The sequence below is a fragment of the Vigna angularis genome, chromosome 6 (assembly GCF_016808095.1).
Source record: "Vigna angularis cultivar LongXiaoDou No.4 chromosome 6, ASM1680809v1, whole genome shotgun sequence".
In the NCBI taxonomy this organism is placed as follows: domain Eukaryota; kingdom Viridiplantae; phylum Streptophyta; class Magnoliopsida; order Fabales; family Fabaceae; genus Vigna; species Vigna angularis.
In genome coordinates, this window is record NC_068975.1 from 21,613,226 (window position 1) to 21,685,314 (window position 72,089).

The following is a 72,089-nucleotide window of genomic DNA, read 5'->3' on the forward strand; positions in this document are numbered from 1 at the left end:
AACATACCAAAAAATGTCCAAATTATCTAAGGCATCAAATATAAATAAATGTCCTTATTAAATATCATACAAACAAAAGTCTAAATTATCTAAAAGATAATGATACTTTGACAATATTTTTTGACAACATTTTAACACCATCTACGTGTCATTATATGATTGATTCATGTTGGTGTTTATGATTATTATTATTAATTGTGGAGTAATTTTGGATCAATCACAGAATGATACGTATGACACGTAAATAATGTTAAAATATTGTCAAAAAAATGTTGTTAAAATATCATTATCCTTATCTAAAACATAATGATGAAGCAAAGTCACTGACACTGATAAAATAAAACTAATTTTTTAAAAACAATTGTAAAATAAGATAAAAGTTACAAAAAGATAAGCCCAGATACACAATTAAGGAGCATACATGTTATGCGAGGAATTAATTATATACAAAGCATCACTCAATATGCAAGTATCTGTTCTAAACTCGAAAAAATCAGCATGTTCAGTAATGATCATACACCAGTAATATACAAGCTAGCCGCAAATACAATGTCACGCTTTATTGCATTAGAAGCAATTTCCATTTTTTTGCAGATAGCAGAATTACCCATTATTGCTGCAGCATTTTTGAATTCCCGACATGTCTCGTCCAATCTGACAATGGTCCTTACTATCAGGCCTTCAGGAACATCAGTAAGCTCACATATTTCAGCAAACGGAGTACCCTGCATTAAAAAAGACGGTTTATTCACTACCCGAGAAATTAAAGATGAAACTATAAAACTAAACAGTGAGTTATTTTCTGTGGCAGGATACCTTTGCCCATTCATAAACCACTTCTACAAGACCAAATTTTAGATTTTCTTGGGCATACTCAGCAGGGTTTATTGGCAGATTAAATTGCGCTTGGAGCTCTCCAAGTCTTAAAGCTGTTTTGTACAATCTAACAAATACATCCAGGTTAGAATCCATATAAATAGAGGAATGCAGACAAAACGATACCATTTAGTATGTTATATAAATAATCACTGAGGGTCTTGCTTGGCTTGTGTTACAGGAGTACTTAAAAAAATGGACTATTGCAAGTTACCTTTGTTTAGCTTCCGCGAGCTTGGGTGTGAGTGACGGTTCAGACGTATTCCTCTGTTGGAACACAAAAGCGGACATTATCGCCACTGCTTCTTCTGGTTCCAGTTCATCCATTTGGTTCTCAAACAAGCACTCCGTGCATATCAGTTCCTCCCCAGAATTCATCTCACAAGCAACACGACCTTTCATTTGAACAACAAGGTCTTCATCAATGCATTCAATTTTCTTCAGAACATCTATCTGAAGGAGAAAAACGAAAACAACCAAAGGCACCATTAGACTGAGTACTTGCACAATCAAAAGTATTTTTTCAAGAATCAAGCATAACAAAAATTAACTAATATGTTATACCCGGCCCTGAAAGTCAGGCATCTGTTTAAGTGCTTCATCTGACATTTGAAACTGAAGAGCATAGACTTCTTCTTCATGTTTTTTAATCTCCTTCGCCAATTTGAGGTGTTCTTCCAATTTTATACACCCATGACACTGATTCTGGGACATCTTCTCCAATAATCTAGTCCACTTTTGGTATTTTGCCACAAGCTTCACATCTCTTAACTTCAGATCTGGATGAAAAAGCAATATTAAACAAGGTTTTCAAATAAGAGCAGGACACCCAGGTATTGGAATAAAAGAAAAAATTATTACACCCGAAGGAGCTTGAGTATGTGTAACACCACAACTCTAGAAACATCAATATTGCAGGTTAGAAGGTGTTGTCAAACTCGCTTGATTGAAAAATTGTTTCTATTACTCTATCATGTCTCCTCTTGCCTATACATCTGACATTCTTCTTTTCATTTTAAATTTGGCCAAAACATGGCCCACTTGTTATTTATAGAATAGGATAAAGTATCAAAGTATAACTCATAATTTAACAGAAATGGTAATACCTCTGACGGGATCCAAAGCTGGAGGATACTTATTTCCATCTGATTTCAAATCCACAAGCAACTGAACAGTCTTTGAATAAACAGAGCTGCTAACATCTTCAAGAAGTCCAACTGGGTCAATTTTAATTTTGGTACTGCATATGCACAGAAACTCTTTACTGTCAACTTCTCGAACTTCATAGCCCATTCCACTGGCAGAGCCACAATAGGGCATTGTGATGTTGATGATACCTTTTCCTTTGCGGGCAGAAACAGATGTACTATATTCATCTAAAAGCCCACGTCTTGATTTTGGCATTACAAAATAACCTTGGTCAAATGACCCACTTTTATTCTGCATAGCACCACTGGAGGCACTTTGCATCAAGGATGGCATGTCAGGTTTAATCACGAAAACAATATATGTCTTATTACTGGGTGATGGAGTTTTCACAACCACTCCAAGCAAATGGTCCTGCGCCTGTAAATCAATTACGATGCAGGTTAACCATCTATTACTTTGTTCCGAAGATTCAAATTCTAAAAGATGGGTGTTATAACTCAAATAATACATCGTTAAATTTATGGCTGAAATTTTAAGGACCAAAAAGCCCAAAGCAATTAGAATTTTATAACAATAGTTCTGCAAAACTGCCAAGCTCTGACATTCAATTCCATTCCACAAATCAGAATTTGGTTTCCTTGTTTTCAGCCATTGCTGAGGCCTGCAGTCCTTCATTCAGAATCTTTAAGCTTCTGCTCATGATGAAGGCATTGCATGTCATCAAACTGGCATATTTGGGCATTAAAACTATTGGCCAATCTCAGTACTACGTGTCAGACAAGTTTCATGAATATTTATCACAACTTAATCATACAAGTGTTTCAGGATTTCTTTTTTCTAGATAAAATTACAAAAACCAGTCCCTTCTCCCTGTTAAGATATTATAGATCAGCCAAATTTCATAAATATTAATCAAGCGTACAGGCGTTTCAGAAGTTTTCTTTCTGGAGAAAAATTACATAAACCAGTCAGCTATCCTTTTAAGATAGGCGCTTGATCATATTCTCGTGCAGCTAAAAATTCAATGTTATCACCTAATAGATTTAAAATGATAATTAAGAGTAGTCTATGAATTTTTTTGCAGATTGATACTCAAAATGAATACATTATTACATACTATATATTATGTGATAGGTAATAAGTAATATGTCACATGTTATATTAAATTTAGAAGAACAATAGTAAAGAATTAAACTATTTCCTGGTACTCTAATCCTTCCAACGATACATTAACTCCCATAAATCCCAATGACACATTGGTTTCTACCATTATTTTCAACAACCCTGACATAATTCCCAATGGCACAGCTACCAGACAAGACCTAGATCACCCAAACTTCCATGCCTCAGTTAAAGGAAGTAGGAAGCCCTATGTAGAGCAAACACTTCCCTCAGCTTCAGCTGGTGTAAGAAGAGCTTATTCTTCAGCCGGTGTTAATCACAAACAATATCAGTAGTGAAGCCAAGAAATATGAACAAATACTAGTTCAGTGGCAAAATCAGCCAGCTCATGAAGCAGCTTGGAAGGATACCCCCCTAATGTTCCGTGACTTCGACCTTGGGAACAAAGTTGCCTCCACAGAGGAAGTACTTTGGGGACAAAAAGAGGAAAATACTCAATGTGTACACTAGAAGGAGGGGAAGTTAGTCAGGCAATTAGTACCTGAAGGGAAATGAATAGTACCTGGCAGCAGAAATATATATAGAGGGGAACAATAACCATGGAGGGTTATGCCTAGATACATTTGTGATAACTGAATTATCAATTGTAGGAGCAAATCATATTCCCTTAGCAGAGCTTCTTTGTATTGCTATCTCTCGCTTCTCTAGCTAATTATGTTTTGCTGGGATATTTTGGTGGACTTGCTGATTAAAATTGTTTGAAGCTACTAGACCAGGTGTCAGAGACATTACTGTTAGACTTTTTAAGGGATTAAATGATCCGCTGCACTACATGGCTAAACCCAGGATTGAGAAGAGAGGTCTGAGGGTGCTCTGATGCCAAAGATTAGTTAATAAGCTCTGAAAAATGTTCGTGAATTTACTTAGTGGCACTCAGCACTGTCAATATTCATATACATAAAAGAATAAATTAACATTTCTAACATTTTCAAGAACAACAATAATGACTAATCATTCCAAATCACATTAATTCTAATTCCCATTCGATTCATGTTATATATTAACTTCCACTACTATTTCCAACACCTGCAAAACATAAAATATGAATATAAGAACTCACTGATTCTGATTTTACAATTACAACTCTTCCCCTATTCAGAAACTGTTGGGCATTAGGAGACTGCAAAATTGCCTCTGATATTTGGTTGTTGTATGTCTCAGCTTCTGAATATAAATCATAGTATTCTTCAATGGTTGGTTCACCCTTTATACATCTGAATAATAGAAACATATAATGTTTTAGAAATTACACATAAATATGCAGCATCAGAAATATGTGTATGTAAATAGATAGATTATCGTTTAATAATAAGATACTTTGTGAGTATTGTATTGGGTAGCTAATGTGACTCAGCTTTCACTTAGTTTTTTAGCTTTTGGTGCTTCCTTCCATGTTACTGATAGACTTCTTGAAGTCAAGAAGTCGATCAACCCTCTCTTTCTCTCAAGAACACACAAAACATATCCTAAACCCATTATATCCTATCAGTTACATTACAGCAGATAGCAGAACATTCACCAAAATGTTCTTTATGAAGGCTCTAAACAATTTTACATTGATAATGGCCAGATTTACCCAATAAATTCTGTTATTCCTCATTTTTCTACTCCTCTCTTCATCATTTACTTTATGATCCTATTTGTTCCAAATAGCGAATTAAGATACAAATATTGTCAATATCTCCATAATGATTAAGAGAAATACTTTTAAAATATTCCTATTCACTTCAACATGCTTTTATTCACTACCATAATCTTACTAGCAGTAAATTAGATCTTAAAGTTCTTAAATGTGTATTTATTAGTTATCTTTCTAATAAAAAAGGGGCACAAATGTTCTTAAATGTTATCTTTCTTGGTATTAAGGCAGCTCATTCAAAGGAAGGCTTTTTTATCACAAAAGAAATACGTCTTGGATATTTTAGAAGAGATTGGCATGACTAAATATCAACCTATTCATAGTCATATACATCCAAATAAAAATTAATGGCAGGTCAAGGTGGAGCTTTCTCAGATGAATCCAAAAAATATAGTTGATTGGTCAGAACACTCATTTATCTCATCATTATAAGGCCGAACCTCTCTTTTTCAATTGATGTTGTTAGTTAGTTCGTGGAGGAGCCTCGCATTGATCATTGGTGATATGCATTATCCGATACATAAAAAAGCGAATTAGATCAGGATTGTTGTATATGGGCTTGGGCCCATCCCTATGTAATGCTATGGATGATATGTTCTTCATCTGTGCTAATAATACACTAACGGGATTCTGTCACATGAATGAATATCATTTCTCTCTAAAGATACTATCTAAAAGATAAATCTTCAGATATTTCTAACATATGTATTGTTTGTCATGAACCAGCCTTACCGAGAGCTTAAGCAGATGAAAGATAATCACTGATTTTATATATAACACTCTTTCAACCTCCCAATTATGAATGTTCTTTTATCTGAATAATAAAGGTGACCACTCTCACCAACGAGTTTATTTAGAAACAGCCACGCGGCTAAAAAGTAAAAGAGCAGTATAATGACAAAATGATTGTTTACGAAGAGATGGAACTAAAGCCCGAAAACAATATTGAAAAGAAACATTGGATAAGTCACATACTCAATAGCCTTTCTGGGCTGGTCAAGTTTTCGCTTCAAAAGCTGTTGCATTTCTGGAAGCTTTTTCTGAGCATGGAATTCGGCAAAACTTCTTTTAAGCATGTCCTCTACCTGCAACCCAAAATCACACCCAATTAGATAATAATAAGAGTTAAACTTTCCAACATAAAATGAAACTACTTGTAACATTTGTGATAGATGAGGCTGAAATTGCACATTCATTCCAAGTAATTTTGACTGTCAGTTTTCCATTTTGCTCCATAATCAGAGCTTATAACCAACTGCCTCATAATAATTCATCTAAACATAATTTTCAGATTAAAATACTATATTGGACCTCCAGTTTTTAATGACCAAGAGATTGAAGCTGATCTTTAGGACAGGATAACGATAGGAGCTAGAATCATGCATGTGTATGCATAACACCACTCCCCCCTCTCTCTCTCTCCCTCTCTTGGATACTAGCCAGAAGCAGAAAATTACAAGATAAAAGGACATGTCATAGATTCTTAAGGAACCTATAACCTCCCACTCTAAACAAAACTGAACCCATCCCCTCCCCCGATGTCACCCTAATAGTTCCCCATTAAATCCTACCAAGTGCCTGATAGAACACCAACTGATAAAGTAATAAAATATAATACAGAACATTGTAGTCACGCACAATACAGCAAACACTTGCTGTCCCAGAGACACAGTCTACTACAGAGTATTTCTGGTCAATTACATAATCTTCTATCAGACATATACTCAGAATACATAACTAGCAGCAGTTATTTTCTCCAAATAACTGTCATCCTTCATTTTATAATATAAAACAAACTATAATACGCTGCATTTTATACTGTGCACATAACCCTATCATTTATACGAGGGAAACGCAAGAGTGCATGTGTATCCGCATTTTTAATTTAAATAATACAATTTTCAAAAGAATATAATCCTAAAAGAATGATTTAAAAAAAATGTATGTTAACGTTATGAAAGTTGGGAAGTTAGACAATTATATTTGATGCAAAAGTTAGACTATTACATTTGGGGGACATTAGAGGTAGTTACCAAAAAAATATCCCCTTTTACTAAAAGATAAAATTGTAAAATAAAAATATAGGTAATTTTGTAATAATAGTGATAAAAAAATTATGTAGTTATAGTGGAAAATAAGACTGATTTATTATTCTCAATCATAAAAAATACATTCTGATACCCTCTATTTGTAATAATCTAATTCTCCTAAAAAGGGAAATAAGGAAACTAGGAAAATAAAATAAAATAAAAGATTATATATATATTTCCTCTAATTAGGAAGATTCTAAAGATATTATCTCAAATTACAACACTCCCCCTCAAGCTCGATCATACAAGATTGAATGAACCAAGCCTAGAATAGTCAAACTCAATTGTAGAGAACGTCAATAAACCAAATTGGACAGCAATGGACAAAAGCAAACTAGCACAATGAAACTTCAACTTGGACAGCAATGGACGAGGGCGAACTAGCACCATGAAACTTCAACTTGGACAGCAATGGACAAGGGCGAACTAGCACCATGAAGCTTCAACTTGGACAACAATGGACGAGAGAGATTTCCATCAAAAATGGATGATGACTTGCAGCAGCAAACAACAAAAAACTATAAGAACATATGAAGGGCCTCCAATGGCGAACAACAACAAACTGCAGGGACTGGATTGCCATCAATAGTGAACTTCAAGAACTTGATTTCCATGCATAACAGATGGGAGGCCTGCAAAGGCTAACAACCACAACCCTGTAGGGACTTTAACCACCCTAAACAACAACGAACTTTAAGGGACTTAACTGCCCTAACAACAACGAACCTTAAGGGACTTAACTGCCCTAACAACAACAAACCTTTAGGGACTTAATTGCCCTAACAAAAACAAACCTTTAGGGACTTAACTGTCCTAACAACAACCAACCTGCAGGAACTGAACTGTCTGCAGTGGCTAACCGCAACAAACCTATAGGGACTTAACCACCCTACAGCGGCTGAAACAGCAACCATGGTTATCAAACTCTCGAGTTAACTGAGTTTACGTTCCCAGACATGGCTTCCGAGTTAACTCGAAAGTAAACTCGTTTTCTGTGTAAACTCGGTAGAATCGATTGTGAAATCGGTATGATCGTGTAGAATCGCGAGTTTGGAGCGATTCTGCGAGCTTGAAAGTTATATATTTAATGAAATACATCAAAATTAATGACAATAATCCAAGTATTTATGTTTTACAATATTTATTTTTATGAATAATATAACTATAAATTTTATTTATTTAAAGTTATATAATTTTATAGATTTATTTGAATTAAGCTATTATTTATATAATTTTTTTCATCTGAAGTAAACTCTTACGAGTTTATGAGTGGAGTTTACGAGTCGAATTTACTCGACTCTCTCACGAGTTTACGTAAACTCTCGAATTTGATAACCTTGACAGCAACAAACCTTCAGGGACTAACTACCCTGCGACGGCTGAAACTTTTCTTCCCCTCACGATTGAACACACGTCAATGACGTGAAGGTGAAAGAACGGGTGAGAATCGATCCGTACTTGGGGACAAATCTGAAATCCCTAACATCAAACGAGTCAAATCAGTGGGTGGTCTCATAGAACAACTCTCAGTAAGCTGTTACAACAAGGCATTGGCAGAAACCAAAAACACCAAAGATTGGGACTTATGATGGCATCAAAAGGCCAAAGACATGTTGGAGGTCCAATGTTCTCTGCTGGACTACTCCTAAATGGTGATACTTAACACTGTATCACAAGAAGTACGGGCTAAACTCTAGCCCAAGAAGGAAGTTCTTTGCAGGGGCTGAAAATATTTTCCCTCAGGCAAATAGCGGAAATGACAACTAGTGCACTTCATGAGGCACTCTTAATCTTGACCAAAGAAAATGCAACAGCTTATTGAGGCGGCAACGACAAACCGCAAAGGTTACAACAACTGACTGCGGCTATGGCGACTGACTGCATCGGCGGCTAACTGCGCTGAGGCCGACTATGGTAGCAGCGGAACGAAGCACTGTTGCTCAAGAAACAGAAACGAATGGAGAGGTAGAGAACCCTTCATAATGGAGAGGAAAGAACTGACACGATGGCGTCGAAAGAGGTCTCCCTGTCGAGAGTGGGTCATGAAGTATATCCTAGCGGTTCAGTACAGTGGCGAGATGATGGCATTAAAGTGACATATCAGAAGGAGCAGATTATAGAGATGGAGGTCCGGCGACACGACCGGCAACGGCGCAGTGTGATTCCGACACCGGGAGGGTGGCACGTGACGAACACGCACCCGCCAGCTGAAGAAAGGCGGCACGTGCAGAGGCTTCTGGGAGGTGGATTACCAGGGTTGAGTCGTGCTCCTTGAGGCGCACCCAACCCTTATCTTTGCTGGAGAAAATGACGACGGCAGCGGCGGCGACTATCGGACTGATTTGGCGCTCGTGGCGGCACGTGAATGAGAAGTAGCCATCGAAACCGACGCGGTTGGTTGTCAGTCGAAGAGACGATCCAGATCTACTAGTCACCGGTCGAAACTGCGACGGTGGCCGCCAGCAGACGGTGGTCAGCGGTGGTCGACGACGGAGAGCAGCATTGCACAGCGGAATTAACAGTGAAGTGAGTGGCCTTTCATGGTTCCCAGAAGAAGAGACTTTCGGTCTTTGATTGGCAGTCAATGAGAATGCCAAAAAAGGGATTGGGCATCACTTAAAATACCCATTCTGAGGTAAATTCTGAGATAAATTCTGGAAGTATAGCATATAGCTAGGTCAGATTAAAATCTAGAAGTATAGCTTATAGCTAGGTCATATTAAAATCTAGAAGTATAGCTTATAGCTAGGTCAGATTTTAACTGGAAGTATAACTTATAGCTAGGTCAGATTTTAACTGGAAGTATAGCTTATAGCTAGGCCAGATTATGTGATAGGTCTCGAGTAATGAAACCTATAAGCTTCCCACACTTAACTCACACAGAATCCACCAGAATACTGAAAAACCTCCTCTGATTTATAGAGAAACAAGAAAGAATACAAGAATATAGGAACGTGGGAGCCTAATCTCCCCCCAAGCAGACTACAAGTCTGATTCAGATACAAGAATTAACAAAAGTAACTATCCTTCTCCTCTCTAGCTATTTATACAAGTTTGACCTCCTAACAGATACATCTCCCTTCCTAACTGATAAAACAGTTAGGCTACTGACCCACTAACTAACTAACTACTTCTCCCGTCTGTTTCTTCTCACATACACCTTTAGCCTCCTATCATTATGGAAGCACAACACAACTGTGTGTAGCTGTTATAAAGAAAAAAACAAATGTATTTGGTAATATTGGAGAAAGGCCAGAATTCTAAGCAGAACTTGACTAGGACAATTGGAGCCCATTAAAAACACATGTTAAAGAAGAGACTTTTAGGGGGCCGTCGACGGCGGCCAGCCGCTGGCAGACAGCAAAGACAGCGGAAGCCAGATCAGACAGGCTCTGATACTAAGTGGAAAATAAGACTGATTTATTATTCTCAATCATAAAAAATACATTCTGATACCCTCTATTTGTAATAATCTAATTCTCCTAAAAAGAAAAATAAGGAAACTAAGAAAATAAAATAAAATAAAAGATTATATATCTATTTCCTCTAATTAGGAAGATTCTAAAGATATTATCTCAAATTACAACAATTATTTTTAAAAAGAGAAGTTTTGAAATGTTAGTTATTTTGAAATTTTGAAATAGAGGAAGTTGTTTGATTAATTATTTTATTAAATATAAGTAAATTATTTTTTATTTGTTATAAAAGGTAAAATTGTACAGTCAAAAGACACCTAACCAAATAATGCATCCCTTTTATATAATGGTATAGAGATATACAGATAACTATCATAACTGCCCTCAGCTCAAATTCCATCAGCGGCCAGGTGGTTACAATTAGAATTAGTTCTCTTTCCTTATTTTATGTTCTCCCCTCTAACCTTGTAATTACAAATACCGATTCCCAATTACAGTCCATATAGTTGTAATGGATGAGTACATATCAGAGTTTTAATGCATGAGTACATATCACAGAAAAATATATGAGATTTCCAGAAATTATTATTAACAAGCGTCTCCAACCAAATTTTGAAAAATACATGATTAAAGATGCTTTCAGAAGTTCGAAGAAACAACAACTTATCATCTTAAATATGAATTAAGGAGTATTAATCGATCATTAAATAAGAGAAACTATTCATGAAAGTTTGTCCAATCAGATCTAATTGGATATTTAAAATTAGGAGGATCTATCTCAAATTGTTAAGGAATTTGAATTGTCCCCAAGTTGCACATCCAATCAATTATTGTGACACTACTAATTATAGTATCTTCACCACCATTATTATAACATTTTAAATAGAAGACTTGGATTGTCATGTGCACCTTTAATTCCTCAACCCGAAGAAGATGTAGAATCATAATATAGGTTAGCCGAAATTGAGATTCAAGTCGGGTTGCACTTCCAACAATAACACGCTTTAAATCACTCTCTTCTGGGAGTTCATCACGACATATCAGAATAACAGTACCAATCTTGTCAAGTCCTCTTCTGCCAGCACGACCAGCCATTTGAGTATATTCTCCTGATAGTAGCTGCCTAAATTCCTTGCCATCAAACTTCCTTAGAGAATCAAAAACTACCTGTGGAAGAATATAAAAGCAGTGTACATTAAACTGAAGGTTATAGGAAATATTCTTCAAATAAAGGAAAGGAGATACACAAATTGTCAATCATTACTATTTATCAAAACAAAAAAAATCCAAACTAATGATGGGTATATAACTATAACAAAAAGACAACTAAGTGTGCAAGGTTCACACCAAGTGTATGGAGAAGTTAGATGCTGAGAAGAACTTGTATCATGTTATTAGAGAGAAAATGGAGAAATTCCCCTGACTATAGAGCTTCCAGGGTTTGCACCTCCGGTTGCCTAAAGGCCCTACTAACGGTATGCAGTTAACAGGATAATCCCCCCTATCATCCTTCTTCCCCCTATCCACAGGCAATATGCCTTATTTCTTATCATCCAGTCTTCAAACTACAACAAACTCATTGAATCTAATAATTAACTAACTGATCCCCTCGGCAACGTATACCAATCAAATGCACACAACCTTCATCCCAAAATTCTAGAGTTGTTTCCAAGATTTGAATCCATAAATTCCAAGCAGCATCCTACCATTGCACTTGTCTTGCCCTTAAAGATGTAAGACTATAATTATCAACCTAAATTATGCAAAATAAATGAAAGAGACCTCGATTATCCAAAAAACAAAAACGAGAGAGAGCCCAAGTGTACATTTAGGTACCAAAAAGCACAGACCATGAAGTAACTGATGTTAGAATTAGCATATAAACCATCTATTTCCCCTACCTCAGAGGGGTTTCTCATTTCAAACACAACTTTCAAAGAAGCATTTGTGTATATTTGTCCTTTCACAACAGAACAATTTCAAATTTCAAAGACTTTGAAAAATACTACAGAGACAAAACTAAGAACTTCCACTTAAGAATTACAAAAGATTGTCTTGAAAACATAATTCAATCTCACAAAGATCGACTGGATTTACTCTCACTTATATCCTATAATTTATTTGGTCATGGCTTCAGCCAATATGATACCACCAACACACCCCCTCACCAAGGAAAGAACATTTCAAGCATCGGACTAGATATTTGTGAGTAGTTTGTTAGCCATTCAATAATGAGAACAACAGGCCCAAGTCATGTACCAATTTGAAAGAGTATATGTGAGGAAAAAAGCTTGGGAAATCTTATGTCTCCCTACTAATTCAGATTCAAATATATTTGGCTTACAACAAAAGCTAAAAGAAAGAGAGAAATTTCCCCTAGGATTTACAGCAAAAAGCTTAGAGAGAAATTTCCCCTAGGATTGTACATTACAAATAGATACAACACAAAACAGATTTTGCTCAAAATATAATATAAACTATTATACCAGATAGCAAGCATAGGCAGTTTTTGCCACTCAAAGGTACTGGGCAGTTGATGCCTTGGATGAAATTCAAATATTGTTATGGCCTTTCTCTGCCCTTTCATATGGAACAAGATTGACTGTGTCCTGGTGTTTCAATAATAGTATGATTAAGGAAAGCTCTTAGTCTGACAATTCTCAGAGATTTCAAGTCAACAAATCGAGCATCAAGTAGCTCTTTTTTCTATAATCAATTTGTTTCCTTTAAGAATGATATTTTAATAAAAATTCTTCACCAATTAAATCTTATTTATGTCAATGAAAAGTAAAGCTTTACAAGTTCCCAATACTGTACTTGTCATTAAAAATAAATATTATACATTTTTTTATTACTAAACAAGTTTCTTACTCTTTAACACGAGTACTCTTTCCTAAGAATAGCTTAATTTCTTATTGCATTTTTTCTGAAAGAATGACTCTAATCCGCTCGAGTCATTTCTTATTTCTCCTTTTTTTAAATGTCAAATTAAAATATAATATCTTTGTTCCAATCTAAAATATTTTTCTTTTTTTTTTATAATTTTTCAGGTTCCAGCAAAGTTTAAAATAACCTCTGTACAGAGCACAAACTTATTATTCAACAAGAACATGTGTTTGATAAAAAAAGATACTAAAGTAACATGAGACTCAAGTAACTAAACATAAACCACAGCAAACTTTTTTATTTAACACATTCATAGTCACTTGTAAAATTCCTAAGATAATAACTTTAATAATTAATTAGATTTCATTGAAAATTTCAGAAAAAATTGAAATGTTTATTCAATTTTAGCAGCAACGCTGAAAAGAGACTCACTGTTCTAGCAGGTGCATTGACTCCCATTGCAAATGTCTCAGTTGAAAACAAGACCTGCAGAAAAAAAAAAAATAAGTCAAGCAGTCAACATAAATCTTAAAATAATATAATCACAACCACGGGGAGAAAATTGTGGACATATGACTCTTAAATATAAAGTAATTTACTGTATCTTTGAATATTAGCTGGGTTTGTTATGATATCTGATAATTCTGTGAATACCAATAAAACAAAAGGCCATCTCACCTTGATAACCCCTCGGCAAAAGAGCATTTCAACAACTTCCTTTACAATTGGAAGAAGGCCAGCATGATGTACACCAATACCTCTGCGAAGAAGATTCTGTACTCGAACAACCTGTATATCTCCCTCATTAGAAGCACAGTCACAAAAATACTAAGCCATACACCAACTGACCTGTGGTAAATATTTGTCAGATCCCTTCAGTCGCGAAAATGCTTTGTCACAGAAAAGTCGGATCTCACTTTTCTCTGAGCTACTAGTTAAGTCAGTTCTAGTCAAACTATCAGCTGATTTATCACAGCGATTCTTAGAAAAACAAAATATAACCACCTGCATTCCAAAAACAAGTTCCAAATAAACAAATAAAATCTAAAATAGTAACAATAAATTGAGAATAATAATGCTTTGGCTCCCTTCCTTTTATGAAACAAATAAACATATTGAGGCGAATTGTCATTTCCCAAGGGAAAAACTGGAGTTTATATACATTACCACTAGATTTGTCTACTTTAATGAATAGTTGGCCAACATATTCACCAAGTCACTAGGAGGACAAAGATTGATTATATTTGCAACAACATATGCACACACTACCTATACACTCCAGCTTGAGGAAAAGTGATATAATCACAGAAATAACGAGCTGATCTTTACATATATAATCACTGTTATACTTATTGAAATAAGGAGTTGATCCTATATAATTAGAAATATGTAGACTGTGCATGTATGTATTGTTAAGAAATTTTTTATCTATTCCTACATCACATCTTTGTTATTAAAAGATATCAAATTTCCTTTATTATCTTCATTTATTGATTGTGATGATTTCTCTTTTCTAATACAAATAAAACACCTGTGTTGTCTCATAAACACACGGTTTAAACTCAATGTTTCTGTCTTCCTAAAGTTTAACAAAAGTAAATATGATATGCTTATAAAATTAAGCTGAAAATTGCTTATTTTCTAAAATATACAGATTAGACACAAAAAAAAAAAACAGAAATATGTTTATTTTATTAATTATAAAGTCAACATACAATTTCGGTGAAAGTGCACTTAATGGCTTAAATCCACTTAAATTGTACATTTGATGAATGTGCAATTTTGGTCACTGTAGACATTTAATCCCGGTCCTCGATTTTCCAGAATTAAACAATTTTGATCTACTGCTAATGCATTTTCCACTCTCTAAGAAATGTCTATGTGTCTATCAATGATAACAATGATAGTTACTTATTTAGACAGAATGTTAACAGCAGTGTTTAATTATAAGCTTTAACATTAATATCAGAAAAAATGTTAGCACTTATTGTTAGTAATTTTCTTGGAAATGATTTATGAGTTGATATATTATGTTGGTCTAAAATTACTTAATTTTCTTAAACATAGATGATCAAATGTGCTATTAAAATTTTATAGAAACTAAAATTGCAAAATGCAAAACTATGGGGACCAGAACTGGATTTAAGCCCAATTTAAATAAGGAACCAGATAGGGAAATATAAGGAAATATGGAGTGCCATGAAATGGAGAAACAAATCCTATGATATATTCTAAAATATTAAGAGAGAATTAACATTGTTGAAATTGAAATGTTTTTCCTATATTTCAACTATTATCAGCAAATAATAGCACCCAATAATAAAATAGAGAAAAAATAAAAAAAAATGGAGCTTGGTAAAACATTTATAATTCACAAGCAATCAAATCCTCAAGTTGTTATCACTAACAACTCCTGGAAATGATTAAACAATTGGTTTTCCTCAATTGTAAATAATTTTACCGATAATTCCTTTTGTATTTTTTGCTGAAAACATATTAATATAGAGCACAATCAACATACAGGCAATAATGACTTTTTGGAGAGCTTGTTGATAAGCATCAACCACATTGAAGCATCTGCTCTCCTCAATTCCCAATTGCTCTGGCCATTGCTATTATTTTGATAGCCTCTACCAGTTCCAGAGAAATTAGCTCCATGCTGCTTCATGCGAGATATATTTTCACGTTTTGAACCTCTGGCATTTTCATGACCTGCTGAAATACCTACCTTTGGTCCTGAAGCACCACCAGCAGTCAAATTCCTTTTTCTTGAGACTTCTTTAGCAGCTTTCAACCCCTGAGGCAGAAATGTTTCACTTTCACAAATTTTGTAAAGTTCTCCAGAATGATACAGGCAGTGCTCCAATGGGACAGGTCTTTTTGTTGTTCTGGTAGGAAAAAGGATCATTATAGGAGCAAAAATAATAAGACAATTGAGAATCACGAAAGAGCTCATAACTCCTATTTGATGCACTCAATGTACATTCTAGTCTTATAGTGTTAATTTTTAAATACCAAAATACAACTCACAACTCTATTTGAAATTGAAGGAATTCATAAATCGAAGAATACATGACATCCTAATAGCATCCGCCTTTTGATTACAATCTTTAATTTGAAAAGGAACAAATATATTTTCTGTATTCTTGCATATTTTAAAGAATATCTTTAAATCTACTCTTTCTCTGACGACCATTGTAAGAAAGAATCATCACTTACCCTGTAACCCTTATTTCCTTTTGTTTTGTCCTGCCAATCCAATCGGCAAATTCAATAGTATTAGGAACCTGCAAAATACTTATTTTTAGGATAATGACAAATAGCTTTGCTGAGATAACATGAGGGGAGAGAAATCTGAACACAAATATATTTTTATAAGAGAAAAAAATTATATATATAACTTCCCAGGCTAGCATTACAATGTTCAAAGAACTTCTTTATTTTTCTGATATTAAATCCTTCATTCCAATATTATAATGCTCCATGTGCTTTGAGATACAGAAACATATTAAGTGTTGGAAGTATCAGAACACATGCATTTTACACAGAATGTCCTGCATAAATCTTAAGTATGATAACTGAGGACTAACTTATACCGTGGCAGAAAGGAGGACTATATTGATGTGTCTTGGAAGCATGATAATTACTTCTTCCCAAACAACTCCTCTATCTACATCATTGACATAGTGCACCTCATCAAATATAACCTACCACATTAATGCAGGAAAAACGAAACTATAAGTTGTTACAAATTCACAAGGACAAGCCTTTCATAGTTGAAGAGAAACCAGAATGCTACTTACCCATTCGATGTCCCGAATTATATCAGCACCCCGGTAGAGCATTGATCTTAGAATTTCTGTGGTCATGATGAGACAAGAAGCCTCTGGCCTCAAGCTTACATCCCCAGTAAGAAGCCCAACATCAAACTTTCCACAGAAATCTCTATATTTCTGATTGCTGATTGTTTTTATTGGAGCAGTATACACTGCTCTAGTGCAATGCTGCATTGTTAAATTTCAAATGGGAAACTTCAACTAAAGCATTTGTCTTGTGAAGATTGATAAAATTTTAATACGGAAAAACTTAACAATATTGTAAGACTAAGTCAAAATATCATCAGAATAGTAGAAAAAGAGCACTGTTATATAAATGGTATTGAACAATATGGTTCATGACTTATGCAATTAAGCTGCCGGGAAGCAAAAGAAAAGAAACAAAGAAACTTCATGAATAGTAAAGATTCAGGGCATACTTTTGATGCTAAAGCAAATGCATATTCGGCAACTACAGTTTTTCCAGCTGATGTGTGAGCAGCAACAAAAACAGACTCCCCCTTCTCAAGATAATAAATAGCCTACAATTGTTATGAAAGAATAAAAAATGAAATTATAAGACAAATATAAGCCATATATTCATGCTAGAATTAAAAGCGATAATATAATAGTTAAATATAAGTGATAAAATTTAGACTATGAGAAAGAATATCTTCTCTCAGTTGGAAGCTACAATCAACATACAGATTTATTTTATAAAATGATCATAGATTTCTTTAACAATAAATTATTTCTTATAACAAAAAATATTGAAAATTTGACTAATGCAGCTCCTCCTGATGCATTTGACTCGATTGGGCAAATGTGCAAAGGTCAAGACAAATGATTCCAATAACCAAATATCATGGCACCCCCCTCCCCTCAAGAATTTGGAACAAGGTTACATCCCAATCATCATACAACCAACTGAACACAATAGCAGAAGCATGAAATAATTACTAAGAATAAAAAGAACTAAATTTGAACTTGCCAATACATCAAATGAATTTAATTAAAAGAACAAATTAGATACAAGAAGAAATAGAAAGTATGAAGTACGAAAGTAGAAAAAACATATTATTTGTCATATTAAAGAAAAGATATAAAATGAAAATGTGAAATAAACTGCATAACCAGAACTTCATTGGTAGAATCTTAAAAAGTTACAACATTAATTAATATAGATTGGAGGCCTCAATAACTGGTTACTTTCAAAATCCCTGGGGATATTTTCACACAAGTGAAAGGAAGACATAGTGGCAGAAAAATGCTGGTAAAATTATCAGTTTCCACTTTTCAACCAAGATCAAAAGTAGGCTAAGAAAACAGTCAAACATGGGTTTTTTAGCTTAATTTTTACAGCATCTATTCCGTAAAACAATTATTCCATACATGCGTTTGTAGTTTCAACCATAAGTGCTAATCACTGCACCTTGCTGACAAGAAGAAAATTAGTATGAATATATACCTCCTTCTGAAATGCGTCCAGTTCAAATGGAAACTCTAGTGCCATGTCAGGAACAAGTTCATGAAAGCAATCTACAATTCGATCACTGGACTCATGCATAGCCCAAGCCTGCCAAAAGAACAGGATTCCTATTTTAAGGATTGTCATGTAACAAACAACAAAAGCCTTTCCCACTAGGTGAGGAAACATTGTCCCAGAAACCGTAACAAAATTGTGACGCATAACAAGAAACAGTCATTTTAACTGCAATATGTGATAATTTATTTAGCCCATAACCACTTACTTCCTTCTTCATCTGTTCAATTTCATCACTAAATCCATCCAAATGCAATTCTGGTCCTTCTGAGTCAACTGATAAAATATCATCAAGTGACGTTTCACTATCATGTGGTTTACTTGACACCTCAGCTGTACCAACTTCAGCTTCCAATATAACAGACTCCACTTCTGACAAATGACATTAAAAAACAACAAAAATCATGAACAAAATAACTGAAAAACTATCTGATCTAACAAAGGTCTGTATTGTCCAGAATGATTTCGTTTGTTTGGTTATACTTATAATACAGTCCAAGAATTTTAAGACAATAAATTTCGGTAAAAAGAACTGCAGTTAGCGTAAGCTAGTTACCATCTTGCTCTTGTTCTCCATCAGCATCTTCTTCCCAAGCCTTCTTAAACAAGTCATCAAACTGTACGGACAATTCACTCTGTCCCAGCATGATTTAAGCAAATCATTTAAGAAAATACAGTAGATAATATAAAAGATTTCTTCTAAATATGATCAAAAAACATGTCCTTATATTGACAGTCTCTCAAGAACTGGCACCATCCAGCATAAGGAGTAGAAGGTCTAAAGTGCCTCTTAAAATAATATAAACTGAAAAGGCTCTTGAAAATTTGGATGCAAAATGGGGAAAAATGACTAACCAATTTTTCAACTGATGAACTCTGGAGAGGATTGGCTTCCTTGCAGACATTCCATGAGCATGGATGGGACTTCAAAAAGGATACAAAAATGAAGTAAAACGTGTGGGTTATATTGAATTTCAAGCTTGGAATAAGTTAGCACAGAAAACAAGCAATTATTTTCCATAAAAAGTCAAATAAATAAATAACCTTGAGCTCGCCAAAGTCCAACCCTTGCTTTAAGCTTGGAGGAATTGTCTGAGCAGGACCACCATTCAAAATTTCACGCACCCATTCACCATTTGAAGCACCTTCTGGAAGAACTCTTTCTACACTTCTAGAATCATCCAAACCTCCTGGACGGAAAGGACGATTGTTAATGCTTCCCCTTACAAAGTCCTTTCCAGAAGTGCGTGGTAATGGCCCAGATTCAGTCTCTCCCAACTTCAGATCAGATACATCCACCTAATACAACATTATACGCACTATCGATGAAGTTGGCAAAATCAATTAATATTGACTCTAAACTAAATTTGTTCTAATTTTTAACCAAACTTTCCATCACGGATTTGGAATTTTCAATTTCATGTAAGCACCTCCCACCTCCTCAAATTTTGGTTCCCAGATTCCTTTAACTGATCCATTGTTTGAACGTCGAAATGGTGGTTCCCAAACTGGAATGACCATAGTTCGTGGCAGTGATGGCTCGAGAGGAACTTCAGCCCTGTCAAACCAGTCAAACTCCCACTGCCTCCCAACCTTTTCTGCCGAAAATTCATCAGGATCCAATCTTGGCTGGAGATACGTCTCTTCTATGTACTTCTTTATAGATTCAGGTGTCTCGCTAGGAAAGGCAGGTGGCTGAAATAATGTAGGAAAAGGTTACCAATGGCAAAATAAATCAATTTTGGGCTTCAAAGATTACCATGTTTAGGAACTGCATAATTTAGGAAAAGCAGTCATTTTTGAAAAGTTCACTCAGGAAGCTGTAGAGAAACAAATAATTATTTTTCCAAAATAAATTAAACCAAGAACATGCAAATTTAAGGTATCAAAGCAAGGCACCGTACGTAAAACTAAAACCCAGGGATCTAACGTGCTCATTGTGATGCCAGTTTGGTAAGGTACAACGTTAATAAAAAGACAAGTTGTTAGTCTTTAGTACTCTTTACGTATGCTTGAAAATAGGAATTTGGAGGGAAAGGGGAGGGAGGATAACGGAGGAAAAAATTTCATTTCTATGAATACTCTCCAGTTTTATAGTTTCTTAAACTAAAATAAATAAAACTATAAACTAGCATAGATTTAATGTGTTCGCATTTACTTCAAATACGCACTTTTTTCAGCATTTTCTGCCTACGATGTTTTGCTTCCACCTTGACATGAGTCCCTGTTAGTAGGCACAATACCAAACACCATAATGCCCAAATCATCTGTCTATATGAAAAACATGTCTCAATTGAAAAACAAAACAACTTGCTCTCCTTTTCTTTTCATTCCATGACACACTTCCAAACATATTCTCAGGGTTTTGTAAACCAAACACTTTAGTGTCCTTTTTTCAAAGTTACAAACAATTGATTTCAATAAAAATGATTTTGAATAATTGAAGTTTAATCAGAACAGTGAGATTAGAACGTGTATCCAATTACTCTCAGTCACAAATTAAACGTTGAAACCAGTTCGGTGTGGAGAATCAATTCCTGGTGTAAAACCCACCATACGAATCCATATCTGTTACTTTCACTCGGTACACTATGCCATGGAAAAGGAAAATCTGGTACATATACAAAATTGACAATATATAGTAGAACATATCACTGAATAAGCTGATTAAGAAAATACCACGAATAATTACAGATAAAGAAATCAACAGAAGATAATTATAAAGATTAGGTAGTAATTCAAGCATTAGCGACACGTAGCATGCGGCAGCAGAAAAACCTAGAGAGTGAGAAAATGGAGTAAACGGAGAGAACGTAAAGGTCAACGACGCAGTGACTGACCGGAATATAATCGGGAATGGAACGGAGCGGGTTGTGGCGCTCCGGCGTGGTGAGCGGCTCCAGTCTGAGGTGACCACTGTGGCCGGAAAATCCGACCCGGAAAGCGAGCTCGTTGGCTGCATAGATCGGATCCATGGGAGCGCCACTGTGTGCACGCTCTATTTTATAGCACGCCTTTTGCTATGCTCACTCACTGGCTCTTCATTCTCCTTGGGTGAGTTTTGATTTGAGAAAGAAATAAGGCTTTGATTTTTCGCGGGTTTTGGATGGGGTATGTATGAAAAGGTTGAATTACCATAGGCATCAAGTGAAAGTGCGATATGCAAGTAAAGTATTTTTGTTTTTCTTTTATTGGTATTTTTTATGGGGGATTTTAAGAATATAAAGAGGAAATCCATTGGAAAAATAATACAAACATATAGAAATAGATAGAAAGAAGATTTCATGTACACTATTGAAAGATAAACAAGAAAAAAAAATCTAGAATAAACTTGGAGAATATTTATATTAGAATTAAACAAGAATATTTTTTTTTAATATGTATAGTTTCAATACCTAATAAAATATTTGATTGAGTAATTAATAAATTAGAATTTTAATTTGAGATTTGTTTTTGTTTCATTCTATTAAAGAAATTATATAGTTAAGGTTGTATGAGTATTAGATTTTATAGTAATTACAGTATAGATGTCTCAAAATTATGATAAAAAATGTACTAATGAAGAAAAATATTGTATAAGATGTAGCATTTCATACACTTTTTATATAATCATCTCTAACCATAATCATTTGACATGAGGTTCATTAAAAAAAAATAGTTGAAGGTTTAAAACATGTCTCATTAAGATACATAATAGTGATGTTTTTTCTTTAAAGAAGGATTTAATTATATGAATGTGATATAAGTCTAACTTGCATAAAATTAAAGTCATTTTCAAGCTGAAACATTAAGATAACAAGTTTATGGATTTTCTTTCTTCCATTTTTATTTAAAGTAAAATTTAAACACACATTTAAATTCCGAACAAACACTAAGTAAAAGTTACCAAGTAATGTAATTGTGATTATAAATGTTTTCATTTAATAAAAGGTGCATCAATTGAAAATGAAGAAGATTGTTATGAATAAAGAGTTTGAATCAATGTCACATTATATACAAATGAGAAGATAAACAATGTAAAAAAATAATAATAATAAAACTTAAAAACATATTGTTGTGTGAGATTGAGTAAAAATAGTGTCAACGAGTTTAACTCGTATCTCCTTAATATAAAGTCTCTCATATGAATTTCCTAAATAAATCAATAAAAATGAGAAATCAATTATATTATTTCATGTGTTTGTTTTGATAGGTTCCTTTACTTTGTTTTTGTCCTTGATTGATGTCGTGTTTTAACTCATAAAACAGGCTAATAACCATAATATTGAGATTTAGGTATTTTAGAACATTTTTATTGAAGTATATTATCATGATATAATTTAAGTCTCCGTGTCTTTAAAAATAAAATTGCATCCCAAGAGTTTCAAAAAGTTAAAGTGTGAATAAAATATGTATGAGTAATGTAAAGAGTATTGTATTAGAAAAATATATCTTAAAAACATTTACATGTACCCAATAAAACAATTCAACAACATGTGGAATTTTTACATGTCAATTAAAAAAAAACGCCAATATATTATTAGATAAAAATATTTGTTTAAACTTTCATATTTTTGTGATGAACAATTTTGGTAATTGTTTAGATAGTAAAGTTTGATCATATTTATTTTTGCAACTGTTGAACACATTTTGTATTTGTAAAATTTTGGACGCATTCTATTGAATAATAGAGGATCTAACATTTATTTTCCTTGTTTGATGTCTGGTTTGATTTCACCAGGGGACATGGTGGTCCTCGCAAAATCATTTGTTTTAAGTTAGTGTAGTTGTTTCTATAGTAGGTTAAAATATGTCATATTTGCATACTATCAATCACAACTTTATTAGCTTGAGTCCATTCTTAATAAGTTTATGTCACACAGAAAAGACTAATTCATTTTCTATTATGTTAAAATATCTCTGATTAAACTTACATGAAATAGGATTGCTAAAAGTAATTATAACTAATAAAGGGAATTATTTTTATATTTACTTAATATGTGTTTTTCAATATATATATATATATATATATATATATATATATATATATATATATATATATATATATATATATATATATATGGCTAATGTTTTTATTGGATTTTATCAAAAATGTTCTTAAAGTGTTAGTAGAGACTAGTAAGAGTTAACTTGTTGTCTCATGAGAAAACTCAAAGTTATAAACAAAAATAAAAGAAGATTCACCTACAAATAATTCTTCAATGTTAAAGTTACTAGGAGTTTTAAGATTTGTAATATATATATATAAATACGATATTGCATAAGAAAATTGAGTAAGAATTAAGTTTTAAAGGATCGTACTGAGTACTACTGCGGTAGGATGTTGTATTTATAGATTTTTTTAGCACATGCATTAAAAACACACGTAAATATCTTATGAATGTAATAGAATATCATAATTAGTTCTATAAATATATTTGAAGATATTCCAAAATATTTTGGTAAATAGTAGACAAAATTGACAAAAATATTTATATCAGCAAGTACCTATTGATAAAATTTGCAGTGAATAATTGGTACCTGTAAATAGTGGATAACGAGTAATTTAGTACTAGTTTATAAATAGGTTGGATATGAATATCATACTATTTGTATCCACAAAAATTAAATTAAAACTTAATTTATATATTTTTAAATTAAATTTAATTAAATAAATTTATATTTAATTTGAAGTATATTATTTTGTATATTTTTTTGTAATTTCATTTTAAAAAATATTTAAATATGTGTGGGTATTCATAGATATAAAAAAAACACACAAATATTTTTTAAGTAGTTTTCATATAGGTTGAGTCCAAGCTTAATAAATATGTGTTGTAAATAAATGTTCAAATATGTGTCTTGTTAAAAACTTTATCCTAAAAAAGTCATATCTTTAAAATAATCAACTATCAAATGTCCAACTAGGATATATAGACATATGAGATCATGCATTATGATTATGGGCAAACACTTTTAAATAGTTCTCACATGTTTTTTCTTGTGAGCTTATGTTGCGTTTTTAAGCAGTTCTCATGTGTATTTCAATATGAACTATTGGTGCTTTTAAACGCTCTGAAGTACTTTGTTTAATGTATTTTAATCCTAGTTATTGTGATGTTTTTAAGTAGTTATTGGATATATTTCAATTGAGTTGTTGTGATGCTTTTAAGTAGTTCTCGAGCATATTTCAATTTAAGCTTATAAGGCCTTTTTAAACCTCTAAGTATTTCTCATATATATATATATATATATATATATATATATATATATATATATATATATATATATATATATATATATATATATTTCAATCTAGGCTTGCATGAAACTTTAAAACGTTTATATTTTTATGTAGTTCTTTAATATATTTCAATTTGAGCTTATGTGACACTTTTAAGTAGTTTTTAGGTGTATTTCAATCCAAACTTATGTGACACTTTTAAACACTTTTAAGTATTTATCAAATATATTTTATCCATGCTTAATCATATTAGCTTGCATATGTGTTGTCATTCAACTCTAACCGGAGTAGTTTTTCGAATGTGTGGCATTCACTGTCCTCCTCAACGACAATTTTCCACTAAGCTCTTCAAGTTCACATGCTCAATTTAGGAGTGAATCATTAGTAGAAAATGGTGATATTAGAACAAGATATAAGATTAGTAGTAGCGAAACTGATAATGGAAAACATGATGACAATTTTGTAATTACTCACAAATATTTTAAATTGGTTATAGGGGAAACTGATATAATACGTACATATTAGTTTGGTTAAAGAAATAATTGATCTAATATGTTTTTTTCGCTATCAAGTGCGAAAACCCTTTTCAGTTTTTGAGGTTCGTCTTTTCTCTCGCGTCTTCGTTGCTTCTTATTTTCCTTGCGAAAAAACAACAAAGTTATATTCTTTTTCAAGCACTCACTACTCTTGTTATTGTGCCCTATTGTTGATGTGTCATTGTTCAACAAACTTATTTTCTTGAGGTCACTCCTAATCATCATTGTCGTAGTGCCTTTGTCAAATGGGTAGTGTTTTCTCTTTTGCCCAATTCCAATTTCTCAATCTTCCTTTATAAGCTCGTTTGCTTCCAGGACCTCAATTTTTATTGATAGTTTTATGAAGGTAGTGTTTTGCTTCACAATTTCTTTTCCTTAATTTTCTCAAATGTGGTCGATTCCATGCATTGGCTTTTTCACTTCAACCTTTTTTTGTTCTTTAATTGGTTTTTTTGTTCGGTTGTTAAAATTTTAGGGTGTGATTTGTTAGGTTTATTCCTATTGTGAGATATTGGATTTTGGAGATCTTTTATTGAATAATTAACTATTTGTGTTTGGTGTAATTCTTGGTTTTTGTCTTTAAGTTATTAGATCGATTGTTTCATAATCGATCTAATTTGTTTTCAACATATTATATCAACACATATTAGATCGGTTGCGAAACCAATCAAATATGTGTTCTAGAACCGATCTAATATACATATTTTTCATCAATGAGGGTCATCCTAGTTTTAGACCAATTTGCCTCCACACTTATATTTTCTTGATGTGTGTATTGTATTGTCGTGTTGCTCAGTTCTTTAGAGCTCAATCCCTTACTCGGGTCTTTTCTTTTACCTAGTATACAAGGTTAAGATGAACTCTTAACTTGTTATTATTATAAACTTCGAATCAAAGCTTTCTTCTCTCGTAAAGACTTCTTCAGGCTCATTAGGGATCATAGTAGATGCTCTGTATATGAGTCGAAAAGGTATTTTTATTTCATGATAAGTATAATAGTATGCATATAATATACTTGAATTTTCATGAGTCCATAAGCCTTTGGATTAACCAAGCTTTTTCTTTAACTTATTCAATGTAACTTTGTTTACCACTTCAGTTAGATTGTTAGTATGTGAATGCTCTCTTTTTAAGGGACCCAATGTTCTATATCTGCTCCATAAATTTTTTAGAGTTTTTGTTAATGAGTTGTAAACTATTATCGGTGACAAGAAAGCATGATAATCATGTATACATACAATACAATGTTATTTAAAAAAAAAGCTTTTACATTTGTAATGTAGTGATAATAATAATTAATCATCACTCTTAAAATTTTTACCCAATCTTTAGTGATTAGGAAATGTTTGAGTATGTCTATTTCTCATATATAATGAAGGGTTAAGGCAATATTTTGTAACTCATCTATTAAATACAACCACACTTTAGGTGTGACATTTTTTTTTTTATGTATATTAGCCTTTTTATTATCATTTATCTTTTTATGATGTTTGACCAATGTGTTGTTCGTTGTTTACTTTCAAACAATGTCAGAGCATATCATTTTGTATTATTGTTCAATGTTTTTCTACCATTCAATTTTTAGTTATTTTGAACTTAACATTCATACAATAATTTCAATGACTTTTTGAATAAAATAACATATAAGACAATAAAATAATTAGTAGTAATAAAGTGATTATTTTATAAAGAGAATAATTTATTAATGAAACATATTAAATTATTGATTGAAAACACTACGTAGGGACAAAAATCAAGCTAAGGAGTAGGAGTACAGCATTTTTATTCATGATTTAACTATAGTACATTACTATAAAACTTGTGGTCTATAAACAATTTTACTTGACTTCATTATAGACGTCAAAATGTTTTAGATATGATCAAAATGTCTTTGAGATAAGGTACAGACTCTTAAATGCATAGTTATTATCTCGTTATGAGAAAACATTGAGTTAGAAAACACAAAAGAGTTTCGAAATTTATAATATAAATGAATGTGATAGTGAACAAGAGAATTGAATAAAAATTAAATGTTGAAAAAAATTGAGTTAAATAATCCTATGAGATACTCTATTTATTTATTTATTAGACTCGTGATATATATATATATATATATATATATATATATATATATATATATATATATATATATATATATATATATATATAATAGAATTTGATAATTAGTTAATATATATATAAAATATTACCTCAAAATATCTTTAGAGATATTCATAATATTTTGATAAGTAAGAGAATGACGGCTTTTTATTTTATTTTATAATAATATTTTAATTTAACTAATCTATTTCCAATAAAAAAACTAGTTTTTAATAATTATTTCTTACACATGAAATTTTACAATTATATTAATTAATGTTTACCCTTTTATTATTATAAGAGTATTATTATAAGAGTAGAATGCATTTATGAGATCCTATAAAATTTAATAATTAGAAAATTATATTAAAAATTTTAAATATTATAATGTTTGTTAGTTATATTTTAAGGAATTTAGTTTTTTAAAAGATATTTAAAAAAATTCGATTAATCATTATTCAATAAAAAAATATTAATATATAACCTTGGATATTATGTACAGTTAGAAACTAAAAGGTATGTTTTATTAAGTGAAGAATAAAAAATAAAGAGAATTTAAGTTTCATTTTATTATCTTGTCATGTTTGTATGTGGCGACTTGATAAAAAATGGTGAATGATAACTTTGTTCACTTGTAACAAAAGTAAGCTTCAGACTTTTTGAAGGGAGTATGATTTCTATTTTGTTGAAATTATAAATAAGAGTAGTGAGAAGTGATATTTGTGTATTTCTTTAGGGTTTTCAAGATGAGTGATGAAAAGTGACACTTTAGTTCCAAATCAGTTTCTCTTATTGAGTTTATTGGTGGTTGTATAAATTGTTGTGATGATATGTTTTGAACATGTGATAATATGTTTGAACTGTTGTTTGAATTTATGTTTTTTATTTATTAATATATATATATATATATATATAGGTTTAATCACTCAACGGTCCTCTTTTTTTATTGATGTTGTGTCATGCGATAATGAAAATGTGACAAGATAGTAGTATTACTACATGTCATTGTCATATATCATATCACGTGTCATTCTGTTAATTTCAATTTGGTTCTTTATTTTTACTTTGTCTTAATTTAATCCTAACTTTTTTAAAATTAAACATTTTAGTCTGTAACATCCAAAAATACAGTGTAAAACCATACAATAGGTTGCGCTTATGACCGAACGGCCTTACAGAAATAACGAGAAAGTTAAAACTGTACAAAGATGCAATCCTGACCGAACGGTTTTCAAAAGACCTATACCGAACGGTCCTACAAAAGAAAAGGGAAAAAATGATCGAACGATCATCGTACAACTAAACTAAAATACTGACCGAACGGTTCTACTGTTCGGTCTTAACTTCTACCTCGACTAAATTTTCTTCTTCCAACGCTTCTTCCAACAGCTCTTCTCCTTCTGCTCACATCTACATGGATGATCATTGCAACAGAAAGACAACCGAACGTACAAAACAGACAAGATAGGAAACATAGGGTAAGCTTATGTAATTCAATTCAAATATCAACATGGATTTCACACAATTCAAATAAACGATATAGTTCATTCACTTTTACATGCAAAGCCTAATGCTAGACTCTAACTGTTCGGACTGTATGAATTCTGTGTAGCTACGACGTTCGTGCACCCGGGTGATGTAGTAACTGTGATACCCTCAACAGCTGCCACCCGAGGTTAGTCTTATCTGTCCAAATTAACCATAAGGACTAGGACCTCCTATCATTCCCACACATGACTTACCCTTCTCTACGTGAGAACGAGTAATAATGAATATCAGGATGAACCCCCAGCTTAACATGCCCACATTCATACTTTACCAATTCCAATATTCATTCATGAGATATTCCTCCCCAGAATACTCTTTCATAATCAAATACGTTTCATCCATAACATACTCCATCATCTTTCATTATTAAACCTCAATTTGAATGAAAATCCCTTAGGATACAAAATACCGAACGTAAATCTTCCACCCCCGAACGAGACCGAACACTTGGAGTGAGATCGAGAGGTTTCCAGTTCCAAAACGGATCAAAACCGGGAGAGTAACTATTGGGGTTGGGAAGAGACCGATTATGATACTATTTCACAAGAACATAGAAACGAATGTGATTTACAAAGTGAGCCAATTTAATGAACTGACTCATGACTGTTTAGACCGAACACTGCAAAGCCTAGGCCGAGTACTAAGACTCTAGGCCGAAACCAATGAATACAAACATTGCAAGACATTCAAAAGATAGTACTTAAAAGAATCATATGAAGAAATCGAACGTTATAAATACTTAGCTTATCTATGAGTTTATCATCAAGAAAAACCGAATGTCAGTCGAAGACCGAGCACGGTAGAGAGTGAACACTATTGAGTTTGGACGAACACTCTTATTATCAAGACAGATTACTAAAAGGAGAATGAGCGCTTGGTGAAAGACCTAACACTACATAGTACGAGCGCTTGATGAAAGACCTAGCACTACATAGTACGAGCGCTTGGTGAAAAACCGAACACAACTTAATTTATAGAATAAAGGCTTGCTAAATATAAGATATCACTTAACTAATGTTCAAGAATGAACGAATTACACAATTTCATATAGATATACTTAAATTTATAACATAATACCAAGGAACAAATATCCTTGGTTGAATGCTTATATCTAAATTTTACTAAAAGAAGACGCTCGGTCCTCAACTGGAATTCCATCCAAATGAAAGAATCCAGTTCCAACCGAGTCCACGAGAAAACCGAACGGTCAAAGACCATTCAGTGACAAACATAAATTTTCATATGGAATTACATACTTTAGAATTCATACTCTTATTAATAAAATCTTCAGCATTTATCTTAATACATTCATACAACCAAAACATAGTAACAGTCATACTTCATATTTCATTCAACAAAGCAAACAAGCATACCAGTATTTATGAACGAGAATAAAATCAAATTATATAAGCTTCCCTTACCTCTAATGTGACCGAACGTTCACAGGTAGGATTACTGATTCACCTCTACAAATCCTTCTACCCTCAACGCTCAACAATTCTCCAAAACTAAACCAAGTAAAACCAAAACACTATCAAAATTACTCATTTTAGAAGAGTGATCAACATATGAAACCATAACTTGGTTTGCATGTCCATAAAACCGCACGACTGAGTGAAGAGAAGAACTTATCAGCTCAGCTTCACAAACCGATCGATTCAATCGAAAGCTCTTGACACCGGAAGAGTGGAAATGGTGCCTAAATGATGATCGGAGGAAAGAAAAGGTAAGAATTTGTAGAAAGAAGAATGAGATTGTTAGAGAGAAGGAGGAGAGAATGAAAGTTTCAGAAATCTAGGGAAGAAGGGTGCATGCAGAAAGTGGCGTGAAGTTTGAAAACTTAGAGTTTTTCTTCCACCGTCAAAATCGAACGACCACTTCACTATTCACACCTGTCTTCCACTTTCCGTTTTCCAGCTCCCCTCCCTCGACACATGTCTTCCAGTCAGTTGGGTTTTGGGTGGGTTTTAATGGTTCTGACATAGTCCCTTCCCAAATTAAAAATAAATTCAATTTATATATAAATGTTATACAAATACGTTTAACAATATTGAGTTTATTTATATTTAGTTAATTATATAAGTTTTGAGTATATTATTTAAATGTACCTATAATAGTTAAAAGAAGAACAATGACATGACAGGCTAGTGTGAATGTTTCAAATGACATAACTCAATGAACAAATTAATAACCTGAAAATTCAATTTTTTAAAATAAAAAATTAGAAAAAATATAGTAAAATCCGTAATTAAAGGTCATATTGCTCCTACTTCTTCCATGCTCTTCCACATTTTATTTAAATTCTTATTTTCACTAATCACATCATTTTAACTCTTATAAATGCATTTAAAAAACATAATTAACATTTATATAATTAACTCAATGTAAAATATAAATAAATTTAATCTTATAATTTTTAATAAAAATATCAATTTTTATATAATATTTATATACAAAATGGAAAATTTTAATTTAAAAAAAATTGAATTAAGACAAAATAAAAATAGAAAGACCAAACTGAAACAAGTGTAATGATACATAACATGAAAATGACACATAACACTGTAACTGTCACATAGACTATCATTGTTACATGACATAATTTCATATTGACACATGACATTTTTATCTAAATATAAAAGTAAAAATAATAAATAATTAAAAAATATTTTAAAAAATAAAAAAACCACAAATTGACTCGTAATATCTATTTAATTGTGTTAGTACTAATAAAAACTTAATTGAAATAAAAAAACTGAGAGACTAATTTGCAAATGTCAAAAAAAAAAAACGATGATTGCAAAAATATTAAACCATATATATATATATATATATATATATATATATATATATATATATATATATATATATAACTATCGTTATTGTTTATTTTAGTTCACTTTTTTTATGTGGTGGTTTGCATATGTTATAATTGTATTTTTATATTTTTACATGAACAAATGATGATACAGGTGAGGAAGATGTACAAAGAAAGGTTAATATCGGAAGATGTTTTATATAATGGTTCAGTGCTATGTTTTTTTTAATAAAATCAATTTGTAATTAAGATTTTTAATAAAATATGAAAGAAATTTTATTTTAAATTATGTAATTTAGGTTTGTAATTAAGATTTTTAATAAAATAAGAAAGAAATTTTATTTTAAGTTATGTAATTTGGGTTAATTATAGATTTTAAGAATGAAAAAAAAAGAGATATTACAATTTTATTAGTAAAAACATAATATTAATGATACAAAATACTTAAAATCATCAAAATTTTAATTCTTTATTTGACAAAGATAAAAAATAAAAACAATACTTAATGTTTGTATTTAAAGTTCAGTTTTCTAAAATTTGTGTTTTTAAGTACCTCTTCACAAATTTAGTATGTATTACCAATTTAATTATGTCCATTTGGTATTTTTTATCTAAATTAGGGTGATATATATCTTGCAATAAATTAAAATTAGGGTGATATATTTTGTAATAAATTAAAAAATTAAAAACTTTCATATTGTACTTGTTGTGAAGTGCGTAATATAGTTTTTTCACTGTAGCATGTATTTGAAAAATGATTCTTCGTGGGTTAAAAAAATAATGCTTAAACACTCTTATTACCACCATTTCTTTCACAATTTTGTGACATTGAAACAAACTAATAGTTTTTTAAGTGGTATAAATTTAGAAGAATAAAGATGGAAATTTAAATAATATTGTGAGTGAAGGACGAAAATATGGGGTGCAAAAAGTTGAAGGCACATATTCGTAATGGCCCAAAAGCCTCAGAAGAATTCAAGCGAGTTTAATTCCGCTTTGGCGTCCGATTCTCCAGAAGCATCCAAAAGAACCACAGCCTCACGTTTCTTCTTCTATATAAACATCTTTCCCCTCACATTCACCCTTTTCAAAACACACCTGTCTTCGTCTCGTCACCCACAAATTTTATATTCATTGTTCTCTTACTTTCAATAAAGCAAGTCCTCGTGGTTCATCTGTTGCCGTGGTAAAGCCCAATTTTCATTGTTTTTTCAATGTATGGCGAACGATTCATTAATTTCATCTTCAATATTGTTCAATTATCGTTTTTGTGAATTTCCATTGCGGCAATCGAATTTGTTCTTCTCACACGGCTTTGGAATGAGTTGTTGTTAATTTGTCAAGATGCTTGAATCTATTTATTTATTTTTAAATTGATTCGAGAGTTTGTGGAAATTACTGCTTTTAGTTTTAATATTTTGTTTTTTAGTTTCGGAGGGATTTGGTAATAAGTTGTTGTGGAGTTATGTGTGTGATCAGTGATGTTTCGTTTGATTGAAAGTTAAAAGTAACATGAGTTGAATATAAATATGAGATTTAGATGGCAATTTAATTCTTCGAGTTTATAGGAAGCTTTGTTGCGAGGACACGCTGGTATTTATTAGTTTTGCATGGTTTTTATGAACGTGGCTGTTGTTGTGGAAATTGGTAATTTTGTGTTTGTGGGGTCAAATATTGTTTTGAAAAATAACACAATACCTTGTCAATGCTTGTCAATGCTTGGATGCTGATATTTATGCGAATTGTCCGATGCGACAACTGATTTATTATTTTTTTATCTTTTTGGGTTACTCATTGTTGCAGATGTCGTACTCACGGAGGTCAAGGTTAGATTCTCGTTCAATTTTAATTTATGTTTCGTGTGGCTTGTGTTTTTACTTATTGGTTTTATGATCTATCCTTCTTAGATATTCTCCTTCGCCTTCTCCTTTACCATATAAGCGATATGGTAGGTCTGTGTCCAGGTCCCTCTCAAGGTCCATGTCCAGAAGCCGTTCAAGGTAGGGTTTCCCCTGTAAATTTTTTAGAAAGATTTTTCGTTGAATATCATATTATAGAATCATTTGAGTGATGTTTAAAGTAAGGTGTTCAATATATAGCAGTTTAAAATTTTAAACTGAGGCTCCACACAATACCTAACCGCGTTGCCTCTGTAAACATGAATATTATTAGTCAATAGTAGTTATGTCCATTGAGTGACTATGTGAAGGCTTTGTTTTATGAGTGTGATAATGGAGCTACACAACGCTTGAGGATGTTATATAGAGTGAAGGGTTGTAAACTCCCTGTATATAAAAACGTAAAAAACAACGGGATAGTCAAGTAAGATGTTACTGTAGTTTATTCTTCGTTCAGGTGTTTTTTCTTCCAAAAATCTATGGATGTTCATATTTGTCTTTCATTTTTATTGACGAGAATTTTTGGGATAAACAGTAAATTATTGAATAATGTGATTTGATCCATATTGGTGACCGATTAGGGATTAGAGGATTACATTGGTTCATTATCGTATTATGGTTGAAAGACTTTTGTGATTTCTCGCAATATAATGATTAACTTGCTGAATCATGTTGATTCCATAACGAATTGTGTGATTTCAACAGTAAATTGTCTGTTGGTATAATCTTTTCATCTTTGTTGTCTGATTATGCATTCATGTTTAATTTGCTATTATATCTTGATTTAGGAGTGTATCAAGGGATGCAGAAAATCCAGGAAACAATCTGTATGTGACAGGATTGTCTCCTAGGATCACCAAGAGGGAACTGGAAAAGCATTTTGCTGCCGAGGGGAAAGTAAGCTCTTCAATATGCCTGCTGTTAATTTAATGATGTTGAAGAGCCTATCATTCCGTGGAGATGTAAATACTGTCTGTCTACTGTTTCTTACTCGTAAGTTATTATTTTTAGGTGATAGATGTACATTTGGTGGTTGATCCTTGGACAAGGGAATCCCGTGGGTTTGGTTTTGTGACAATGGAGAGTGTTGAGGAGGCCGATCGATGTGTAAAGTATTTGAATCGCTCTGTACTTGAAGGGCGTGTTATTACAGTTGAGAAGGTATAGTCTTTGAGCAATGCTGCCCTATTTTGTGGTTTGAATTCTTATTTGCTTTTAAATTGTTCAACTCCAATGTATAGAAGTTACATGGGTGATTGGTTCATTAGTTCCCGAGTTTTGAAAGTTTTGTGCTTTCCATTTGAAGTTTCTGTGGCAGCAGGTTAGCTGTGTGAAGCAGCTCTTCATCAAACTCTCAAATCACAACTAAACAAACAAATCAAATACACCACCAAGTATCAGATCATTAGGGTTGTATGCCCTGCATTTCTCTCTCTTTTTTTGAGTTTATATCCTATTATCTCATGTATTGTGAATTTGTGCTTCAAATGATTCTCCTCTCACAGTTGCCGTTTGTCTACTTTTTGGGCCAACATGCAATGTTTTTTATTTTACATTGATGATATTATTGTTTATCTATCTGTGACTGGCAATGCCCTATACTCATGCCATCTTTATTGTATTTATTGCAGGCCAGAAGGCGACGTGGTCGAACCCCAACGCCAGGGAAGTATCTAGGGTTGAGAACTGTTCGTGGTATGTTTTCATAGTTATTATCTCTTCAAATTTATTTATTTATTCGGTTATCTTCCTAATACCTAACATTAAATTACAGGGAGACGCCGTTCTCCAAGTTACTCTCCTCGTCGTTCCCCTAGCTATTCTCCTTACAGAAGAAGCTACAGTCGGTCTCCCTATTCTTCAGACCGAAGTAGGAGTCGTTCTTACTCTCCTGACTATGGGCGGAGGCGATCCTATTCTCCATATTACTCACAAAGAAGGAGGTCTTACTCTCCATACTACAGCCGGTACAGGTCTTATGTGCGATATGATCATTATCGACACAGGTCATATTCTCGCTCTCGTTCTCCTTATAGCAGGTCTCCTGTCAGCATGCGTGACAGATCATACTCTCCCTATGACTGGCCGGATGGTCGCTCCTACAGAAGGAACCGTTACAGGTCTGTTTCACGAAGTACCTCACCCAATGATCGCTATTATGGAAGGCATCGTTACAGGTCTGTTTCTCACAGTGCCTCACCTAAGCCAAGGAGAAGGTCAAGGAGGAGCTACTCACGGAGTGCCACTCCCGTTTCGAAGAGGAGAGATTCTCCAAGTGTGTCTCCCAGGCCAAGGAGGAGTCCTTCAAGAAGCTCCAAGAGAAGTGCCAAATATTCGAAAGATCGGTCAAGGTCCTCCAGTGTGGTTGCAAGTTCAAGATCAGTATCCAGGTCTAATACTCCAAGATCTTCCTCTCCTTCAACTTGAAATTTGATGCTCCCAATCAACTTAACACCTTAGGCTTATTGTAGTAGATAATGTATTAGTGTGGTGACATATGTATGCAGTAGTTCTAGGTGAAGTTTTCGTTCGGTTCCGTTAATGACTTTGTCTAAAAACCATACGACCCTATTCCTAGTAGTACGGGATTGAAATATTATGTTATTGTCAGTATAGATCACATCTAATTTCAACCTTGGTTTGGTTTGATTTTTATTTTTCCATTTGCTCCTTTTACTTTATGCTGGCCTTTCTTCTGGTGCTTAGATGATGTGATCTTCGAAAGTGTTTACATCGTAACAAATAAGGCTGACCAAAATTAACTAAATTATACTTGTCGTCCCTAAATTATAATTGTCGCGACGGGACGACGAGTCGAAAAACAAACGGGTTTGAAAAAAAGTTTTGAGAGTGACTTATTATAAAAAAACTATAGAAAACCAAAAAATAAGACATGTCTATGAAAATTAGATTTTAAGTTCGAGAATCGGTTACACGTAAAAAAATTGTTAGTACTCTATCGCGTTTGTCCAAAAATAATAACTTTAATTAAATTATAAAGTTGACACAAAATCTTTCTTTTACGGTGGATAATTAGCGATCGTTTAGTTTTTTATCTAGGAAAAAGTTTATGAGTTTGTTTGAAAATTATTATGGATTATTTTTTAGAAACACGATTAACATTTTTTATTTTTAAGATCTTGTATTTTTTTTATTTCAAGAATGGTGGGAAAAAAAGAAAGAAACCGGCTATAGACCAACGAGTATTTAATACCTTTAGAAAGACCTTCAACGAAAAGAGAAAAAAGAAAGGTGCAGAGATGATATATCTTTTCAGCTTCTAATACTCAGAATCTTTCTCCCTTTTTTTCATGACATGGTGCATATTTATATATACATTGTAATATAATGGTAATTTTGTCTTTAATTGTGAATTAATTGACAACGAACAAATAGAAAAAGAAAATGTCTTCCAAGAAAAAAAATCAAATAATATTGAAGACATTAATTATAATTATTGTTAGAAAATTTGTCCATTTTTAAAATCATATTTTGTTCTTATATATTATTTTAATTATTATTTATAATTATTAACATAATATTGATTCTTACCATGTTAAACTAACATTTCAAAAATATTGTGTCTGATATTATAGTTATTATTTTATCTTTTTTACCCACCATTAATTATTATTCTCTTTTTTTTATTTATTTACTTATCCAGATCAAATTGAGTGTTGACAATACTAAATTGTAGTTAACTATATTATAATAAACTAAAAAAAACCTGAAGTAGTTAATATAATATCCATACTGTATTGTTTTATAGTTCAATTTTAACAAACTGAACTTATATTAGTTAAGTTATAACTGAACTATAATATTAAAGTATATATCTAAACTAAACTTTACATTCAAACATAAGCGAGTTTCAAAAAAAGCGGTAAATATATAACTACAAATTTTAAATTGTGGAATTGAAGATGATATTATTTAAAATACTATTTATTTTATATTTAAAATAATAAAATAGTATATTTAAAGATATTATTTTATATTTAAAATAAGAAAATGGTATATTTAAAGATATTGTTTTATATTTAAAATAATAAAATAAATAGTATTTGAAGAAGAATAGTATTTGAAGAAGAATATCTACTTTATTTGTCTATTTTATTCACTGTTTTAATTGGTAATAATTAAGATTATAAAAAAAATTAATATGAAGTACAATGAACTTTTAAAATTTGAATTTAAGTACCAACTGAATTTGTTAAATAAATTAACCTATAATTTAAATTCGAATTGAAATTGTAGTGTTTTGATATTTATTAATATTATTAATATTGTAAACAATTATTTAAGTTCATAACCTTTTAATATTTACAGTAAGTTTATAAAATGCATAACTTCCAATCTATACGTATAGTAAGTTTATGCATAACAACCAATAGAGTATGTGAAAAATAATTATTTATGTAGCTGATAACAGGCTTAATCTTTCAATTCAAAATTCAATTATTAATTATAAGTTTAGTTTTTAAAATCTGAACTCTGTACAATTTAAATATTATATTAAGTAGTTCAATTTTTATAGTTTATTAAAAATATAGTTAATTATAATTTAATATAATTTAGTATACTATGCCCCCACTTAGTCTCAAATGTAACAGAAGATAAGTAGAAAGGTGGAATTAAACCTTTTTACTTTCAAAATTTCTATAACTTCAAAATATTACTAGTGGTTGTAACAAATCATTTTGCTGAAATAATCCTTTGGAGGCCCTCCTGAAATTATTATCCGTTTGTTAAACTAGGACAACCAAGTATTTAAGTATTTTCTCAAACTTTAACCTAATTTATCGACAATTGGGCTTTATTTTCATAAAATCAATGGTGTTTTTTTAAATCTTATTATGACATTATTAGCCTTAATGTTCACTTTTATGATACAAAAATGTAGTGAAAGTAATTATAAAATTTAATATAATTTATTATAATGAAAAATAATTATCAAAGCAAAAAAATACAATTGTAATAAAACATATGTACATGTTATAAAAATAATTCATTTCCTATTAATTGTTTTAATTTTATAATAACAATACTTTCAATTTTTTTTATCATGACTACTCAAAAAGAGCAATTTATTGTAGATTATAAAAACTAAAATGTTGGTTAATTAAGAGAAGGATGCCCTTAACAAATTTATATATTTACTGTTGAAGATCATAATATTATTTAATGAGAAATTGAAAGAAGAAAGTTATTAAAACTATAATAGGTGTATTCAAATTACCTCAGGAATATGTAGATCAAACTTTCCTTTTTCCACTTAATTTTTATCCAGTGTGTTCAAAATACAATTAAACATTTCTCTCTCTCTCTCTCTCTCTCTCTCTCTCTTTCTCTCTCTCTCTCTCTCTCTCTCTATATATATATATATATATATATTTGATAGAATATTTATATGATAATTTACTTAATGAAATGTGTGAAGCCTCATATTTTAGAATCAATATATTTAAAATAAAATATTACTTTAAAAGAGAAATTCAATTGTTAAATTAGTAAATAATTAACATATTTATTTTTAAATTAGTAAACATATTTAATCCTAAAATAATTAAATTATTAAATATTATTTGAATATTTAAATTTGACCAATATTGTTTTTGTAAAATTTAATTTAAAATCTTCATAGAATAATTTTTTAAAATAAAATTTTACCTTAAAAAACAAATTATATTATCTTATAAAAAAATTTAAAATCTATAATATGTCTACATCCAAACACATTATTTAAGAAATGAAAAGTTTAACAATAAATAATTCGAATAATATATATTTTAATTTTTTAGAATTTCTAAAATTTCTTATCCTAATACACATTCACTAATCTGAATTAACCTTTTTTCGTTATTCCTTACGTTCTGCATGACACTCAAAGTTACACATGGAACTCTCCAACCCTTTCTTTATCAAATAATTCCTTTGAAATCTGCATCTTCATTATTCCTAAATTCATCTTAGGTGACGACATCTCAATCACCTTTTACCACATTTCTTTCTCCATGCCAACTCATCTCCTTGGAAGCAAAAGAGGAAGTTATAAAATCCAGTCCTGTTCAGTGAACAATGGAAGAAAGCAAAAGCCACTGGAAATAAAAGTGGAGTTTTTGACTACCAAAATATAAGAAAAATCTAAGGGTTGGCAGAAAAAAAAAGCATACGAGGCACTGGATGCTTTTACGGCTCCAAGTTAGTGATCGATTAAACAGGTAGAAAATGAGCTTAGCTTATGTTGAATGGATTCAATTAAGTGACAGGTTTGGTGGAATATAAATAGTGTCTATTCGTTATGAATAATGAATACTCATATATATGAGTAATATGATACTATATCCAACTTATTTATAAACAGTGATATTCAAATATCTGTTATTTGCAAATACCAATTATGTGTCAAGCAGATATCATAGACATCTCTTTGTTTTTTCTCTCTCCCTTTGTCTAATGTATATCAACAACAAACTTTGACAGAGGAGAGAATAGGAGTATTTAAAATTTCCTATTCTGAAGTCTTGGTATCAATAACAAGTTCTTTAAAATCAACTACCAACTAAGTAGATAGATGATCAACAAAGAAAAATAGTAATGACTGTAGAGAAAATATCACGTTTTATTTTTTAGAGAAAATAGTGTATTTTTTAAAAATAAAGGAGAGATAACTATACTTGGATAATTTCTCAAAAGATGTGAATATTATTTATCCATACGAAAATATACAGCATTTATTCTTTCTAGAACAGAATCTTATTCAACTGGACCAGAATATACACCAGACTAATTCATTGCAAAGATGAAAAAATAATCCTCAAATTTAGAAGGCTATAGAAAATTTCACAGAGAATGAAACTAAAGATTTATTTGCATATAGAAGGCACTATCTATCAGAAGCAGATGGTTGAGAGAACATTTAATATAAGAACAAAGCTGAAATCTTGTGACAAGCTAAACAGAAAGCAAAAAAGTCTCCTTTACTTTCTCTTTTCAGAATATTATTTTTTCATATTTTTTATTACTTATAAATTTATCATTCTCTATGTGCTATACATAAACTTGCTTGCAAGGGACATGCAGCAGAAATTATGGCACGCGGCACTCTTCTATGTTCCAAATTTCCTTGGCATATTGAGCAATTGTTCTGTCACTGCTGAACTTTCCACTTCCAGCCGTGCTTAAGATTGACATTTTTAGCCATTTTTTCCTATCACTGCATGCAAATCGTATGAACAAAATTATTTACATAGGACAAATAACATGTTTCAGGAGAAGTGCTAACACTTTCTACTATTGGTTAAAATTTATGAGAAAACATAATAGAGATTCTGTCCTACCGATACACTTCATCGACTTTTGCCTGAGCATCCATGTAGCTTGGGAAGTCATGACCAACAAGAAAGTAATCACCACGACCATAACCAGAATTTCCTTCCAAAGATTCAAGCAATGGACTGTAGTCATAGCTTCCAAACACTCCACTCCTGATAAACTTCTTTGCCTCTTCAAATCGAGGATCAGGATTGAACTACAAATCACAAAAAATGGTAATGTTGATAGAACTACTTTGGTGGAAATTTCAAGCTTATTACATGTGTTTTAAAGTTGGATTAGCTTATTTTTGAGAAAATAATTGTTTGATTTTGCATCCCTTTTGAAAATAACTGGTAGCCCAACATGCATAAATAAATGCTCACCAGTCCATTCTCTCTTTCTTTCCTCAGTCGAGGAACATCTTCTGCTGTGGCACCAAAGAGGAAAAAATTCTCCTCACCAATCTCCTCCCTGATTTCCACATTAGCTCCATCTAAAGTACCTATTATAAGGCACCCATTCAAAGCAAATTTCATGTTGCTTGTGCCACTTGCTTCCATTCCTGCAGTGCTTATATGCTGTGAAAGTTCACTTCCTGGAATTAGCACTTCTGCCACAGACACATTGTAATTCGGAACAAACACAACCTGACAAAAGTTCAAATAGCAGTTAGCTTTTTCTTCTCCCTAAGAAGAGTCTGATATATATTAAGAATCAAGCAAATACATAATGTTTCTATTCGTGTAGTTGTCATGTATGCATGTGTGGATGATAAGTCAAGTAATGGAGCAGATATAAGATTTATAAATCTAGGTCCAGTTCTAGAGATCTAACTGTTTCCCCATTCCTCTTTTACAACATTAGTAACATTGAGTGGTCAAAGTAATGGAAATATCCGAAGGATTAACTTAGTATCCTATTTTTTTCTACTTTAAAAAACAAAGGAACTTTATGTAGGAAGTTGCACAAAATCAAGTTACCTTCAAAAAGCTGTTGACCTCAGGATCACTGTTGACAACAGCGCCAACATCATTCACCAGCCTGACAATCCTTATAGCATTTGTGTATGTTGCAAATGCCTTTCCTCCAATCATTACAGTACGCGGAGTAGATTTCTTCCGTTCTTCAGGGCTCATTTCCTATAATCGTTCAGTTATAATGACTATCTTCAGCATAGATAACGTATTTTGATAATACTAGGATATTTTACAAAATAAGTGACAGTATATTTTCATCTCCCAGATGGAAGAAGATGAATACTATATACTAAACACTGTTAATGAATTTTCACTAGACATAGATGCTCCAAAATATTACCGTGCACAAAAAATAAAATGTTAAAATAGAAGCTTGGATATGAGGATAAGGCCACATGATGCAACTGTGATTCGTTATCAACATCAGTTAAAAGAGGCAAAGAATACCCTATCAAACAGTAGGCTGTTTCTCATACCTTTAGCTTCTTGTATCTATAAATCACACCAAGTATGTTAAGTAGCTGTCTCTTGTATTCATGAATACGCTTGACTTGAATGTCAAACAAACTATCCGGGTCTATGCTCTCCCCTGTCACCTGCAAAACAAACCGTGCTAAACGCTTCTTACTAGCCATCTTTGCAGACAGCCATTCTTCTTGCAGATCTTCATTGTCTGCAAACTATGGGTAAAACACCAGGAATTAGTATACCATCGTAATGGGAATCAATTTGCTGCATAGAAGAAGAATCTGGGTAAGTTACCTGTCGAAGACCTGTTAACAAGTCAAGATTGGTTACCCACTTATCAGTTTTTAACCACTTGGTGATTATCCTACTGAGCTCAGGATTGCAAAATTGAATCCATCTCCGAGGGGTAATCCCATTGGTTTTATTTTGGAACTTTGTTGGCCAGATTGAAACATAATTTGCAAATAATTCCGACTTTAATATATCACTGTGTAACTGAGCAACACCATTCACCTACAGGAGATAGACACGAAGAAGTACATGAAATTCAATTAAAATAATTTCACAATCATATGTACCAGGGTTACACGGAAAAAGAAAATTAGTAATTAGAAAATGGAGAGAAAGGCATATATAAATATAAAATATTGAGGAAATTGTCACATAGACTCATAAAAGGCTGTTTGGTATTCCTTACCTTTGATGCCATATTTTTATTCATAATTTTGGACACCTTCACTGGCCATCTTTAATTCATTCTTCTTAAATTATAATTCTTACCTTGCAATTGTTTTTCTGTTAGATGAATGGATGGAAATTATGATAGAGGATAGATTGCATTTTAGCAGTTTTTTTTTTCTATCAATAACAATATTTTAATAGAGCATATTGTGATATTAATTAAACAAATACTAGTCTCTTTGGTGAATCATGATAGCATGCAAGATGAATATACTCAGGTTAATGAAAACTGCACTATATTTTCACTATTTTCTTCTTTTTTTAATACCTTATTTCTCAATGTAATATCTTTCTACTGTACTATTTTCTCCTAATACATAGCTTTCTTGCCTTCCCGGGTAGGGTTAGTTAGGAGATACTGTTGGTTTATGAGGATATTTTGGGATTGGTCAAGATAGTTTCTGTATATATTGTAGTATTCATTGATCAATTGCATTACCCAAGAGAGCAAAAATTCACTCTTCATAGGTATTATGTCTGCTACTTGCTATAGTAACATTACAAGTCTCTGGTTTACAGGCATTCCAAATGTTCAGTTTAAACTTTATTATAATACCACTATTATAACAATAGGCGAGTTTGGAAAAACAATAGATTCATGCATTACAGTATTAACATTGCAGCTGTTCTTGACGTGACAGCCAATAAATCTTCAAGAAAACAATACAACATGCAGGAAATATGCTTGCTCGAGTAGCACTATTACTGGAATTCGATATTAGTTGTCCAAAAACATTCGGTTCAATGTTTTCTTTCCTAAACCAATATTGGAAAATTTTGGAGGTATATGATGATAAAAAGCAATAACATTGTAAGATAGATGAAACTCTTCTTTAATCGAGTTCCAAAAAGTACACCACTTACGGCATGAGAAGAAACCACACACAAATTTGCCATCCGAACTACTGGCTTTTGGGGATTATCGTCTAAGATGCGCATGGTGGCTAGCTCACTCTCAAGATCCAACCGGGTTGTACTTATCACTGCAGTGAACTGCAAGCGTTTCATGGTTTCCACATTAAAATATATCAGTGCACCTTTCATGAAGTCAATGAAGGAGAAACATGGAAAGGGAGCAACTTACTCTCTTGTCTATTTCTTGTATGATTTCCATATGGCGTGGAAGAAGTTTCCACATCACAGGTTGAGACCATTTCTCCAGTGCTTCAGGGAGGACAGTATGATTGGTGTAAGCAACAGTCCTAGTTAAGATATAGCAGTGAGATATACAATAATACACTGCAATTGTGAGGGGTGGTGAAATAAAGAGGATGGACAATAAACATTCCAAACAATATTTTTGTACAATTTATTAACCTTGATGTCACATCCCATGCCTCCTCCCATCCAAGTTCTTCGTTATCCATTAGTAATCGCATCAACTCTGGTATTACAAGTGTTGGGTGAGTATCATTCAACTGAACAGCAACCTTTGTAGGGAATTCTGACCAGTTCCAAGGCCCTTGTCTCCTCTCCTTAAATCGGGATATTATATCCTGTAATTGTTCAAAGATAGGAGTGGACAATGGTAAGGAAAGGATGTCAAACAAAATTTCAAGTTATTTGGAAAGAATGAATTATGTAAAGATGACCCTAATTGATTCTCATGTGAAAATATCCATGTCATTAAATTTATAAAACATTCTTGTTACATAGAGAAAGTGTTGTCAGCGAAGTTGTTCATTAAGACAAGTCCCAAGAGAAACTAGAACATTTTGTTTGTTACATAATTTACTGACAGAGGATAGTGAAAATAACTGCTAATTTCTCTTAAAACTTAAAAATGATGACAATTTATACTTTGAATCATGATAACATCTAATCAACAATACACAGTCACTGACCTACTATCACTGCTGAAAGTTTCAATCCTAGCTTCTTATTATGAATGAGTGCAAGGAATAATACGATACTGTAAGGAACACTTAGCATGAAAAGGAAAGTTATCAAGTGGATTTGACTTACTTGGAGTGATGCACTGCAGAGAAAGAACTGCTGCTTCAATCGTAGAAGTTTTCCACCTTCTGTGGTATCCCCAGGGTACAAAACTGCACATATCTACAAAATACAAATATTAGGTTAGAAATGCTTCACATAACTTTTTGCTTGCTTCTTTTTACAGAGGCCAAGGACAAGGGGAGGGGATCATGGGGGCTGGGAATATAACTAAAATTCAAAAGGATTGTTATCGGATAATATATAGGTAATAAAAGCTTTGTTCATTTGATTCTTATCACTATAACAGGATCTTTGCAGGTAGAAGCACAACCATTGATCAACTATACCTAATACAGTCACACACAAGTCACCCCCCATTTTTCTGCCTACTTTGTATAGGAAGCAACCTACTTACTCTTTAACAGTAATCAAAATTCACAGATGCCAACCTGTTGAGCTCGTGAATGAAGTACTGAAGCAGCATCATGCTGCCCGTCATTAAATAAAAATAAATTGAAATCCTCAGCACTTGCTTTTGCCTCCCACAGGCGAAGACTGATGGTGTTCTTGGTTTGGTAACCTGGAATTGGCACATCATAAGCCAGTGCTTGCACAACCTCTCCTCCAACCCATTTTCGGCTGGTATAAACACCAAACTGTAAGTACTTTCATATCACTGCATCTGAATATAGCTTGTTTTTACATTTGAATTAACATTTAAAGGATAAAAGGGATTATGCTTTAAAATTTTAATCATCATAGATAGTCATTAAACAACAGCTAAAACTGCTTTTATAAAGTAAATCCTTATATTTACACTAACCTTCCATTAGGGTTAACCTCGACATGACCAAAGAATCTGATGGGGTACAAAATGTCATGCCTCACAACTTCCCAGGGGCTAAACTTCTGTTTGGTTTTCATTTGACTTTGCAAATCAGTATCTCATGAAATATGTAATATAGTTCCACAGATTTCAAATAAAGGAGATAAATCAAACCTCAAGCCAGTCCTCTGCAACTTCCTCCTGACCTTCCCTGGTGATTCTCTGTTTAAATAGCCCGTATCTATATCTCAAACCATAACCCCAAGCAGGCAAATTAAGTGTTGCCATTGAATCCAGAAAGCAAGAAGCGAGCCTACCAAGACCACCATTTCCTAGTGCTGCATCCTTCTCCTGCAAAGTTTCAGGTTGAATGGTGCAACAAACAACTTTTATATACCATATAATTAAAATCAATTAGATATGAAAGACTTTGGGAAGATGCTTTCATTCTGAAAATGAATGTTGAATTTAAGAAAGCCATTCCGTGGTGATTAAAGATCTAGGAAGTAGAAATCAGGTAAACATTTGGGATGAATCTCCTCACAAGTTATACATCAATAACATAATTTGTCAATGATAATATAGCATGCATAAGATTTCTCTCTAGTGATCATTAGACTATAATCATGTCTACATTTCTTTTTCCTTCTGAACTTTTTACCATGGAACTTGGTTTGCCTAAAATGCTTTTTGCAATGGAAAAGGGTAATATCACAACCAAGGCCATAGAGAAAAATATATTTCATACAGAGATTGTAATCTTTATTACCTGCTCTGTTATTTCTTCAAGTTCAAGTCCAAATTTGCGCAAAGCATCAGCATACGCATCTTGGATGTTCAGATTTCCAATGGCATTGGTTAAAGCTCGACCTTGAAGGAACTCCATCGATAAGTAATAAGTTTGCTTGGGATCAACTTTGTGAAAATGAGCGTATGTTTCATTCCATTGCTGAAATAGTATCATCAATGTACAATAGCAGCATTAGTCCTATCCAAGCAAACAATTCCACCTAGGACTTAAATCAGTAGTAGGGAGAGAACAAACTATTTACAAAATTCTAAAAACAGTCAATTATTTTTTGGCTTAACTTAGTTAAGCTTTATTTGTGTAATTTGATTCCTTAATAGTTTCGTAAGAAATTATTCATAACTTGCCTCTTGCTTACAAATACCAACTAGAAGTAATAAATCTGTCCAAATTTCAGTTCAATTCAAACTACTGAATTGAATCTGAATTGAACTGTCCCATGGAGAAGTATAAAAAGGTAAGAATGAATCCTCTCCCGTGCCCAACGTTATCATGTTAAAATTTGAGATGACAAGATCCATGCTCATGAAAAGTTTCACTACATCACACATGCACATACATGTCCACAATTCCATATACACTGAAATACTCTGCTTGTTGGCATGACCAATTAATGGTCCTAAATCTCTCAGAAAAATCTCATTTTATTAGTTGTCGATTGCTATTGAGAAATTGAGATACCAACATCTTTAATCATCACTATAACTATAACACGAAAGTGAAACACATCCATATTTGTAACCGCTTATGAATAAAACACTCTTGACTAACAAATAAACTGTAGACATCCCAATTCCAAGAAGTATACGATCATACCCGAATGAGACGATCACGAACACTCTCAGCAGTGGCGTAGTAAGCTTGTTCCGGCTCAAACTTGAAAGGGGAAAAATGAGGACTGAACTGAGCATGGTAACTAATATTGGATGCAACCTCATCAGGCTTTTCAGCCAATGGATGTGCCACTGCTGGAATCTTGGCAGAAACTACAGAAACACCAACCTTACCACTACCACCATTAGCCTCTACTTTAGCAGCCATTTCTAATTCCTTATCTGTGACCAAAAACAGTTCCTTTTTTCACAACCCACTTATCAAATTGTCACAAAAATATCAACTTTCATTTACCACCAATAAAATTGATCATAAAAGGAAAGCCCCAAGTGAAAGAACAATTACCTCTTCCAACTTCAATGAATGTTGCCTCTCTCTCTCTATATATATCTCTATGAATCAGGCTTAAGAATTGAAGAAACGTGCAAGTGGAAAAACAAGAGATTAATAAGCAAAAACAGAATCAGGACGTGGAAGCAAATGGGAAGATATTTCAAGGAGTGTTGTTGCTAAGCCACAAAAGGGAATCAAGAGATATGATGCTGAATGATACCATAAGTGAGAGTGAGACCCTTTACATGGAAAGAGAAGGAGATAGAGAAAGGCTTTGGAGTGATTGAATGAGTGAATAGAAGGAAGAAAATATCATGCAAGTTTAGATTTTTCTTTTGTCTCCAATTGAAGTTGACAAAAAAGTGAGCAGTGAAAGCGAAGGAAACAATGAGTCACATGGAGTGATGGTGGGGTTAGATACTTAGATTTATTTGCCATTTTGCGTTGGGATTACAAAATGGAGCATTATGGGATGAGTGATGAGATAGTTTCGGAACGGTAAGAAGGAAGACACGTGTGAGCTTTGATTGGAAGCGGTCGTAAGGAAAAAGGTTGATGTTCTACAAGAGCGGTTGGAAACTCACGAAAAGGAAGAAACGTAGGTGCAAGTTATACGTCTTTCATCACGTGGCTTCCAGTTATTACCAGGAAATCAGGAATATCTAAAACATAGTCATAATTATAGGTTTGATTTTTAAAAAGGATTTATATTTCAATGTCCGTTTTCTTAGAGTAATACATTTTTTACTGGTTTTACATAATTTTACCATAATTGTATAACTCTATTTGGATTCTAATGATACATGTTCATAGAACTTTTGATGTCAACCTTTAAAAATGAAAATAGAACTGATATGCTACTTTAATAAGGGACATATTAATTAGTTACATGTAAAACAAGTGTATTCTTACAATATTTTTAACTAAAATATTTTTTATAATATAAAAATATAATTATATTTTAGTAATTTTTGTTAAATTGTTCTTTTAAATTTCAAATCGTTGAATCCTTCCCTCACCCACAAAAAATATATATATATTTTGTCTCTAATAAATTATTAAATTCAATCTTAATCAGAAATAAAATTCTTTAATCTTTTCGCTTTTTAATAAGGTTCAGAACAGTTAAATAAAGTGTTTTAGATAATGCTTTAGGAATAGAAAAGATATTAGAGACCAAAATAAAATCCTATAATTTATTAGAAGTCAAAAACGTATTTTATTCTTCATTTCTGTGAATTTGGTAATAATTTTTTATTTCTTTAACTTTTCAGCTACTTGTGTAAGTCTATAGTTCCATTTGTACCTCTAAAAATGGAAATAAAGACTTTTGCTTTTTGCACACATTATTATTAACTGCATTCCATAAACTAAATTATTCCTTTTTAATACGTAACTGTTGTTACCACAGCTGTTTTTATTGCTAGCACTGCAGTTTTTTTTTTTTTTTTGGAAAATAAAAGGAAAAAAAATAAGGGGCTTTCTTTCTGAGCTTCTAATTTTTCTTCTTGTACTCCAATACCTTTTTATATATATAATATTAAATTAATTAGATAAATAGTAATTACTGTTTAACTTTTAGAAGCAATTCCAACTACAGTTTTTTTCTTCCACTTCAGCTTTTTTTTTTCTTCTTTCAACGATGTTTTTATGCGTTTCTTTATTCATCTTCATTTGTTTAAAACATAAAGGTACGATTTATTTCATTATTCTCACCTATAGAATTGTTTTTTGAATTTTTCAGTGTGAATAAAAGAGATTCGGTATTTATTTTTATTATATTTTGCATATATTGAATTTATAAATATAATTTGTAAAAAGTAGTCATCTGATTTTAAAAAGTCGTAAGAAAAAAATTTCAATAATCAACTCATTTCAAAATTTGATTGAAAAAAGCAATCGAATTTCAAAGTTTGATATAGAGATATTGAATTTTTAAAATTTGATTAAGTAACTTATCAAATTTTAGAATGCATCAATTTTAAAAGTTGGTAAGTAATCAACAGATTTGAAATTTAATTTAGAAACTTACCAAATTTTGAAATTGAAGTATAAAAGATTTGACCTGAAATTCAATTAAAGATTCTACCAGATTTAAAAATCCTGTTAAGAATACTACTAGATTTAAAAATCCAATTATGGATACTAGCAGATTTCGAAATTTAGTTAAATTATCCCAGATTTCAAAATTAGTTTAAGTATTATTCTAGATACCGAAATCCAATACTATTTTTATTTTATTTTATTTTTAAAATTTATTTTGTTTGTTTTGTTTATTGTTTTTATTTTATTTAAAAAAATTATTTTGCATGTTTGTTTTTATGAATTTATTGATCTCCTTTTTAGTTATTATTATTTAACAAGTGAGGTATTTTATGTTGATGTCGTATTGTAGATGGTTAGACTCTTCATATTTAAGATGAAAGATTTTCCTTTATGTTTCATGGAATCACAAGTAAATTTTAGTTTTATGTCATATTTATCTTCTTTAATAAATTAAATGTGCTAGAGAAGTTATGCAAGTAACTTTAAGTGATCAGATATTTCCATACATGATGAGTTGATTTAGGGATTAATTTTGATATTGGTTTTCTTATTGTCATTATAAGATCTCATAAAGCTAATGGTCCATATGAGAAAAAGATGTATGTATTGTTAGGATGTGAAAGGGGTGAAAAGTATAAGAAATACAAATCTAATGCTCAACCTATTATATCTGACACAAGAAAATGCGTGTCCTTTTAAATTGAGAGGCAAACCAATTTCTAATGGAGATGGTGGGTATTGAAGGTAATGTGTGGATATCATAATCATGATTTGTCACAAACTTTAGTTGAAAGGTTAAAATTCACTAAATATTCGTTGTTTATTGATATGACTAAGAGTCAAGTGAAGCCTACTCTCAAATAAAATAATGAGTGTAATGTTACAAAAACCAAACAAGTATATAATGTAAGATACACTTATAAACGATCATTGAGAGGTTTGAGAACTGAATTACAACAGCTGATGTTGATGTTAGAACGTGATAAATACATCCACTAAAGTAGATATCTAAAAGAATCAGAGGTGGTAAACGACCTCTTTTGAACAACACACAAAATTTTTGAATGCATTTAATATTTTTTCTTGATGGATAACACCTGCAAAACCTACAAATATCAGTTGCCCTTACTTGAGATAGTTGTGGTCACATCAACAGGGTTGATTTTCTCAACTACCTTTGTATTCTTATCAAGTGAATGACAAAATAATTTTACTTTGACTTTGGAAAGGCTAAGATGATTATTTATGACATTTGAAGGTGATCCATAAGTCATTGTTAGCGATAGAGACCTAGCTTTGACAAATGTCATTGACATTGTATTTCCTGAATGTTACTATCTCCTATGTCGTTTCCACATTCAGAAAAGTGTGCAATACAAGTGCAACATGTTGGTCAATTTTGTTGAGGCATGTGATATTGTTATGGAAGCATGAGAAAATGTCATGGATTGTGAACATAGATCAACCTTTAGTGATTGTGTTGATCGTTTTCATCATGTTTGTAACTCATGGCCCTTATTTTTTGAATATGTCAATGTCTCATGGATCATTCCTTATAAGAAATACTTTGTGTAGGCATGGACAAATAAAGTAATACATTTAGAAAACACAACATCAAACAAGTATGTTTGTATATGTTTTTATTTAACTGGTTTGGTTAGATGTTCTAGGATATTGTTGATTTCGTTTGTATCATAGTTGAGTTTATTCACTAAAATCTCAAAAAGGTATTGGGAAGCAACATAGGAGACTTTTGTTGATGTTGAGATACAATTCACAACGTGATGGTCTTGTAACATAATGAAATAAAAACATCATTTGAAAAAAGTCTTAATTTGATAAGTGACACTTTTAAGCATAAAAGGTTTAGAAGATTGGTAGGATTTTTCAAAACATGTCTTGAATATCTTACTGAGGAGTTTGATCGAATCAAGCATATTGCATTTGATAGTGGACGTTGTGGTTGTGTTTTAAGGCAAACATATGATCTATCATGTACTTGTGAATTAACTTAATATGAACTTGGGGTGATTTTGTCAATTGAAATTTATATCATGTGAACTAAATTGAAATTTTCCGATATTTCATCAAATAAATCATACGCAGAGTTATACATTCAAAAGAAACTTAATCTAGAGTTGAATTGTTTCAAAAAAGTGATCATTACAGGAAAGATGACAATCAAACACAATTTACTTGAAATTACTTGTCTTGCTATGACATTAATAGTTTCTCCATTGCATAAAGTTAAAACAAAGAGTACATAAAAGACCGAAGTTCATCAATCTTAAAGGTCTACAAAGCTTGAACCTTCATATTTCAAAAATGTAGATGTCTTCAATTCCAAATATGATACTTCTTCAGCAAAGAAAGACATCCAATACAAGGAAAAGGCGAATGTTAGATTTGGATTTATGCAACAAAGGTGAATGCCTATGTTAGATAAATTATATCCGACTTGTCACCTTTACATTGTCGATATTGTTGATGATCATTGTAGGTGTAGAATGCATTGCTACTTTGTTGGGATGGGGAAATGTCATGGCTCCTTATCTAACATGATTTATTTAAAGAACTTAGTTAGTGGGTGATGAATATTCAATATTAATGGAAAGCTATGATCGACTAAAAGAACTAAGAAAATCTTTGTCGATCAACTCACAATCAGGGGTATGTGTTGTTATACTTTACACTTTACTTATTACGTCTTCATTTTTCTTCCATAACAATTTGTTTTATTAATTACATGCTAAAACGTGGAGAAGTCAGTGACTATACAAGACATAAACTATGCTATTTCTAGTTGATATAATGTCATCTTAGACTGTATGTCATCAGTTCAAAATATTACGATCTTCCCACTACATATTATACCACCTTCTAATATAAGACAATATTAACTAATAAATATAGGACATGTTCATGATTATCATTTTGTGCATGTAAAGTGATTAGTATTTTGTATTAGTATAAAATCATTTTCATTTACTAATTTTATCTTTACAAGTTCACTAACAAGAAGGTTGTTCTTCATTGATGGTAGATATCATATCGTCTACTCATTGTGACCCCAAAGCTCATGCATTCTCATCCTTTTATGTCAGTAAGATGCAAACATTTGTAGAGTTGATGGACGTGAATAATTGTTATGTGGACTTATAGAAATACTGATATTTGTATTATATAAACAAGTTAAATATAAGCAAACATTACTCCAAAGTTCAAAACAACATAAGACATAATAAAAACACTAATAATACATGTAAATCAATATAGGTAAATAAATCATTGAACAAACACGCTGCTAGCTAGATGTAGATGAATGTTTATCGCATATGTTGCAACCTCACCTATTGTTGAGGGCATGTTCTTTGGACGCCTCATGAGCTATCTGTAATGCTTTGTTAGTTTGGTCTTAGGCTACAGTATCCTCACTTACCTCACGACAATCAATCATCCTTTGTAATATGGTCAAAACACGTTTGATAGTGCCCTACAATGATGACAACAACAAATTAATTAACATTGTTTCATAACATAAATACATAAACATTATTTGATTACATGTTGATTGTCAAAGCGGCTGCAGCATAATCATTGCGTAGACAAATAACCAAGGGGGGGGGGGGGGGTGAATTGGTTTCTTTCAAAAACATGTGCCTAATTTTCTCTTAATCAAACTTACTTAGCAGATAATAGAAACAAAGTAAAAAAGTAAGGTAGAGAGAAATTTGCACAGATGATTTTATACCGGTTATGATCTTACCAATCCTACGTCCAATTGCTAATCTCAAAACAATATTAATTATCTGCTAATCACAAAATCAATACAAACTACAATCACAAAGATAAATTTGCAAGGTTTAGAATACAACTCTTTTAACGCTCAAGAGATGAAACACATTTCCCTCAGACACACCAAGGGATGATCACTTCCTTCAACAAACAAAGGATGACGTCTTCTTCAGAACACCTCCTAAAACACATTAAGGATGAATCGACTTTTCTTTTGTCACCACAACAGCACTTCACCAGCTCCGCAGACACTAAGTTTCTCAAGCCTAAAAAGAATACTAGATTCTCAAGTGATTCACAAAGAGTTTCTAAGTTCAAGAGTTCAAGGGAAGGTCCTTGAGTAAGAAATGAGAGTCTACTATTAGTAGACTAAAGCCAAAGAATCTTCCATTTTTTTGTTTTCAGCCTTTATGACTATTTTAATTGATTAATTTAAGTTTTAATCGATTATTCCATAAAGGAAAAAATAACAATAAGTTCAACGATTAGAAAAATGGATAAAAACTCCAACGGTTTGATTTAATCGATTATTTCTGGATTTAATCAATTAGTTAATCGATTAAAGCTCATTTTAATCAATTATTCTAGAGGCATTTTGGGTTTTCAGACTTTTGCTGTAATAATCGATTAATCCTGGTATTAATCGATTATTCCAGTACATTTTTTACTCTAGACACAATTTTACAATACTAAGTTACATATCATCAAAAACCACTAAAAATCTAAGTCCTAGACAATAATTTATACTTATTACAAAAGCTTTACAATACAATACAAGTCTTCAAATGATCTTCTTGTTTCTTGATTGATCTTGACTTGATTTGGACATCATCAAAACTTCATCTTCATCATTTTGCTAACATTAATAAACCAGATCCTGACTCTAGTCTACTGCTCACTAGAATGTCATATGGGAGATTTTGATGAAATTGGGGTGTGAGACTTGGTCGGTCATCATTAGTAGAATGAATAAAACAAGGATGAGATATCCTTCTGAACAACTGTATGTATTCCTAAACATGTAGATGGAAATGAGGTTGTTGTGACATTGACCAAGACATACTCGACAAAGTGTAACCAAGAATCATCAATGGTTGCCATGTTACTCTCTAGGACAACATTTGACGACTGCAAGATAGGCTGCTCATACCCAAATTCCCTTAAGACACCATCGAGCAGATGATAGTGACTAATCTCACCCGTCCTGATGAAGCTAAAGAATATACAAATTGTTAGATGTGGACGAGTAATTCGATGTGATCCATCACTCCATCATATGTCAAAGCATCTAATTGTGTCTTGACCTCATGTAGGCTGGAAATTTGCCTTCCTATTACAAAACATGTGGCCTGATGTCTAATCTCAAAACTAGTCAACAACCATTTCCTTCTCATACTAGAAAAGTGTTCATATATTCAACTCTACAAAAAAAAGTACAAATGTATTTCAATAATAAAACAAGTGCAAAATACATGTGTACCTATAAAAGAGTCCGATATCCAACAAATTGTTTTGTCTCAGCAAAGCTAGCATCTCCAAGTTGTTCATACAAGTGGGCAGATGCAACAACTTCCCAAGCATATCTGTCACATGACTGCAGATGTCTAAAAAGTATCAAGTATGAGACGTTCTTATTTGCAAAAGTTGTGCATGATGAAACAAATAGGCCTGTGACATATTTTCATTATTAATTCTCAAAACAGTTGTTATATACATCTCTTAGCCAACTCAATCTTATGTAGGGATCACAACATTACCTAAAATCAAATGTAACCCTCATACAATCTATACCCAAAAGGTCTATGATAATTTTCAAAATCGTTTCAAAGTTTAAGGGTTCATTCAGACAAGATCATTCTACTACAAACAGATATAACAACACCAACACGTCATCTAGTATTATAGTCATCTTATTCTAGTTATAATCAGTTTCAAACGTCAAAAAAAAATCTTAAATATACGCATTAGAACACTAAACCCCTGCTTGCAATCAATTTCTAACCATTTCATTCATCTGCTTAAATATAATAACCAATATCTAGATTAACTCTGAACATCAATAAATCTCCAATTTATCCTTAAAAAAATCAAAGAGCCATAATTTCTACAAATAAAAACCTTCTGCAAATGAAAACCCTGACTATGCTGATACAAATGAAAACCTTCTACAAATGACTTTATCCTTTAATTCACATTCTTTCATTTTTAGTGCAGTAGATATACTTTTTTTTTTCCTCCATTATTTCTCTCTATCACTGATAAACATTTTCCTTAGTGCCTTCCTCTTTTTCTTTTGACTTCCCACCTAAAACTTTTGTATTTCATCATGTGCGCTGGATAATTACCACCCCACTTAGCCTTCTGGATTAACCACGATGGAACAGTTTCTTCTTTTTCACTCTTCTTCTCCAATTTCTTCTTTTTCATCAACCAACACAGACCCTTTCTCTGCACCTTCGTTGGATCACTAATAGTGTCTAGAATATTTTAAAAGAGAAGAGTATGGTATTGAGTGGACCATAACAGCAAGCAAAGAATTGTTGGAGGAGCTGCAAGTTACAGCCAAAGAAGGAAGAGATAAGGGAAAAATATATTTAAGGTTCTTAATATATTTTAATCGAAATATTAGAATTTACGGAGTGCAATAGAAAGAAAGCGGAAGTGCGGGAATAAATGGCCATACATATTTTGTGTTCTAAACTCATTAGAAAAAAATCGTTCTAAAAGCTATAATATGCATTTTAAAAAATTTATTGTAGAAAATTTATTCTAAAACATATTTCATATGTATGAAAAGTTTATTTTAAAAAAATGTCATAAAAAAATTAAAAAGTTTTATCCGAAAGACTTTCAAAATAAATAATCCAAAAGTCACTTTTACTTTTTTTACAAATGACAAAAATGATTACTTTTACTTTTACAAATGACAAAAATAATTATTTTAAAATTTAGGGAGATGCCTGAAAGAAAAACCTAAATTAGTAAGATAGAGAATTATTGAGTCCGATGTTAGTGTTTTATCTAACCTTTATATACTATATCTGAATGACTTAAATCCTAAACCACTTGGGTGTGGGATCCAAGAATCATTTTTATCAATCAATATTATAATTTGTAGGAGAAACTGGTAGTCAGTCAAACGTGCCCAAAATTCAATCATAAAATACGGGTTGCACATAACTTTTGTTATACAATTAAGTGAAAATATATATAATATATTAATGAAACATCAATAATAGAAATTCATGCAATAAACTATTTAGCACTTGTGTTCAAGGGCAAGAAACCTTAGTCCATAGATCATAGATATTCAATCAAACCCTATCCAAGTTTGTTTGAACATTCGGTACTAAAAATACTATACAACATTTTCTCTTCAAGCAAAAAAACATTACATATTTCCACATGTATGCCCCAAAAACACCATCTTCAAAACAGAACATTGTGAGATAAAATGAAGGAATAAATATGTAGAAAGTTGGTGAAGAATACTATATGAGACGTATTTCGCAAACTCAACCTCAAACTCTCAATGCACTCACGAGATAAAATTTGTATCATCCTAAAATGTTGTAATATAGTGCCACAAAAACACAGTCACCTTGCTCTAAAACAGATCCAGTGACATCTTCAGTTTGTTTTGTTTCCATCTAGGAAGCTTAGAAAAAGCAGATTTTGGCATTCCAAACTTCTCACGAAACTCTTCATTGGATAGATACACCTGTTCATCACAAAATGTAGATTCCAGTCAGTTTTCAGAGTATAGAACCAAAGTTCTGCATAAACTTTTATCTTGGTCTTTCGTATTAATCCTCCAAAAGCAAGAAAAAGGTAAAAGATGGTAACAAAACTGATTGAATTAGTTTAGAAAGTACCTCTCTTTTTGTCAAATCAATGCCAGTTACTGGATTAGCAGAAACTACTCTCAGGCGTTCGTAGGGGTATGTAGGCAAATTCTCACCATCCAAATTTCTATCCTTTTGAGTGAAACTTGCAGACTCATTAGATGAGCTTAGTTCTGTGGCTGGAGACTCAGTCTGTGGCGTTGGTTTTTCTAGGAAAACAAAAACAAAGATAACAGGTAAAGGAAGAAAAAGAATCACTTTAGCCAATACTTTATAACTCAATCGATTTTGCGTACCACTAATGATTCTTTACAGAACACCTAAGAATAATTACTTGGTGGAGATCTTACATCATCTAAAGATAAAATAATTTCACGGTGCAAACTTCACCTTAAAAGCTTATTTTGTAAAATTGAGTTAAGCTTAAAATCCACTTCTTAACATGATGATATGAAAGTCATGTGCTAGAGCTTATTTTAGTGAAATTTGTTGTTTGTTGGATCTATTATTTAACATGGTATGATAGTTATGGATTAGCAAAATTTATTGTTTATTCGATCTATTATTTCATCCGTTATTGAACTAATGTCTAGTCCCACGTTTGAGATGTATGTCTCAGTCTACTATTTATTAAGATGTAAATATTAAAATAACTATTTTAAAATTCTTACAAAGAATTCTCTTTATCAATATATATATATATATATATATATATATATATATATATATATATATATATATATATATATATATATATATATATATATATATATATACCAACTTTGGAGTAGATAGCTCCAAAGAGAACTAACTCATTTACAAATAGACTAACTGTTCAACTAAACAATTTCACATAAAAAATTGATGAGAACGATTGTTATTACCAGCACTGTCATTGGTAGGAGAGCCTTCAAAGAGCTTCTTGACAACAGGAGTAGAGCTAGAAAGAAGCCTATCACCTGCACGGCTAGGTAAAGGGGAACTACTTCTTCCACGCCCATTGGAGAAAGTAGAAAAGCTTCTGTGACCATTAGGAGGAGTAGAGTCCCTGGATGTTGCTTTTAATGGGTTTCTAATATGTCCCTGGATAATTTGGAAAACATTAGGAAGACAAAAGCAATGATCCCAAGCTGAAAACCTTCTCAAATTGATGTTATGAAATAGTCACCTACTTCTACACTTTTTTCTTTTCCTTTCAGAATTGCAAGCTTTCTCTCAAATGAGTTGCCAACAATCTGCAACAATTCATTCAGAATACTTGATAAGATTGGTGACAATATAATCCAGGTGTAAACCAAAAAGGTGTCGCCTTCAAACACCAGATAAAAAAACTAAGTGTTACATATGCAAAGAGAACTTCTGGATTCAAACTCATGACCAAGGTACAATGGTGAAAAATTAAATTGTATATGAAAAATATTTTCAACAAAGCATAAATAAACAAACAAATTTCCACATCTCATGCCAAATTTCAATCTTCCTCCTTTACTACACATCAAATTCTTTTAATAGATACACAATTAAATTTACAATTTCATCAACTTGTATACATATTCATACACACAAACAGACATATTACCTAAATTTAAAATCTGCCTAACAGGCATGCACAAGAAAGCATTAGTATTTACATATACAAGAATTGAAAAGTGCATCACAAAATAATCTGAGTAAACCAACAAATAAAAATAAATTACACCACATTTATATGTATAACAACATCAGGGAGTTCGGCAATCGATCTTTATTTTTGGGAAAGTGGGGCCAAGGGATCGCACCAAGTCTCCACTATACCAATGAGCAGTTCTTAAAATTAGTCGTTATGGTATGATGATCAATAGTTATGATTTTGAAGGGAGAACACTTACATTTTCTCTTGAATGATCCCATGAAAAGAAACAAGTGAAAAATGGTGGCTCATAACCTTCTGTTACAATATAAATAGGGATGTCAAGGGATAGGCCTTCAGCAAGGACATCCATTTCCAGAAATTTCTGCTCATAACAGTTTCCAATGTAAGATAAACATATTGCAGCAAAGAGGAAGCCTGTATTACATTAAAACTGCAGACTTTGCTCTCATGATTCATTGTATTGACAAATAAGAATTAGTTCCTAGAACGAGATTGTCAAATAGTTAGTGAATAATGAATAATCGAGAAACAACTACCAAACTTGGCTCTTTATGAATTAGATGCATAAACAATTACTTCCTTGTATAGTATATAGAGGTCTTTTTCATTAATAACTTGGATTCATTGGCAAAAAGTTATATAGTGGCTATGGCAGAGGTCCACTTGTGCAGGAAAACAATGTGGAAGAACAAAGTACAAAGTAATAATAACAGATGTTAATGGTGGGAATTCAACATGTGAGTGGCTATGTGAAGACCATATATAAGTAAAATAAAAAATTGATTTAATTGCATGCTTGACAATTAGTGGAAAAGCATAGCAAGTAGGTACCTGGCCAAGATTAAGAGCTTCTTGTTTTGATTTCACAGCCGAATGCAAGCCAACCCAAACATAAATCTCTCTTTGACAATCAAGCAACAAAACATCTTCAGTAATTAAATCATCCTGTGTATAATTGTATATCTCTTTCACCTGAAATATTACATGAAGGCTACAATTAATCACGTTAAAATAATACATTATACATATGTGTATGTGAGCAAAAGAAAAATTTGACAAGAAAAGGCCATATTATAAAGTTCATAGAACTAATGGAAAAAAAAGAGGCTTTAATTCTAGTTGATGTTATATATAGGCATTTCAATCCCAGTGCTGATAATCTAAATGCTTATTAGAAATGCTAGTTATGGTGCTTCTTATCTCAGTCTTCATCAGAAATAATATTCTATTATTGAGTTAATAGAATAATGTATTAGTTATTCAAGTAACTATTTATTACAGGTGGCACAAACAGTTTCAAATTGTAGAAGTAGCATACCCTGAAGTCTCCTCCTGAGTTGAAATTCCAAGAAATCAGCGTGAGAAACATAACCATCAATTAGACATGGTTTCCCTGTCATTTCACCCATGATAGTTCTAAACCAAGTGAGATCTAGATTACTCTTCTTAAGAAGGTGTTTTTCTTACCTTTTGTTATTTTTAATGCAAATAAATGTGGATCATCTATGAATCCTTGAATTTCTTTGCCTTTTGGATACTCTGCCTTTCCACCAAGAACTTCCCAGAAAACATCAGGTTCATTCCCTTCCCTCACAGAAACAGGTAGCCATTTTGTCTGCAGGTTTGCATCAAGAAATAATGAGTTAACACCATAACAAGAACTATATTGTCTTGTAGTTTAATATAAATTCAAATGAAAAACTTGTTGCTAAATGTTTCCTTTCAGTGACTTTCACATAGAAAAATATTCTAGCACCAAATATCAATTGCAATGACGTACATTAAGTAGCTCCACCAGTCTATCAAGAAGATTATGGTCTCTAGCAGAAGACAGACTCCCAATCCAAGTATAGATAGATCCTTCATTTTGCAGAATGTAGCAATAGGATGAATTCAGGGAGGTTGAAACCTATAACAATTTTAGTACATAGTCAACACTTACTGACCAATAGCTTTGCTCAAAGCCTTTGTGTACACTTTGGTAATTAGAGAAAAGATATAATAAAGATAAAAAAAAAGGACTCCACTATGGATAAAAAGTCAAATTAATAGAAACTTACTTGATCAACTTGGATGGCCTGCATATTATCTAGATTTGTACCTTGTACTCGAAACAAAGCAACCAGGTTTTCATTGTAAGTGTCATCCACCATACCTTTTTCTTCAATAAAGTTTCTATACCCTGAACTGTTTCCCCCCTTACAAGAACAAAAATGAAGAATTTGGAGCATGTGACATTTTTTAATATTAACACAACTTGAAAATTTGATTTGGAGCACATACCTTGAATACAACTAGTCTGTGAAGTATTGAGAAAAACTGAGCTGGTTCTTTACCCTCATGGATTTGAGCCTGAACAGACATGTGATTTAAATTGAATATATTAGGCAGAGTTATATGCAGGAAAGTTATGTCTTTTACACGAATGTGCTCAATTTTGCAGAATGTAGCAAAAAGTAGCTAGCACCTATTGTGAAGATAAAAATTGTACACATATTTCCCAAGACTATAATTTCATCATTGCACATATTCGATCAACCTAATATAAGAGTTGGCATAGGAAGAACAGCACTAACCATAACTGGATTAGTTCTGATTGAATCAGCCATGGTACTCATGTGGGAAATGGCAGCTGTTTTATCCTCCTGCAGGAAAAATCATAGAAATAAAGGTCAGTTTGGGTAAGGATTATTGACAACAACCAAGCCTATTTCAAAAAATGAGATTAAAAGTTTATCATTGTTACAGAAGTTGAAGAACTGTGTACTACATGGAAGACATATCGAGTATTTTAGACACGTTGAAAAAACTACCTAATGGAAGACAGAAAACCTTGACTAGTGTCTACTGTTTGAGATTAATCTTCCTTGTGTAGAAAATACACATAGGATAATGTATTTATAATAAAAGAAATATGAACTAAGTCCAAAATATAAATAAAGAATAATAACAAAGTAACTAAAGATAAAGATAAGATATCTAATAATCTAATATATCTAACATTCTTCTCAAGATAGTACATACAAATCGTATGTATCAAGTTTGTTACAAATATAATCAATTTTTGGTATCCTTAAAAGACTTAGTGAAAATATCTACTAACTGATCACTTGAAATAACGAATTCAATTGTGATGTCTCAAAATACAATCTTCCTTCGAATGAAATCACAGTAAATGTCAATGTGTTTGGTCCTCTAATGAAAGACATGATTAGAACTAATATGAAGAGCAGTCTGATTGTCACATGTAAGTGTCATTTGAGTGACATCTCCAAATCGTAACTCTCTAAGCAATTGTTTAATCCAAACAAACTCACAAGTGGCTCAGATCATAGCTTTATATTTTGATTCTACACTAGATCTTGCCACAACACTTTGTTTCTTGTTTTTCCAAGAGATCAAGTTACCATCAATAGAGACACAATATTTGGATGTACACCTTCTGTCAGAAGAAGATCCTGCTCAATCAACATTTGAATAACAAATAACTCTTGTATGGTTATTGGAACCATATAACAACCTTTTTCCAAGAGCTCCTCTAATGTACTTTAATCTACAGATAACTACATTCCAATGATCTTCACATGGGGTATTAAGAAATTGGATTACCATAGTAATTGTAAAGGAAATGTCAACATGAGTAACTGTAAGATGATTCAATTTTCCAACTAGTTTTCTATAATGCTCGAGATCTGACATAGTCTCCCCCTGATTTGGTAGAAGTTTAGTATTAGGATCCATGGGCGTGTCAACAAATTTTGAATTCATCAACCTAGTTTCCTCTAAAATATTCAATGCATACTTCCTTTGAGGTATAAAAATACGATCGTTCGATTGTACCACCTCAGTACCTAAGAAATATATGAGTTTGCCAAGATCTTTAGTCTAAAAATGGTGACAAAAATGTTATTTCATCTAAGAGGTGTCATGGTCGTCACTACCTGTCAGAAACCGTGATTGGCGTGATAGAGATCGGCATGGTGTATTTTAGGAAGTTTTATATTTGATGTGCTGTATTTTTTGTAACAGTTATGTGCTGCCTTTATTAGGTTCATTTATGTTTGATTGATCCCATAATCACAGGGATCTATCCCTTAGAATTAGCAGTCCATATTTCCTAAAATATGCTGCAAACTTATGTATTTATATAGGGGTTAATAACCTCTTAATTGAATAAGAAAGAATTCTATTCCTTCTATGGTATCAGAGCTCCCGATCCTTGGGAGTCTCTGACCGTGCCGTTAAACCTAAATCGCAGCCTTCATTGTTGCGCAACCTTTAACCTAAATTGCAGCCTTCATTGCTGCCCACCTTTAGGCCTTGTTACAAGCCTTCATTGCAGCGCAACCCTCTCTACCTTGATTGCACCTGGGTATGGCTGAAGTCGTGAATCTGGAGACAGGGGACAGACCCCAGACTGCTGCTGGAGAAATGCAGAATGTTCATTCCGCTTATCGGTTAAATGGGAAGAACTACCTCAAATGGTCTCAAATCATTAAGACCATCTTGAAAGGGAAAGGGAAGATCAGTCACCTGACAGGTGATGCACCTGATGAGACTGATCCCAAATTCAAATCATGGGATGAAGAAGACTCCATGATCATGGTGTGGCTGTGGAATTCAATGGTCCCAGAAATCAGTGATATCTGCATGTTTCTGAAATCAGCAAAGGAAATTTGGGAGGCAGTCGAACAAACTCACTCTAAGGCCAAGGATGCTGCCCAAATTTATGATGTAAAAGTGAAAACCGTGGCTGCCAAACAGGGAAACAAATCCATTACAGAATATGCCAATCAACTCAAGTCTCTATGGATGGAATTGGATCACTATCGAGTTATAAAAGCAAAGTGTTCAGAAGACTAAGCAATTCTAAAAGAGTATATTGAACAAGATAGGGTCTATGATTTTTTGGTAGGCCTAAATCCTGAGTATGACCAGGTCCGAATTCAAATCCTGGGAAAAGAGAAAGTCCCAGGGCTTAATGAAGTGGTAGCCATTATCTGGAGTGAAGAAAGCAGAAGAGGGCTTAATGCATTAACTTTGAAGGAATCATATCCAAGCTGGGAATGGAAAACACCTATTCACCAGCTTGAGGAGGAGTGTCAGAAACCGTGATTGGCATGATAGAGATTGGCATGATAGAGATTGGCATGGTGTATTTTAGGAAGTTTTATATTTGATGTGCTGTATTTTTTGTATCAGTTATGTGCTGCCTTTATTAGGTTCATTTATGTTTGATTGATCCCGTAATCACAGGGATCTATCCCTTAGAATTAGTCGTCCATGTTTCCTAAAATATGCTGCAGACTTATGTATTTATATAGGGGTTAATAACCTCTTAATTGAATAAGAAAGAATTCTATTCCTTCTAAATTTGAGACTACTTGTAAGAATGATGTCGTCAACATATACTATCAAGTAGATACATCCAACACTCGACTGACAATAAAAGACTAAATGATCTCCTCACACCGAGTCATACCAAATTGGTGAACAACGTTGCTAAATTTTCCAAACTAGGCCCTAGGAGACTATTTTAGCCCATATAAGGATTTGCGAAGACCACCTACCAACCTAGAAGACTCCCCGTAAGCAACAAATTGTTGTTCCATATAAATCACTTCTTGCAAATCTCCATTGAAGAATGCATTTTTAACATCCAATTGATAAAGAGGTCATTGTACAAGAGTAGTCATGGCTATAAATAAACGAAAAAAAGTCATCTTTGCCACTGGAGATCATCATAATCCAACCCAAAAATTTGTGTGTAACCTTTTGGCTACAAGACGAGCTTTGAAGCGATCAATAGTACCATCAAGACCAACTTTGATAGAAAAAACTCACCTGCAATCAACAACAGATTTTTCGGACGATAATGGGACAAACTCCTATGTTCCACTAGTCTGAAGAACACTTAGTTCATCTAGCATGGCCTAATGCCAATCAGGATGGGCTAAGGCATCACTGACAAATTTTTAAATGGTCATAGAAGACATAGACGAAAGGTAAGTATAAAAAGGTGAAGATAATCTATAATAACTCAAAGCACTATAATGTAGAGAGGGATTTCGAGTAGAATGGATAACTTTTCAAAGGGAAATTGGAAGATCAGAATCAGAGCGGTCGCCGGTTTGAATTGGAACTATAGAGAGGTTGAGGGCGGCTCTGGTGGTGGCAACGGTTGCAATGGTAGAGGCAACAAAATTTTTTCTAAAAACAGACTTAGGCTCAAGATTCATGTTGAACATGGTGAAAAGTAAGTTTGAGATTAATCTCCCTTGTATAGAAAATACACGTAGGATACCGTATATATAATAAAAGAAATATGGGCTAACCTCAAATACAAATAAAGAATAATAATAAAGTAACTGAAGATAAAAAACAATATCAAGATAAGATATCTAATAATCTAATATATCTAACTCCTACCATTACACTTTTGGAGCCAATCCAAGCATAAAATAGTGTCTCATCTCTTCCATTTCCTGGAAATGTATACTGTACAATATAGCAATCTCCACTGTAAAGCTTTGTCAATTCAGTTACTGAAAGAAGGGACAATTCATCACCATCCACCCGCCAAACCTGATATTGCAGTATTCAGTAAGGACAACACAGGAAAAAGAGAACATGGTCACTGGAAACGGAGAAATATATAGGTTTTGAGCAAGAAGATACTTTTATTGTGCCACTACAATCTATAGATGGTTCGTTGTCTTCTTCAGGAAGTTCTTTCACCTCATAACCCTGGTGCTTGAATATGGCTGAGGCAGAAAAAACAAACGTAAAGAAAAGAACAATAGAGTACACACTAACTGTAAACTTCTTAAACACGAGTAGTGTGTATAAGATACTAAACCTGCCACTTTTTCTTTGCCTTCCTCATAAAGCCTAAGCTCCACTGTTTTAGGCCAATTAGTAAAGTATGACCGAAAGATGGTACTTTCCAATCCTTCTGACAAAAATGTCAAATGAGTCTTGCTTGATCTGCCTTCATTTCTGACAAAATCCTATTAAAATGGACATAATAGTGAGCATAGGAAATGCCCTCAATACAATGCTTATGGAAAAGCACAATTGACAACATGAATTAGTGTAACTCAGTGTAACTCAACTGTCCTACCATTACAGTTACAAAGAATTAGGTGGCGTTTATCTTATCATTAAAAATTATAAATAATTTTGACTCCAAGGAAAATAGTATAAAAGTAACTTTGAATGAAGAAAACTACCCAAGAATATATATTTCTTTAGTAAGATAAGTTTCAGAACAAAGGTGAACATCAAGTGAGTGCCAGGGATGAACTGCAGTCAACAAGGGAGTGCATTGTGAGTGGGATTGAGTTTATAAGTGAAAGTTTGACATCAATAAACCAATCCTAACTCTTTTTTTACCATAAGATAATGGTAAAACATACAGACTGGAAAGCTGGCATATTTACAGTTTCCATGAAACAAAATAAACTCAAGAGAGTCTTACTTCTATAGCTCTGGTGGCTGTTCTTCTTTCAGTCAATAAAGTCTGCCTTCCCATCCAGACAAAAATCTCACTATCACAGTCCAACATATAACACTTGTCTGTCTCAAGCATTTCTTTGCTGAATACATTAGTTCCACTCTCACAAAGTTTTCCCTGTAAATTTATCCTGTTGAGATGTGAAAAAGCAACCCCTCTTTAGCAAAGAGTTACAAATTTCTTGAAGTTAACCAACTAATAAAGTAACTTAGGTTAGTCAATAAACTGTGATGCCCTTAATTGAATAAGTTAATTAAACTTGTATGTTTTACGTAGAAATAATCTTGACAAGTATGATTCGGCAACACGTGCCTTGATGCATGCAAACAAACATTATGCAAATAGGTTTATAAACCTCACCAAAATAGCTTTAGAGGAGGAGCCTCAGATTCCTGCACAGGAGGCTGTTCTCGAGGAATGGGAGCGTAACCACCAAATAAACTCCAGAATTCACCCACATCGGAATCACCAACAAATTTTCCATCCTCTACAGCAAATAGTAAAATTATGATTGCAACATCTTTCCCTCAGAAAACGGGAATAAGCAGTAAAAAAGTTGTGTAACCTATTGTTGCCACTTCGCACTTTCCACCATGTTTATTCTCCTTGATATACTGAACAACCTCCAAAGCTTTAGCTCTTTCTTGAATGGTAGAGTTGCACCCACTGAAGAGGAAGAGTTTTAAGGCCGTGTCAAGGATGAATACATCTTCATGATTCAACGATGTCCTCATAAAAGGCACCTAATGAATATATATATGTATATTTATATAAGTGCGTTTGAGACAGGCTATAGTAATATAATAACTCAAAACAACTGAAAGTCTGTAAGCAAGAAAAGAAAATGGAACTGAGAGCTATGCTGTCTGAAACTAACATGTATAACCCCAGCACAGATCGTCATTGATATTAATATTATCTCATCTAAAGTCATTAATCATTGCTTCATCCCCTCATAGAAATCACAGGCAACAACACCAAAAAACTAGAAATTATACAGTAGCAGTTAATTATCAAATTTCATAAACAACTCACTTCCTTCACATGAACAACATAATCTCCCTTGCAAGTATACAGGTGGACTTGATATTCACCATTCAAACTCCCCTGTTTCGAAGTAAACACTCCTTCAATGGGTATAAGACAAGGCCTGAAGTATGATAGAAACTTCTGCGATTCTTGGCCTTGAATTTCCCTGTATTGAACACTACACGATCCTAATGCTGCATCCAGCTCAAGTGCCTTTTCTGATGCCAAGATTGAATCTACCTGTCAAAACTTTATTGACTGTGAAACAATGCTGATCATGCTATGTATTCACAATTAGTACTGCAGCATTCATACACATTTAAAAACTACGTTCACTGTTTAATGTATTAAAATCAAATGTTGTGAATAGATATTTGTTACAAAATATTCATTACCTTCTTTGATCTATTTAACCTGATCTAAATCACCAAGCAAATATTGGATAAACAAATAGAACCCATAGTCTTTGTTTTGCTGTTAGATAAACAGAAATTACACCTAAAGCAAGTTTTATTGAGGAAATCTTGGTACTGTAAATTATGTTAGGTAAACTTAAGTGAAATAAAATTAAATGGGTTGTTTTATGGGTAATTAATTTGTTTAGGAGTTTTGTCTGTTTTGGAATACAAGGGTCAGAAGTTTATTGTATTGGTTAATAGGTAATAATTGTGTCTTGATAGTAGGTTTAAGGCTTGGAGATGAAAAGTCAAATTATATACTATAAATTGTAATGTTTTTTTATTAAATGAAAAATACAAGAAAAGTGAATCAGATTATTCCCAAAAGAAGCTTGACAAAGAGCATAGAGAGCTCACATAGCCCGGTAGAGCATGTAGAAAGAACATGTAGATTGCTAGGTTGGCATAAAATCATAAAAATACAGTTTCACATTCCCTAAACGGGATAAAATCATAAAAATACATTTCTATACAGTTTCACTCTCGTCTCAGATTATAGAACAATTGATTACAGTAAACATTATGAGAAACATGACAATAAATGTTTATAGGAAAATGGAGGACCACACCATCATGTGAGTAAAAAGAACAAGGAACTATTTGAGGGAAAAAAACTAAGGGCACATATACAGCCTAAAAATATTTACCAGCCGAAAAATAACAGTAACATTATCACTACAAGCAAGACAACTAAAAAAGAAAGGATATAAACCTTCTTTGCTTCACTTCCCAGCCAATAATGTATGTCATAATGAGGAGGTCCAATTTTCGGAAAGACGGCCTGTTTCAAAAAACACATAAAAATGTCTGCATCAATTTAAAGAATTTAGGTGAAAATTATGCTCATACTGACAAGGAACTGTTATGACATCATTATCGTGAAGGTGTCTTAACATCGTTATGTTAAGACATCAAAAGGGGGTAGCGAAACTCAGAAGAGATGATGAAGTCAATCTTTGAAATTTTGGATTTAAATGAGATATAGGCAGCAAATTCTTCATGCATTCAAAAAGTGATCAATATCTTACATTCAAGACTAAGTATGCACTTCCGGTATAGAATTTTCCATGACTTGACTTTGACACCGAAACCAACTGCTGGTTCTCAATACACCAAATTTCTAATCCTCTAAGAACATTAAGCTAAGTATAAAACAAAAACTTGAACGAAAAACTGATACATTTAAAAATTAAGTTTACAGATGAAACACAAATCTAGTAGAACTAGAATAAAAGTCAAGGTATAAGCATCCAGGTGAAGAATTTTATGTGCTTCCCACCTATTTTTAAAATGTAGCACGATTACAATGCAGGAATCTACTCTCCTATCATTTTATTTTTACTTTTTCTACATAATCAATAAGACATTCACCAGTGCCTGAGGAAACCCTTTGCAATTGACATGGTTAATGCTAGTTTAAACCAGCTATGTTTTGGCGCCTTTGTCATCAGAAATTAATACCAATTCTATTTCTTCTGGCATGAAAGAAAAAACTGAACACAAAAAACTAACTACTGCATGTTCAACAGACTAACACAAATTATGAACAATTGAAAAGAAAATTGTTGTAAGGATACGGGTTTGCTCCTGCCGTTTGGAATGCAGAATCCATTTCTTTAGTGACAATAGGCATTGAGCCTGTGGCTCTAATACTCCAACACTAGATTATTCTGCAATCCAAGATTTAAACTACGTTAGTCCTCAGATCCTGAGATATATATGTTAACAATAGGATTGCTCTTTCCCGAGCATATATTAATACTTATCTAGTAAGGGTTAAGGTGGCAACACATTAATGACTTTATATTATAACCGTATCTATAGTTCAGAAGCAATGCTATAATAAACAAATAATCATGGTAAGCAAAGAGATGCTACCATTGTGCAATTAATTTAAAACAGCTAAGATTTCACTTAAAGAGCTTATGCAACGATGAGAGTTACATGACTACTGATTACTCAACCATAATGCTAGAAAGTTAATTTAAGAATTTAATTCTATTGAATAAATAAACCAATGAATGACAGCTGTTATCACTAAATTTATAGTCTTTTCTTTATGTAATTACAGAAAAAAAAAAACATCACTCAAAGTTCTAATTATTTTGGTTATGAAACATTCAAAAGGAAAATGTGTATCAGACTTTACAAGCATTCATATTTTGTTTCTGCAACGCCTATTAGGTTTAACCTCTGTCATTTTTCTGGTCAAGTAACAATGATGAAGATAAATTAAATTTCCACCAAGACATCAAGAATTTAAAAGAAAAAAGTCATTCAGGTAATCAACTTGATAACTTAGAAAAGTCCACACTAGCAAGAAATCTAAACTAAATACTAAACAAAACGCATCAAATTTCAGAAAATATTTGATGAAACTAACCCAACACACAATTCCCAAAATCAACACAACTCTCAGACTGCAGCGAAACGAATCTATATCAGTCAACAATACCCAGAACCGATCCTACCCCAAAGTCCTCATCTCATATTTAAGCCTCGGAAACAAATACACCAAGCATCAATCAACCAGCCGCCGCAAAGTCCATTCATTCCTCTGGGAAAACAAAGTCAAAAGGCAATAAAAATGCAAGAAAAAGGGAGAGAAAAAAGATGATCTACAGCAAACAAGCACAAAGCATGAACAAATTCAAAGAGCAAACAAGAACCAACCATAAAGGCCGTTCATTCCTTGGGCAAAACAAAGTCAAAAGACGATAACAATGCTAAAAAGGGAGAGAAAAAAGATGATCCACTGCAATCAAACACAAAGCGTGAACATTCAAAGAGCAGACAAGACTCATTTGACCAGCAGGGTAGATCATAGTCCGCACACACCTCGATTCAACAGCAGATTCAGGAGCTACCACCAAGTGATTGTGATGGTTGAACAGACAGGGAAAGAACAAAACTTGGATATTCCCATTTGAAAAGCCAAGGCCGAAGACAAACAAAATGAAGCCTTTATATTGGAGGGTGGTAAAATGGCATTGGAATGATGAAAACAGCGTTTGGTGGAGAAAGAGACTTGAGATAAAGCAAAAACAAAAACAAAAAAATTGAAAAGCATGGTTATCTTTACCGTCCAGCTTGTATATGGGGCCCACAAGAGTGGCTTTCTAGTTGTGCGCTTTGCAGTGTGGTTGATGGAAAGAGGGTGATGATGATGAAGTGTGATGTGGTGTGGTGTCTGTTTTACGCCTTCTGGTGTTACCTAGACAGTGAGAAACATTGCAATGGAAACCATAATCATAGAGAGAGATTTCCAAACTCAAATGTGACTTTCAACACTCTCTTTAAAGTTCTGATAGACCTCTCTGACATAGGATGGTATATATTCACACCTATACATATATATTTTCAGTGTCTCTGTCTCTTTGTTTGTGTAACATATTCTTTTCTTTTTTCCTAAACATGATAATAAATAAAATATAACTTTTATTGTCTTATTTATATTTTAGATTTTGTTTTAACCTTTTAGATTTAAAATGAATTACTTTGTTCGTTATGGTGGTTCTGTTAAAACCAAATCAGTCTTTCACCAGTTTTTGACAGAAACAGTGACAGTTTTAACTGATATGTGTCTTCAATTTAGTGGAAGGATTAAATTGGTCTAATATATGGTTTTCAAATATTAAAATTAAAATTTTACATGATTAAAATGAAACTTAAAAAGTAAAAAGGATATCAAAATTATTTTGATTAATAAAATAAAACAGATGCATTTTTAGTTTGAGTCAAACTTGAAGAAGTAGAGGCTAGATGTATTCGATCTGTTTGACATTTTTTATTAATCACTTTGTTCT

The 72,089-nt window shown here is 32.5% G+C and overlaps 4 protein-coding genes across 20 annotated transcripts; 1 reads left to right on the plus strand and 3 right to left on the minus strand.

Moving 5' to 3' along the window:
- Nucleotides 1–324: 324 nt before the first annotated feature.
- Nucleotides 325–21,735, minus strand: LOC108342969 (DExH-box ATP-dependent RNA helicase DExH11). Of its 2 annotated transcripts, XM_017580923.2 has the most exons (23): nt 21,437–21,733; nt 20,034–20,291; nt 19,641–19,895; nt 19,452–19,520; nt 19,153–19,231; nt 18,805–18,968; nt 18,522–18,629; nt 17,494–17,595; nt 17,042–17,242; nt 16,835–16,945; nt 16,458–16,525; nt 15,760–16,126; nt 14,088–14,243; nt 13,917–14,027; nt 13,671–13,724; nt 11,262–11,519; nt 5,822–5,931; nt 4,268–4,421; nt 1,983–2,442; nt 1,441–1,655; nt 1,091–1,329; nt 817–943; nt 325–725 (listed from the first exon to the last, which is right to left on the minus strand). In XM_017580923.2, exons 1-23 carry the CDS (start codon nt 21,569–21,571, stop codon nt 513–515), a joined length of 4,014 nt encoding a protein of 1,337 aa, XP_017436412.1. In that variant the 5' UTR covers nt 21,572–21,733; the 3' UTR covers nt 325–512. The 2 variants fall into 2 exon arrangements, with proteins under 2 accessions (XP_017436412.1, XP_017436413.1); XM_017580924.2 differs by lacking the exon at nt 817–943 and having other exon boundaries at nt 431–725; nt 21,437–21,735.
- Nucleotides 21,736–32,874: 11,139 nt separating this feature from the next.
- LOC108343254 (serine/arginine-rich splicing factor SR45a) lies at nt 32,875–36,374 on the plus strand. Of its 6 annotated transcripts, none has more exons than XR_008249871.1 (8): nt 32,875–33,007; nt 33,625–33,647; nt 33,729–33,821; nt 34,508–34,616; nt 34,731–34,880; nt 35,026–35,129; nt 35,351–35,414; nt 35,494–35,556. XR_008249871.1 is itself a non-coding variant. In XM_017581411.2 (7 exons), exons 2-7 carry the CDS (start codon nt 33,625–33,627, stop codon nt 36,144–36,146), a joined length of 1,092 nt encoding a protein of 363 aa, XP_017436900.1. In that variant the 5' UTR covers nt 32,876–33,007; the 3' UTR covers nt 36,147–36,374. The 6 variants fall into 6 exon arrangements, 4 of the variants coding, with proteins under 4 accessions (XP_017436902.2, XP_052734982.1, XP_017436900.1 ...); XR_008249872.1 differs by having other exon boundaries at nt 35,041–35,129; XM_017581411.2 differs by lacking the exon at nt 35,026–35,129 and having other exon boundaries at nt 32,876–33,007; nt 35,494–36,374.
- Nucleotides 36,375–40,560: 4,186 nt separating this feature from the next.
- Nucleotides 40,561–48,354, minus strand: LOC108343084 (alpha-glucan phosphorylase, H isozyme). The gene is made up of 17 exons (XM_017581139.2): nt 48,182–48,354; nt 47,974–48,032; nt 47,611–47,849; nt 46,756–46,935; nt 46,161–46,337; nt 45,984–46,069; nt 45,610–45,799; nt 45,188–45,280; nt 44,540–44,718; nt 44,307–44,424; nt 44,087–44,215; nt 42,776–42,994; nt 42,490–42,693; nt 42,017–42,175; nt 41,420–41,683; nt 41,060–41,250; nt 40,561–40,935 (listed from the first exon to the last, which is right to left on the minus strand). Exons 3-17 carry the CDS (start codon nt 47,833–47,835, stop codon nt 40,809–40,811), a joined length of 2,541 nt encoding a protein of 846 aa, XP_017436628.1. The 5' UTR covers nt 47,836–47,849; nt 47,974–48,032; nt 48,182–48,354; the 3' UTR covers nt 40,561–40,808.
- Nucleotides 48,355–57,035: 8,681 nt separating this feature from the next.
- Nucleotides 57,036–71,582, minus strand: LOC108342942 (villin-1). Of its 11 annotated transcripts, XM_017580876.2 has the most exons (25): nt 71,122–71,319; nt 70,957–71,038; nt 70,755–70,840; nt 69,861–69,953; nt 69,312–69,411; nt 68,996–69,064; nt 67,832–68,065; nt 67,362–67,539; nt 67,157–67,283; nt 66,761–66,926; nt 66,140–66,290; nt 65,959–66,044; nt 65,710–65,865; nt 61,857–61,925; nt 61,564–61,632; nt 61,341–61,478; nt 61,061–61,189; nt 60,748–60,895; nt 60,599–60,612; nt 60,112–60,252; nt 59,516–59,641; nt 58,820–58,882; nt 58,532–58,730; nt 57,678–57,856; nt 57,036–57,523 (listed from the first exon to the last, which is right to left on the minus strand). In XM_017580876.2, the coding sequence occupies exons 4-25, from the start codon at nt 69,914–69,916 to the stop codon at nt 57,410–57,412; spliced, it is 2,712 nt and encodes a 903-aa protein (XP_017436365.1). In that variant the 5' UTR covers nt 69,917–69,953; nt 70,755–70,840; nt 70,957–71,038; nt 71,122–71,319; the 3' UTR covers nt 57,036–57,409. The 11 variants fall into 11 exon arrangements, with proteins under 11 accessions (XP_017436365.1, XP_017436367.1, XP_017436366.1 ...); XM_017580878.2 differs by lacking the exons at nt 70,957–71,038; nt 71,122–71,319 and adding an exon at nt 71,366–71,582; XM_017580877.2 differs by lacking the exon at nt 70,957–71,038.
- Between the last annotated feature and the right edge of the window lie 507 nt (nt 71,583–72,089).

What these genes read in the sequence shown, in the direction of transcription:
- LOC108342969 (XM_017580923.2), bottom strand. Translation starts at nt 21,571, where the DNA reads ATGGATCCGATCTATGCAGCCAACGAGCTCGCTTTCCGGGTCGGATTT. An exon ending in AAGGAAATAAGGGTTACAGG is followed by an intron (nt 16,127 to 16,457) that starts GTAAGTGATGAT and finishes TTTTCCTACCAG; the next exon opens with AACAACAAAAAGACCTGTCC. An exon ending in CTGACAAATATTTACCACAG is followed by an intron (nt 14,028 to 14,087) that starts GTCAGTTGGTGT and finishes GGAGATATACAG; the next exon opens with GTTGTTCGAGTACAGAATCT.
- LOC108343254 (XM_017581411.2), top strand. Translation starts at nt 33,625, where the DNA reads ATGTCGTACTCACGGAGGTCAAG. An exon ending in ATTTTGCTGCCGAGGGGAAA is followed by an intron (nt 34,617 to 34,730) that starts GTAAGCTCTTCA and finishes TATTATTTTTAG; the next exon opens with GTGATAGATGTACATTTGGT. An exon ending in GTGTTATTACAGTTGAGAAG is followed by an intron (nt 34,881 to 35,350) that starts GTATAGTCTTTG and finishes TATTTATTGCAG; the next exon opens with GCCAGAAGGCGACGTGGTCG.
- LOC108343084 (XM_017581139.2), bottom strand. Translation starts at nt 47,835, where the DNA reads ATGGCTGCTAAAGTAGAGGCTAATGGTGGTAGTGGTAAGGTTGGTGTT. An exon ending in TCTGCAGTGCATCACTCCAA is followed by an intron (nt 44,719 to 45,187) that starts GTAAGTCAAATC and finishes GAACAATTACAG; the next exon opens with GATATAATATCCCGATTTAA. An exon ending in TGTTAACAGGTCTTCGACAG is followed by an intron (nt 42,694 to 42,775) that starts GTAACTTACCCA and finishes TTTTACCCATAG; the next exon opens with TTTGCAGACAATGAAGATCT.
- LOC108342942 (XM_017580879.2), bottom strand. Translation starts at nt 69,916, where the DNA reads ATGCCTATTGTCACTAAAGAAATGGATTCTGCATTCCAAACGGCAGGA. An exon ending in AAGCTCTTAATCTTGGCCAG is followed by an intron (nt 59,642 to 60,111) that starts GTACCTACTTGC and finishes TGTTATGAGCAG; the next exon opens with AAATTTCTGGAAATGGATGT. An exon ending in TCCTACCAATGACAGTGCTG is followed by an intron (nt 57,857 to 58,531) that starts GTAATAACAATC and finishes TTGTTTTCCTAG; the next exon opens with AAAAACCAACGCCACAGACT.